The sequence below is a fragment of the Corapipo altera genome, unplaced genomic scaffold, assembly GCF_003945725.1.
Source record: "Corapipo altera isolate COAL_440 unplaced genomic scaffold, ASM394572v1 1, whole genome shotgun sequence".
NCBI lineage: Eukaryota > Metazoa > Chordata > Aves > Passeriformes > Pipridae > Corapipo > Corapipo altera.
This window is the reverse complement of record NW_020884873.1, coordinates 7,652,754-7,715,943: the sequence shown is the minus strand read 5'-3', so window position 1 is coordinate 7,715,943 and position 63,190 is coordinate 7,652,754. Positions and strand designations below refer to the sequence as shown.

Sequence of the window (63,190 nt, the reverse complement as noted above, 5' to 3'; positions counted from 1 at the left end):
CGGGCGGGCGAGCGGGCGGGCGGGCGAGCCCCCGCTGCCCGGGGCGGCGCGCTGGAGGCCGGGGCGGCGAGCGGGGCGGCCGGGAGCGCGCCTTCTCCCGGCGGCTCCCGGCGAGATGCTGCTGCTGGCGCCCGCCTCTTCCCGCGGTGCCGGCACCGCCGCCTCCCTTCCACACGGTCCCTCCCCTGCGCTCTTTAAGATGACAGCGTCCTCAGGTCTGGCATTCCCGCCGGGAAAGAAGAGGGGAAGCGGCGCTGAAGCGCGGCGGCACCGGCAGAGGCTCCAAGAGCGGTGGGTGCCGCGGGAGCGCGGCGCAGATCCCGCCGGGATGGCGGGGATGCGCCTGCGGGGCTGCTCCTGCCCGGTGCCCCCTCCCCGCCCCTCCGCGGTGTCAGCGCCTCTCGGATTTTCTCAGCGTGTTGCAGCCGTGGCCACAACATCAGCGGCGGTGCGGGTAGAAATAGAAAGGGAGATGCAGCCCAGCAAACTGCGGGAGCGGGAGGATGGCCTCAAGCATTCCCCTTTCTATTGCGGGAAACTGGGAAAGAAGAGCTACCTGCTCCTTTCCCTTTCCCCGGTGAATGAAGGCACATGAGAATGGTCAAGGGAACCTGGATGCAAAATAGCAGCGGGGTCGGGGCTTTGGGCTAAGGCCACTCTTCCATCACCATTAGCACCAGGTCTCTGTGCCACTGATGAGACAGCGGGACAAAACTGATTCAGCTCAGACGCGGTCACACCATTGTTTCTCTGTCAAATTAACCGGAGGACCTGATGCATAGATTATGTCAGTTTTATGCTGGCTTTTTGCTGGCTGCAGAAAGACAGATGCTACTTGTCCAGCATAAAATTAGAGTGGTGCAGACAGACAGTAACTGATCTCATACAAAGCCTGCCAGTAAAAAGTTAACACACCAGATTAGGGGCATTTTACATATTTGAACTGGAAGAGTGATTTCATCCAGGATCAATGTCATAACGTACCATGCCATAGCCGGGTTTTTTTGGGTTTTTTTTTGGTACTAGGATTTTTAAACTCAAATTTACTGTTTCTTCAAACTATGGCCTGCAAACCGACCTGAATTGATATTGATCAAGTTTTGCTCTAATCAGTAGCAGGACCTGTTTTTCACGTTTTACAGACTTTTTTTTTTTTTTAATATTAGTTCTTTAAAGGTTGGCATTTGAGTCAGAATTTCCAGGAAAGGAAGGTGGGTTTTTAACACAGAAGTTACATCTAGAAAATAGATATCACTGCCCAGCAATGCAGTGCTGTATTGGAAATCAAAGACATATATTCCCTTTCTTGCTGACCTGAAAATGCAGTTTTAAACAGGCCACATACCCTTTATACTGTAGCTTCCCCATGTCTAAGAAATAGGTAGAAATGTTTAGACTTCTCAGCACAGTTCTTTGAGATCTGCAAATGGAAGCACTAACACTAGTTATATAATATATTCATAGAGTATATAGCATATATCTATTTTATAAATATATGTGCATGCGTACATAACTAATACATTGTAATCCATCCTATATAAACACTTCTCATTGCCTAGAGAACATACATCGAAGGAGCAAGCAAAGTAATAAACATTCTGTCAATTTTTACCTTGAAAACAGCTTCCAAAAATGCACATTTTTAATAAATTCTACTGTAGAACCAAACCTGAATATTAATAGGAAAGAAATGTGAATATTAATAGGTAAGGAGAGTGAGTGGCTCTCATCGATGACTAAATGTCAAAACAAAGAGGAAAACACCACTATTCCAATTGTAATTCCCATCATACAGCTAACCTCAACATCCTTTTCCTAAAAGAGGATGAAAGATTCCACAACTCAGAAGGAAAAACCCCACCCAAAATCCAAAGCAGAAGCAAAATATTGTCTCAAGAGCTTTTGCAAATTCTGTTCTAGCTGTCTTCCTCAGCTTTGCACCTATGCCGCTGTACGAGCGAATGTTTTGTGAGCATTCTTTTAGGAATGGATCATAAAATAAAAAGCTTAAGACCAGTGTTAAAAATGAGTGGTTGGGTCAAGGACAGTGTGGAAGCTGGCTGAAGCAACTGGATGCCTATAGCTAATCAAACCTTGATGTAACTCCACTTAACATCATTTATTTGACAATCTCTCTCACAACCCAAGGGCAGCCTCACCACCTGTCTGAACATCTGCACCCCAGTGAGGAAACCTGGCAGCTTAAAATGTGTCAGATTTTCTGCAATACCTCAAAAGAAAGTTCAGAGTGAAGTCCAAGTATTGTGCACTGTGCAGCAAAGCACAGCAATTGAGAGGTCCTGAAGCTACTCTGCATTGAAAACATGCCCATGCCCATGAATAGCTACCATTAATACCTGTTTTTCCGCATCTTGCCTCCTAAATATAAACAATATCAAACCTGGTGATGTTCATCTTTGTTTTACAAGTCTGCTGTTTCAAATGTCTTCTTTTAAAAGTCCCCAGTTGTTGAGGGACTTCTGTTGTCAGTTATGAGTTTCTTTGCACTGACTAAACCTGGGCTGGTCAGCACAGACACAGATACATACATTCAGACACATATATTTCATTCAGTGAATCCCACCTTTTCACTTCTCTACCTTTTCTTAGGCCTTAAAACTAGCACCTACATTCTACTGTTGAGATCCTCCATCTGTATTTTTAATGGACTACTAAGGTCACTGATGGACCTGAAAAACATTCAAGCTCCTTTCGCCCGGTTTACCTCATTCCTGACTCTGTGGAGATGAGAACAGATGGACAGTTTTATAATATAAATAACATCTAAGCTACAGGAAAAGACATCATTAAAGAAGGAGGTGCTGCAGCATGACCCAAAGGTGGTCATTCTCTAGTGAGGATCTCATAACTGAAGCAGTGGGACCTCCTTTGGTGGAGAACTCTCACTTTCTGGAGTGCTTTCTATATTAAAGTATGGATTCAAGTGACTGTACAGTGGTGCCAGCAAAGTGCTGGTCTCAGTCACAGTTCTGGTACCTTTGGAATCCCACTTACCAGTGCAGATTGCCCTAAAATAATGAGAAATTTTAAATAATTTCACTATCCAGGTATGATCACCTCACACTGGTTTAAGTCTTGCTACCATGTTCTCACATTTTTTGCCTCCCCCAGCTCAAAAAGCTTGTCCTGGCCTCATTAAAGGTTTGTATATCACCCTGCATTATTATTTCTCCTTCGTTTTGCCCTGTGCACCCCTTTCACACGAATATTTCAAACCATTCCAAAGTAATTTAGTCTATGTGCCATTCCTCATATCTTCACAGAACAAGCTTCTTTCTGGTTGCATCCATTTCATGGGCAGAAATTGTCATTTGAATTCCTGGCATGTAATACCAGTGAACTCCTAAACTAAGGACTGTAGGTTCCAGTACCAAAAATGCTGTTCTTTACACATTTTACACATTTTTTCAAGACAATCAGATATTCAAGGATAGAGAAAATTATACAGTTCAAGTCTTGCTCAAGAGCATGTAGTATTTAAATTTTGGATCATTTAAGAAACATTTAATGACCTATATGAAATGAACTACTGGTTCTACACCTTAGTGGAAATGCAGCTATAAAAGCCACCCTGTACTGTATTGCAGGTGGCTGAATCCCTGCACCTACAGCATACACAGAAATCACTGTGAGTCCATTTGTATGGAGCATCTCAGAGGACCAGAGCCCATATCTAACTCCCTGCTAATTAGTGGTGTTGGGCAGGCTCACCAGAATGGTCAAAGGGGGAAAAAAAAAGGTATGAGGACCAATCTGTCATTGTTAATAAAAATGGGATTGATTTTCTGGAAGTGAAAAGAAGGGGAAAGCACTGAGGGAAGGCAGTGTGGTAACCATGCTGGGTCTGGTTTGGGAATAAACAAGTGGCTGTTATACTGCTACAGCTTCATCCTTCTTGAACACTGAATATAAGCACCACATTTGTAATGAATGACCAGCCTGGAGATAAAAGGGAGGCACTGGGAAGAAAATGAAATTTAAAAAAGATATTTCAAGGTCCTAGTGCAATAGAAATGGTAATAGGTTTTAAGAAAATTAGTTTAGAGAGAATGTTAAGAGAAACTAAACACGGGAGCTAATAAAAAATAATGCATATAATGAAAAGTAACGATGTTACGCTGATTAACACGAGTGTCAGTATTCAGAAGAAAGGCTTTCAAACAAATGTGAGTCCTCTGTGAGCTGCCTTTAAAGGATCTGCAAAGGTAAATAAATTCTTATTTTTTAAAGCCTATGATCAGGTAGACTTAAACGTGGTGTACAGAGTCCTGCATTTCCACCAGAATAATTTTCAGTTCCAAAAACCTGAAGGTTGAAAATCACTTATGTGAACATATGGAATCTGAAAGGAAGAATGGGATAAAATGGAACACTTCAACAAGGAAATCACAGATAAGGGCTGTACAGAAATGGTTGGCAGAATGTTTTGTGTGTAATGAGCAGGAGTTAGGGAACCAAAAATGAGTTTTACAAGAAAACTACAAAAAAAAAAAAGTATAAGGACATTTAGAAAATACAGTCAGCAATAACTAAGCAGCAAACTGATACTTGCAGTATATAAAAAAATACAGGCTATAATAAAGAATGTGAATTATTATTCTGTCAGCTTGCTTTTGGCAAGAGTTGCACAGGGGTCTTGGTTCAGCTCCACAGATCTAAGCTGACTCTCTTAATTGACAGCATTGCCCCCAGGCTCAAGACCCAGGACACAGCTCTTCCACTCCACACAGTGACTTACAGTACAAACAAAAAATTATTGAAAGAAGCACAGAAAGTATTATTATGCTTATTTAAACTGCCAGGCACTTTTCTGTGACACAAGGAAGACCTGTCCACTTAAAATACTTTTTCCAAACAACTTCTCAGCAATTGAGCCTAGATAAATCAGTCTCACAGTGAAAACTATTCCTTACAGGACAGATTTAAAACTGGGAGAGAAGGAAGAACACAGTTTATCTCAGATGTACAGCAGAAGCATCCATTTTCTGGAAAACTGCTACAACCCGGGCTCAGCCAAACTGCAAAATATCCAGATGTCTAGGGCAGCAAATTGTTACGAGAGATGAGGGCAAAATAACTATATCCTGAAACACCTTTTTACTTTTGCCAGGACCTCGGAAAGCCAGGCACCCACTGCTGCACCCACTGAGTGGCAGGTGGTGTGGAGAAAGAAGGCAGCTTGTGTTTGGGAGACTGGATCCTTTCAGCAGTCACAAGCTCAACTCCACTTCCCCACTCTGCGTTTCAGCACCATGACAGAGTCTCCACTGCTCTCTGGCTGTACTTTGCACCTTCCCTCTTCTTTGTATGGTGCAGCACCACCATCTTTGCCTGCCACTCACTCCTGAGAATTCCCAAGCCTCTCTGTCTCTGCATTAGAGACATGGAGGGCTAGAAACATCTTAGAAGGTCATTGAAGCTAATCTCACGCGTAGGTGGGATCAAATGCATCTAGACCATTCATAGTTAGGGTTATCTAATATATTTTTAAACCCCTCAGTGACAGATACACAACAATATACCTACAAAGCCTTTTCCAGTATTTCACCCTGATAACAAATGGAAGCTTTCCTAATGTATGATTTAAACTTTTTCACTACATATCAATTTGATCAATTCCTATCCTTTGGTAAAAACTGTGCCCTTTTCATCAGTTTCTTCGATATTTGAAGGCTGTTAAGTTTTCTCTTTTCTTCGCTGAGCAAATGTCCAACTTTTACTCAGACCCTTAAGTCTGTCCTTTTAAATCATCTTTTCTAATCCCATCCAGGGTTCTGAATGGCCTTCTCTGACCTATCGTATTTCTTGCTCTTCTAGGCTGACCATAGTCCTCCAAGTGAAGGCTTCCTTATTACTGAATAACTTGCATCAAACATCTCCCCTGTTGCCAGTATGCCATTCATAGTACCCCATTCCATGTTTTAAGAAATCACAACACATTGTTAATTAGTATGTAGTTTACAGTCTACCATAGCTTTGGGGTCTTTTTTTTTTCCCATGTTGCTTTTCCAGGCACTTACATCTTTGCATTTTTTTTCTGCTGAGGTTCATCTTGTTCATTTTGAATCCCTTATTCAGTATGTCAACATAATTTTGAATATCCTCCTTCCAAAGGCCCTCGATTGTTTCTTGTACAGAGGTATCAACAACTTCATACAAATGCATGATCAACTGGCCTTTGTCTAAAAACTTTTCATTCCAGAGAGCAGGATCAGATCAGGAAGTTTCTCTGCTGCACACAATTAAGCTTGCCACATTTAACTCCAATCCAAACCAAACCCTAAAAGCATGCTAATTTTTTACCATCACTACAGCTGAGGGAGTTTTAAGCAGAAACACTCCAAAACCTGTAAATACCTGGACTACTCCTCAGGATCTGCTTGCTGGCCACAGTCCCCAGTAATCCCTGATTTCTAGTGGCTACCTCTGTCCCACTGCAGTTTCTCACAGCCCGATCAGCCCCATCAAGCTGTCAGTAATGATCCCCTCAGACACCTGTAGAGATGACCAGGAAAGTTTGCTCTCTGCAACACCACCTGGTGCCTCCACAGAGCAGAGGGGTTTTGCTCCAGAGCAGTGTCCCAAGCATCCCACTGCTGCTTATCCCCCCAGCCAGCCACTGTCCTTAAAGCTGAAAGGGACAGGACAATGCCCTCTTTTCTTGGCAATTCTACCCCAGCACTTTTTAAATCCTTTTTTTTTTTTTCCTTTCACCAGACTCTCAAAAATCAATTGCTCAGTCATCTTTAGTGTGTTTCTGGGAAGTGAAATGAGGTTATACATTATTCCTCCAGTCTTCTTCTTCCTTTTATTATGTCAAGCCCCCGCCAACATCTTTGGAGCTAGTGGATGCGCAGAGCTGCTCAGTTCCCAAGCTTCCTCCTACCAGCACAGCATGGGCAAAAGTAGCTGGTAAAACCAGAATAATAGGTAGATCCCATTTTTGAAATGTGAGCTGACTATGAAATAAGAACCAGACTGCAGCTTATGGTCCCATTTTGACTGATTTTTCTTCTCAGAAGTGATTAGTGTGGGAGAGGAATGAATCTCTATTTAACAATGTTTCTTGTCTTGAAAAAGAAAGCCTAGAATCCACAGTGTGCCTATTAAATATAGCTTCAAAAAGCACTTATTTCTGCTAAAGTTAGCATTTGCCTTACATTCCTTATTGTGCATCAATGACTAAAAACATTTACAGACAGAGATAGCTGAGAGAGAAACTGAAATTTTTATGTGGAATCTAATTGTAATGATGTGTGGATTATATTAATAAAATTTTATTCAGATATTAAAAAAGGCATGTGATTTAGTGGTTTTTTCAATATTAGCCAATACTTCGGCACTCAGAAATAGGTTGGTTGTTGCCTTCTCTGAAATGCAGCTTCTAAACAGACATTGCAATGAATGCAAACACATAACACAAAGAAAATTACATTACATTTCTATTAAGTGAGTGTGGCATTTCGGAAAGGTGCCAAGTTTATGACACTATCCTTTAAACTTGTGTTTTATTAGTTTTTTTTATCAAAATACCTAATACAGAATGGGTGGTGTGTATTCAAAACACTAAAACAATGCGTTACAAAGAAGGCATCTGGATCAAAGCTACAATTATTTTCCTCAACTAGGAAAGGAGTCAAAGCACAATTAGGAGATTAAGATCTTGAACTGGAGGTTGACTTCAGTGGGAATTTTCCCACTCACTTTTGGTACATCTTGGCTGAAAATAGTGGTCTATCATAAAGCAGGGTGCTGCAAACCCCGCCACTTAAAAAACTCTCTAGAACTTTTTTCAATAATTGCTTCTTCTTATTATAATCACATTATTCAACGTAGAGACAAGGATTGGAACAGCTGAAACAAGTACTGCATAAACTTATTTAATGTGAATTCTGTGTTGTGAAATCTAACCCTTTAAAAAAGCTGAAACCCATAAAAATTCCTAGGGATATTTTCTTTGTAGTTTGTTTTGCTGTTATATTTTGGGCTATTTTCATTTGCCTTATGCTTTCTGAGCCAGGTCAAAAGTGGCTTATATTCTGGTTCCAGCTTTTCCTTACAATCAGGAGCTTTATTTTTAAAAAAGTCAAGAAACCCCCAGCAGATTATTTAATGAACTTTTGAGGTCCAGGAGAGATGGACTGTAACTAAACCTGCAAATTAGAAAAACACAATGAGCATAGAGTAGTTGCCAACCCTGACCTTACAGACCCAAAAGCATGACTGAATTCCCAGAGGTCTCCTGGAGGGAAACATGGTAAGGTTTTTGGGTGAAGCATTTTTCTTTCAAAAGTCTTGTCAATGAGGATAAGCAATCATGTTGTATTTTAACAATAGCTATCTGAATGTATCTAGCTGGGAAACAATAATACAGTGTAAGATTAGAGTAAACCAATCCTATAGTGCCAGAGCCTTTCCTGATACATAGAGATACATCCCCCTCCTGATACATGGAGGAGGATAAAGTTAATTGGGAGTTTCTGTAAGGTTGTCTTACTAGGCTTTTTTCATTCCTTCTCAGACAATTAGGAGTTTCTGAAAGCGCAGCAGATGGAGCTCAGCATGGGGAGTATGTGAAGTGGGGGTACAGCCACCTCTGGGTGCTGAATGTTACCATTGCTCACAGCAGTTCCTGGCATAACCAGAGGAAAAGGCAAGGGGATGCTGCTGTTTGCCTACCCTTGTTTGCTCAACTGGGCATCAAAGGATCAAGGGAGAATAGAAGAAACAGTCAAATTCTTGCCAGCATCGCACGAAATTGGGAAGAGAAATAACAGATGGTAGTTCCTTTGATGCAAGGAACCCATCTGCTACTGCTCCCCCCATGAGCTCCTGGAGATACTATGTAGAAAAGCTTCAGAAACAGTGTGAATGGCAAATGTGAATGTGGGTTGCCTGGGAGAAGATGGAAGAGAGAGTTTGTAGAAGGGGACACGACAAGAAGGGGAGCTGTACTTCTGCTCAGCTCTTGGTAAGTCCCAAAATAGGCTTGTAAAAAGCCGAAACAACTCAGCTATACAGAGCGACACGCAAAGTAACTGCTCCCTGATGTCCCCAACGAATACTTGTGAGTGATGATACATTGAAAAAACCTAGTTGCAAGCAAAGTCCACACAAAGAACATACTATACCTGTGGCACCAGACTGCACAGTCCTGCAGAACATCCCGCTTCTGCTGCTGACATCTCTCTGATCACACCTCTCATTCTTACCTGCTTTGATGAGCAAAGAGGTAATATATCTTGATATTATATAACACTGATGCCTGATGACTACCATTTATTATTCCTTTTAGAATTAATAAGTTCATGAATCTTTCTGTTTTTCAGGCTGTCTGAAAACTCAGGCAGCTGTTACTGTCACATTTATCTATAGGATATGAATGGAACAATGTCTGCAAAGACAGAGATATCAACTTATCTGAAAGAAAGATGGTACTCTGGAGCATTCAGTACAACCATGGGAAAATGAATGTGGGCACCTGATTGTCTTCCTGCTTCTGACTTCCAGCTGCTCTGATGTCAGCTGCAGATCACACAAAGCTGTTGTTGACAGGCAACTGAATAAATATGAAACACCCTTCAATAACAAAATTCACCACCATGGAGAAGAAAATACAAGTGCCCAGCTAAAAGGAGAAAACCAAATACTAACCCTTCTCTCCTCCTCACTTTTTTTTAAGAGTATTCCCTCTCCTTAATATTGTCAGAAAATGGCAGCTGCTACCTTTTAAGAGATATGGCAATTTACTGATAATGAATGCAGAGGGGAAGGTTGATTTGCAAACTTGTCACAGATTCTCTCTGCAAGGGATCTATCAGAGTAGAAACGTCTCTTGAAAACGAATTAGCAAGATGAGGGACTTGTTTTGACTATAGGAATGATCAGAGGAGTCAAGTCTCTTGGCCATTAGCTCTGTGGCCATTAGCTGGCATCTTTTGACTCCAATCCATGGAAAGCTGGAACAGACATACACACACACATATGCTTCAAGGTTATCCAAAGAAAAGGGCAAGCAGAATATCTTTTTATATTGTCTCTAAAACAAGTAGTTGAGATTTGGTGTCAAGTAAAATCAAAACAAGACCTAAACACCCTCAGACACACATTTATTTATACACTTGTTTATAAATAACATTACAGGATTATGATGACTTTGCCTTGATCAGGGGTCGAGCTAGTGAGCATAATGAGCTATGGTTGACAGGATAATACAAATGGCTAAGTGAGATGAGCCTTGGGATGGGCCATGGATCAACAAGCCTGGAGAACAGTTTCTGAAACTGCTGGGAAGGTGGTATTGTTGTAGACAGACTTGGCTGGTGGCCAAATCCATCTATCAGCCCCTGGGCACGAAAGAGTAATAGAGACTGGGGGGAGGCATTGCTCTGAATATGTCCAACATATCATGGAAGCAGATTGTTGAAGGTGGAATCATCACATGTTGACACTGAGCCGCTGCCCAGAGCCTGCCATGGGGACAGGTTGGGCAGAGTGAGTGTCACATTCCCCTGGGCTTGACTGCACCAACTCACTGTGCATGGTTAAGGTCTCAGTTAGTTCTGTGGGTGTGAGCACATACATGAGCAGCTTTTTCCTGTGCAGCCTGTCCCTTGCCAGGGGAACTAAGCAGGGGTTGTCAGGATCACGTGGTCTGGTGTTTCTCTTCTACCTGTGACAGATGGGAACTAGAAAAATAGGGAAATAGGAGAAAGAAGGATGGAATAATGACTCTGACAATATGACTATAAGACAATAATAAAATCAGAAAATGTATGGAAAGTGTGTGCAACTTCACTGACCAGCTGAAAAACGACTTGTTGGCAGATCAGAGACAGAACCAGGGGTGATAGGGATTTGTCCACGCAGTGCAACCCTCAGGGATGGCAGTCTGCCATCTGATCCTTGTCAGTAATGTCTGGGGATACGACCGGAGAGTGAAACGGGTCCTCCCTTCCTGGCCCTTCAAGAAACATGGCCAACGGTACATTGCTGCTCATGGGAAATAGATGTCAGGAAAGGAGTTGTTTGAGATGACAAGCCAGCTGCCTGCTCCAGCTCACGGCTCTACTGTGCTCCAGATTCTACTGTCTTGATAGAGAAGTCTGAACAAAAATATCAGGAGAAAACTTACTTGGATGACTAAGCACTTAAAAATGAAGTAAAAGACTTATTATAACCAGCCTGATAGATGAAACCACGTTGAAAAATGAGATTATATATGGGAAAGCTGTTGGCAGCCTAAGGGGAAAAGAAACCTCACTATTAAGCAAAGTTTCTTTTAAACTATTGCTATTAATCAGCTGTGATTGTAGTGATTGGATGCAATCAATGTAGGTAGAGGTTACATTAGCTGTTCTGAAGTTCCTGGTTTTCCTTTTAACCAGTACACTGCTTAAAGACAAAAGCAAAAAGTATTAAAGGTGACCAAAATTTCCTGGTGGATCACTTCCCTGACCCTGTTTGGTGCACAGCATCACAAACTGCCAGGCTGGCTCAGGATGCTGGGAGGATGGGGATGCTGGGATGCTGGTACTCTGGGATCAGGTACTGCCCGAGGCACAGCTCCCCAGACACCCTCCCACCTAAACTGACAGGCTGTCCCAATTTAGGATTAGTTTAAGCATGGCTAAACTGCTTCCTCTGACTGCAGTTAACCTATACACAACTAAATACTTAAATCTTTGGAGCGTGAGGTACTGACTGTCAGTGTGAATTTTTAAAAAGCCTTTTAGGATAAAGGTCTCTGCCATCTTTTGTTTCATCTTCTCCACATCACACAGATCTGATGTTTTCACTGGATGGCTCTGTATTAATGGTGTGTATTCCTCGAGTTAGGAATGAGATCTGAAATAAATCAGTACTTCTCTAGACAATACTTCATGCTGAAGGTTGCAGACCTGCCAACGTACATGAAAGATCACATTTACCTGTTTCACAGACCATGGGACACCTTGTTGTCTTTAACACTGACACAGCTCCACGCTGACCAAGGACAGCAGAACTGGGTAATGCCCAGGGTGAGCGTTTGGTTTTTCAAATGACAATGGTAGGTTTCTGTGGTAAATTACAGGTGTATTTCTACAGTTCTCACTGCATCACTTGCAGACATTCCTGAACAACAGGGAGCAGCGGGCAGGGACAGCTCATGCCTACTGCAAGCATAATTTCCCATAGGCATCGATGCTTTACATTTCTGCTCTCTGTTCTACCTCACAGGTTTACATGTCAATAGTTCCCAAGAAACTTCATTTGGTTCCCTGGGAGACAAAAAAATCTTCTTGTTTTGTCTTTGAGCAGCTTTGTTTGTTTTTTTTTTAATCCCCCTATGCAAGACTCTGTTCTGCATATTCCTCTTCTTTTTGTCCTCTCCCCTCCATTCCCCTTTATACTCCCTGCTTTCCTCAGGCTTCTCTTGCCACCCTACCACTGACATTACGTTTTGTCCAACAAAAGCTGCATTCCTTTAAATGATTTAGTTTCATATTTATACTCCATAAAAGACAAGAAACCTTTGTCCTGCAAAACCATTAATAAAGTAAAAATTCACAGCATTTCTATACATAAACTCTAATCTAAGCAATACTGTCATCGCTGCTGGGTTCAGCTGCTATGTACTGACAGGACACAGATAAAATATACATGTGATGTATCTCCCTCCTTAAAAACACATATAAAAGAGCTATATACCAATGAGACCAATTATTTTTCACTCAGTGTAATGAAATGTGCCAAAGCCAGCAAGGCTTCATTGTGAACGTATCGATCTCACGTCTAAGGCTGTTCTAGTTGCAGCATCAGAGGAGTTGTCAGATAGAGCTTTCATATGTCTCCCCCCACCCCCAGCATTATTCTGCCATTCCTTGCAGCTGTCTTTCTAGTCTATTCTTGAAAATTTTGCTCATGGAGACTCCATAGTCAGGGAACCTGCCTGTAGGTTCTGCCTTCAGTTTATAACTGAAGGAAACAGTTTGCCTGATAATTTGGAAGGCAAAGCAAGTTGAGAAAAAAAGAATTCTTGTTTTTATTATTGTCTCTTTTACTCTAGGCTGCTTAACAACTGGAAGCAACCACAAGGGAAAAACAAAAACCTTTTTCTGTGAGTTGTGGCATATAAACCGGTATCACTTTTGGGTTTGGAATTTTTTTTCCAGAAGGGCTAGTGCTTCAGAGATACAGAATTGAACTTGCTAGCCAGGAGCTACAGAAAGATCTGCCAGTACTGCACTGACAACAAAGCAGCAAGTGAAAAGCAGCACAGATTAATGCAAAGCAGTGCACATGGTGAAGAGTGACCTTAATTCTATGTTCCCGATACAAGTGCTCCTGTCAGCTTTTATCACCAAGTATTTTTCTACACCATTACATATAGTTCTTTGGAAGATGAAGCTTCATACTCCATGACCATCAGAAAGACCAGGAAGGGAATACAAACTATCATTTGGTACTCCGTAAAGCTGTGGTGTAGCCAGTCTTGTGTGAGGCTCTGGTCACTGCACAAATGAGATTCTACAAGTAGAAAGGATACAGATAAGGAGGGTCAGATTGGTCAGAAACAGGAAACAATTTCTGCTGTAGAAGAAAGTCAAAAGATTTGGTTTCCTCAGTTTGGAAAAGAGATTAACTGAGGACATGATAGAGGCCTAGAAAAACATAAATCATGTGGAGCAGGTGGCGAGGGAATGATTAGTCATTATTTTTCATGAGACAAGAACTACAGGGCAAGAAATGAAATCATCAGGCAGCAGGTCAAAGACAAATGAAAAAAAAAGCGCTTGCACATGTAGTGCCTAATTACATTGCAGGACATAACATCCTGTTTTGTTTGGATGCCCAAAGTATAATAAATTCTGAAAGCTACTAGATGGGTTCATAGAAGAAAGGTCTGTCAAGGACAGTTAGACAACATGATGTAGATACATTCTGCAGATGAGAAAGTTTCTAAACCAAAAATTGCTGGAAACTGGAGAAGCATCTTGGAAAAATTATGAGTCCAAGATTGCCCTAGGTTAATAGCTTTTTCTTTGCTGCTAGTGGCTATAGTAGAAAGAGAATATATAGGATGGGGTATATGGACCCTTGTTGTGATACAGTACAGTGGTTTATCTGTATTTCATCAGAACAACTATTTACAAATGCTATATAGTCAGAAATGGGAAATCATATTAGAGTAATTGATGCTGATTGTCTCCACGAGACCATCAAATATGTAAAAACAACACTACTTTTCCCTTATAGAAAATCTACATATCTTGAATCATAAAGAAAATTTAAAGTTGGAGGAATGGAAGTGTGATAACAATAGAAATTTGTACAAATGAGGGGGGAAAAAAGAAAAACACAATGAACTAGACCTCCTGTAAGGTTGAAATCTGCACTCCAGTGAAATCATAGGTTTTTCCATTGTTTGCAGCAAAACTAGGGTTGCATGTGGAGGATTAAACTTTGTGCACAGTCAATAGGGCAAAATGATAACAATCTCATATCTGTAACTTTTCTCCCTTACCAGGGGAAGGAGGAGAAATTAGATTTTTTTTTTTTCAAAAGCTGACTGAACTCAAAATTTGGTAGATAAATCATTTAAACTAAGGAAATGCACAGAAATTATAAGGTCAATAAAGACTGGAACACCCATGTACACCCAGTCATTTCCTTCACACTGTTTGTAAAGGTGATGCCAAGGAATTCAAGACAGACTTAAACCAAAGTAGTCCCTTATGCATCAGTATTTAATTTACCTTCCAAAGGTAAATTTACAATGGCAAAAATACATCAGGAATTCAATCAACAGGAGATCTGATTTCCATTATGATAAGGAATTATAATTACTAGGGCCACCTTGACAGATATGTACTGTAAGAAATTAGTATTACTAGAAGATAAATCTGTTTATTCAGCTAAAATAATGAACTGGTTTACCTCAGTGCCTCTATAAGAGATTTTGAGAAAACATTCTTCAAATAACACATGCCTAAGAAAGATAATATTAATCTCAATTCACAGGACAACTAGGATTAATTATTGCAATCTAAAAGCTACTTCAGATTATTCAAGTACATACTAGAGATTCTATACATCCCCACTGAGCCTTTTAACTTTAGAAAGTTATTCTTTAAAGACAGTGATGTCTTGATACAATGCAATGCCCAATTAATTTGTCCAGATACAATGAAAAGTTTTGCTTCCATTTAATTTCTGTATTTCTTTAAATTCTTTCAGAATCAAAAACTTAGGAGTAGGTGGTAGATATTTTATTTGGGTTTCTTTCAGCATACTTCAACTGAAATGTTTCAGCATATTTCCTTGGGGGGGGGGGTCATTTATACATTTTTTAGAAGGAATCCTTATAAAATCCATTTGCTTCTTTTCCTGGGATTTTCCTTCTCCCAAAGACTTGTATCCCTGGTGTCAGTGCCTGTGGAGAAGGGTGCATGTATACTTGAAAGATATGTTGGAAAAGGAAGAAGTTCTCCTCAAATAATTTTCTCCAGCTGTACTTTTCTATACTTCTGTGGTTTGCATTTTTATCAGACCTCATTCGTGTCAGAAAGGCAGCAGGAATAGTTTTTATTTTCCAACAGAAATTTCCATGTGGGTCAGCCTTTTTGATCTTAGAATATTCTGCAGTGCTGGAGAACAAACCCAGACAAATTATCATTAACACATGGAAGCTGGAGATAGACAAATGGAAGTTTTTGGCCCCATTTTCCCTCTTATTCAGCCCAAACTACTTTATTTTTAGATTACACTACTTTGTACCCCTTCCATAAATACTCCATCTTTTCACTTTGATTGCAAGTCCATAATTAATTTATATTAACACATTTAAATCCAGAACAGGCACTCATATAATGATTTGCAGATCTGAATAGTTCTTTGCCATCTCCTGTCTCTTTCTCCATCTATCATCTACTCCTATGGTTTCTTACCAGAATTAATAAACTTTAATTCAACTGTTAAAGCCCTGGATAAGCTTCATCTGCAAAAGCTACAATGCTGAGCCCAAACTTTAATTTTCCTGTATCTTGTGCAAATGGGGTTGGCTGTTGATCAGCACTGTGTCCTTCAAATCCAGGCCTCTCAGTTCCTATGCCAAATAAATGCTCTATAACAACAATTTGATGTTGTTCATTTACCCAACCTAGAAAGCAAGTACTGGCTCATTCATATCTTACCTGCAGCTTGTGCAAAGCCCAAGAGTACCCCAGGCTGTGTCTGGTTTTCTTGTTCATAGGTGATGTGACAGAGCAAGTTACTCACAGAGCCTTAAGAGGAACATCTAAAGACAAGCTTTACTCTAAAGACTGATCTAGAAATTATACAAAGTTAAGGCTTGATAACAGCAAGACCTGCAAGCAATTCCTTTTCGTAAGCTTTTTTCACGCCTCCAGTCCTCACCTGCCAGGCAGGCAGCTTCTGCTTTGTTCTACCCAGTTCCAGGCCAGATCTCCACCTTCTTACTCTGTCCAGAAATGGATCATCAAAGAATTCCTTTTTAAAAATTTCCTGCCTTCTGGTACCAGATGGCTTTCCTCGAGGACTTACATGCCTTGCCAGATAATGCAAGGCTTGTTACAAGCTCCTCAGACAGGAGCCAAAGTTATTCTGATTACTTTAACTAGGTCTTTGTTTATTTGCTCTTCAGAAAATATTAAAGCAACCCAAAGACCTAAGGTTCCAGTTAAAAGTAATTCATTACGACTCTTTTTGCTTTTGCTGCTGTACATTTTTCAACAAGCACCATCAAATTGACAATTAATGTATTTCTGATTATTTTTGGCCCATTAGAGCAGCATAGTTACTACCTGCTAGTTTCCAAATCCAGCTGCATCACTTTGTTGTACCAAGCTTACTTTGATTTTTCCAGTTCACATGAGGAAGTAGCTTTTGATAACTGGGTCAATAGGAGGACAAAGTTTAATTACGGTTCTGAGTAGTCTCTATTATGTATATGTTTCCTTCTTTCTGATGAAACTCAAATAAGATCAAAGACTACAGGTCATATTTTGTGCCATACAGACCCTGTTGTACTAAACAGTGGATCACAAGGTCTTTTGGGCATTGAACAGTTTGCTCATTTACCGATATAAAAACAACAGAATCAAAATTTTCCACTAAGAAAACTTTCTGTTTACAATTAGAATAAGTAAATATTATCCTCACTGAAACCAATGCAGAATATACTTCAGTTGAAGTAGAGTTCAAGATTCTTCCCAGTTACCCAGAATGTTTCACTCTGAAGCACTTCTCCAGTAAACTGCAACCACTGATTGCAGTGCTTTGTATGATACAAATTAGAGTGTCAATCTCAATTCTTTCTTAATGGCCTGGTTACCCTGACATAATTCAGTGCATTCTTTATTTAAACAACATGGATAGTTCATTGTGGGAGTCTCAGGACTTTCACAGTGCTATGGAAAATGTGCAGAAAATTCTGCATTTTAGCGAGCATCAGATTATTCAAAAGCAACATCCAAGATGCAATGCACAATACTGGAAATGTGACAATCACTCTAAAGCATTTTTAAATCAAGAACTATTTTTCAGATAATATTACTTGGTCCTGAACTTATATGATTATTATACAGTGCAGCAGCATTTATTTGTTATAGAACCAAGTTCTGTTGTCAGTCACAACAAAGTGGGGCTGCACTACCTTATCTAAAACCAGAATTTTGTCTGTGTTACTGTAGTTTCATAAGAAGTTAGAGCAATACGTGTTTCCCTTGCAGGAATGTCAGGCTGCTTTGTTTTGATGCAAATTTTTAGCGTTTCTAGAACAAAATCTTGAAGGGAAAACATTTCATATTTGCATTCTAATTTAGGTCAAAACTAATGCTGCATTATCAGGTTTTCTTGATCTCTTTTTCACCCAGCTCTAGAAATTACCTCAGAGTCTCAAAGCCTGACACATGAGTTGAATGAGGGGGTTGCCAATATCTCCACCTGCACATTCACCTCAGAGCTTCCACTGATGAGTAAAGTACTTTTCCTGAGATCCTTGGTAGCCACCAGTCTCCCCTGCACTAAAGCATTTTATGGAACTCCTCCTCTGTCTTATAATGCTGCTTTTCTTACTCAATTTGTGTCATTATTCTTTCTCTTGTGGCTTACAAATGAAGTAATTTTCATAAATAGCAATCTAGTGGTTTTTATTTCAGCACCAAGGGAGTTAAGTACACAGTTTTACTGAACAAATCTCAACATACTTTTAAAAGAAAAAAAAAATCAATAAAAAGTGACTAAAAATTGCATAAAGATCTGATGTAGATTTAATATGAATATTTTTTCTCCAAGAAAGAAGATGCAAAATGAGATATTTCTATAAAGATAGGAATTTTTTGGATACTTATTTAACTCTTTTTCCTGCTGGCAAATTAAACATTATTTTGGCAGCATTGTGAGGTCAAGTATTCACAAGTTTATACTGCACCAGAGTGCAGTAAGCCTTGGCTTTCCCTGCAAAGTGCAAGTACCCAAATTAAGCATGTGCACATTCAGGAAGTATTTACTGTGCTAATTCTTAATCCATAAGTACCAAGAAATTTTACAATGTGGCATTTTCTTTTGTTAAAGGGTCAGATTCTGTTCCTGCCTACAGACCACTGAGGTGCACGTGAAACCAAGCCTTGGCCCAGCTGAGCTGCTCTGACTGATGGGCTGAAAAATAAAAGCAGAAAAACTTGATTATCGAGGTGATGAGGTGATTGCCTGATCCAGGGGCAGGTGAGCTTTTACCCTTGACACTAGGAACAGGCTGCCCAATTAAGTGGTTGGGTCACCATCCCTGAAGGTATTTAAAGGATGTGCAGATATGGCACTGAGATGTGTCGACTTCACCATGGGCTTGGCAGTGCTGGGTTAATGGTTGGAGTTCATGATCTTAAAGGCCTTTTCCAACACAAATGATTCTACAGTTCTGTGACTGCAGATCTGCCATGTACAAACAACCCCCAGCCCCATGTCCAGCACAGTTTTAAATGTCCCCCTCCTGGCGTGCCTGGGTGTTTGCTTCAGCATGGTAAGACCAGGCTAGCTAAGGGAAGACCAATGTTTTTCCTTAAGTATCTATCATAACCTCATCCTCTCCAAAGATGTCTTTCATCATTTCAACTGAAATATCCTGTAAAATGTCTTTTTCAGTTCAGGAAGGGTACTGAGGTGCTGGAGCAGGTCCAGAGAAGAGCAACAAGGCTGGTGAAGGGACTTGAACACAAGTCCCATGAGGAGAGGCTGAGGGAGCTGGGGTTGTTTAGCCTGGAAAAGAGGAGGCTCAGGGGAGACCTCATCACTCTCTACAACTCCCTGAAAGGAGGCTGTAGCCAGGTGGGGGTTGGTCTCTTCTCCCAGGCAACCATCAGCAAGACAAGAGGGCATGATCTCAAGCTCTGCCAGGGGAGGTTTAGGTTAGATACTAGGAAGAAATTCTTTACAGGGAGGGTAATCAGGCATTGGAATGGGCTGCCCAGGGAAGTGGTGGATTCTCCGTCCCTGGAGGTTTTTAAGATGAGAGTGGATGTGGCACTCAGTGCCATAGTCTAGTAACCACGGCGGTAGTGGATCAAGGGTTGGACTTGATGATCTCAGAGGTCTTTTCCAACCCGGCTGATTCTATGATTTATGATTCTATGATAAGATGGGCATGGCGACTCACATGCCTTGTTCACAGCACTAGCAATGGCTTTCCTGGGGCCTGACACCTTCCCTGTACACTCTACTGAAAAAATGAATTTACAGTGTGGGCGTTTGCAGACATCTCACTTGAAAATTAGGAAGAGGGAGCCTGCCACGTGATGAACGTGTCAGAGAAGCTGGCACAGTCCCAGGCTGTTCACAGCCCCTTCCACTCCAGAGGATTGTTTTTGGCTTTGTCGAGCTGGCGTCAGAAGCTCCCCGCCCTTCTGGGTTTAAGGGTTGCAGAAGTAGACCCCAAACGTTTGACAATTTAAAAAAACAACAAGGTTACTTTGTTTTCCATGCCAATTTTTCATTGCCTCGGTTGCTCTGCTGGCAGGCAATTTCATGAAGATACGGTCTGATAAACTGACTTTGAACACTGAATCAATTGTGTGACTTAAAGTAAGAGCCCAAACTCAGCCAGCAAGTCATAAAGCAAAAAATTCATTAGAAAGGGAGCCGCAGTAAGCCACTCTAATAAAGGGCATCCTAATAGTTTTATGTTCAAAGCAGCTTTTAATGATAAATAATACTGTTTGAGAAGTAAAGAGACTGAAATAATTGTTTATGAAATTGCAATATATGGTTAATTTAGAAGAAAAGGAAGATTCACAGACATGATGACTTTAAATCCTTTTCCACAGAGCTGCCTGATCCAAAGGCCATGAAAGACTGGTGGTTATTAAATGAGATCACTCACAGTATTTCTTTTCCTCTTTCTAGCTACAGAAAGGGCAGTAAGGAAAATCAGACTGACAAATCATCCCCTAGATGGAAAGAAAAAGCAGAGCAAAAGAAAATCCATCTGTTCTCACTCATGGAATTTCATGTTATCCCATATAAGGACAAGCTTCTGCAGCACATGAATCAAAAATCCTAGCATTACACACTCACTGGCCCCTGAGTGTTATAAAATTGCCAGGACAATTGCCAAGTGCCAATTTCAAGGCATCTGTATGAGGCTAAGACAAAATTCAAGGTACTTTGGGATTCCAGTGCATGGTAAGCTGCACTACAATAAATGGCACAACAGATTAATATTTCATGTCTCTCAAACTGAGGCATTTTTGTAATAGGAGAGAGACAGAGCAGAAGGGAAGGGATGATCAGCTTAGCCTCACTGCCAGCAATCAGATGGTCTAGTGCCCTCTAACCAGACAGTTTGTGCCCCCCACAACACTCCTGACCCAGGGAGGCTTCCACAAGAAGACACCACTGTAACCTCTCAGGGCTGGACTGCAGGAGAGTGACTAAAAGCCATTAATGTTGCAAAAAAAGGAACAGAGAGCAACCCATAGAACTCGTATGAAATGTAGAAAACATTGGGGTGAAAATGTGTGCTGTCCCACAAAATGAAGGTTATTTGAGAGGACCAAGCAATAAAGATCACAGATAACACTTTAATGCAAGGCTAATAACAGCAAACAAGATTTGCACACCCATTAACTTATATCTTGCCTCAATAGTAACAGTACATTTTCAAAGCACAGTTGTCATAAAAGTTACACACGTACAGCACTTTATTTACATTAATCTAATATGCACTGATTTATATTAATACACAGTCTTTGCTTCAATTTTCTTTTTGTTGTAGTGTAAATCCCATTTGGGAATTAAATATTCAGTCATAAGTTTTAGTGGTCTACATCTACAGTGGTAATATCTGTACACTTGGTCACACCATATCCCAGGAGGAAAGAGGCTGTGTGGAGAAACCAGTGTTATGAAAGAGAAGCTGCTGTGATCTCCAGGTGTTCTTACCTTGTTTTGCCCATTATCTCATACAAAACTGGAAAAGCCACAGAAGTCAAAACTGTACCAAGCATCTTATCCTTGTGAGCTTGCTGTCTGCTAGTCTTTTCCTCACAGCTTCCCCTTGCACTATCAGTTGGTTGTCCCTGGGGGATAGATGGGCCAGGCACCACACAGCAGTGGGAAGAGCTCCTGGTGTGCAAAGCGAATCATAAACTCATTGGAAGGAACCTTTAAAGGCCATCTAGCCCAGCTCCTCTGCAAGGAGCAGGGACATCTTCAGCTCTATCAGGTGGCTCAGAGCCCCACCCAACTCAGCCTTGAATGTTTCCAGGGATGGGGCATCCACCACCTCTTTGGGCAACCTGTGCAAGTGTTTCACCACCCTCATCTTTTCCTCATCTAGTCTGAACCTACCCTCTACTAGTTTAAAACCATTACCCCTTGTCCCGTCACAGCAGGCTCTCCTAAACAGTCTGTCCCCCTCCATGACTGGTTGCAAGGCACAGCACAGAGGTCGTGGGTGTCCCTGCATCCTTCAGTTCACTTTCCACCATCGCTCCCCAAATTAATCCAAGACCCCACATCTCTAGGCTTGGGAAAAAACAGCCAGTGCCAGAGAAATGACAATCAGTTCTTTCATGCCAATGTTATCCTGTTGTTAGCACCCTCACACACATGAAGCACCTGGGTACAAGCAGAGGCACATCGCAAACTTTGGTTTTATAGCAGAGAGCAGTGAAAAAATGCCAACATGCCCATAAAGAACAGACAGATGTTGCTGTCGCACTGAATGCAGTCTCCACACTGTCATCTAGTGGATTTAGTGGTAATACCCACAGCTCAGCTAACACTACACTGTAATTTCACTCAACATACTGAAGCTAAATTTTTTTTTCCTGTGCAGTTTCTGCCTTTTCTCACCCAGTTCTCTTGGGATTGCTCCTTTCTGAATGCCCTTTTTAAATTAACTTTATTCTCTCAATTTTAAACCCCTTGTACAACCATTCTTTTTTTCTGGGTCACAGCAATTCCCAGGCAGGCTAGCTCCCCACTACTAGCCAGTGACTGCAGAATGTTTTTTTACTTCCTTGTAGGAGACTGAAACTTTTCCTTACATTAAGGTAGAAATAAGTTTCTTGTCTTAGCAAGAAACAGAATAAATCCCCTTAGAGATTTACTGTCAGTGACATAGGTGCCTCTTTGATAACCCTGCAGGCTTCAAAGACAGATCTACAGGCTGAACACACTGAGTGTCTGCATCCACACACTGTCTCTGCCTCTCCAAGCCCCAGCCCAACACTGTTTGCAGCCTCCTGCTCTGAGAAATTGCCCAATAAACTCATGTACTACAGAGGTAAGGAAATTATGACACACAATTGTGCCAGTTACAGTTGCCTAAACCTAACAAGCATGTAAATGTGATAAACTGAGCAGTTTGCAGGTATGATAAATATTAGTAAAGTGGAGTTATTAGCATAACAACCACCCTCACAGTTCAAGAGGGTCAGCAAGATGCAGCTGTTGCCCTCTAGGGTCCATGCTCATGAGGGGTGTCCAACCTCAAGTGTCAAGGTGATGTGGGGAAGATATTTGCCTTTGTAGCTGAGGATTTGCAGACAGTGGGATTTTCAATGCTGATCCTATTTTGCTGAACCTACTTCTTGGTATTTGATTTTCCCTTTTATCCTCTCAGCTTCAGTGACCTGTGACCTTCTGTACTTCCTCATTTATGCAGCCAGATTGCTCATTATTCCTGGGGAGTCAGCTCTGAATCTGTCCCAGAGGCAACCCATCACTCTATTTGCATCCCACAGCTGCCTTCCTGAGGAGTCAGCTCCTCAGGCTCACCCAGAGATCACTTCTCCCTCGCTCTGCAGCTGTTTTAAGCACTGGGATTTTGCAACATCAACCCTATGGTCTACCAGATGTTAAATCAGCAATTAGCTAAATATATTATTTCCACATCAGCAATTCTGTTACTGCTTTACAGTAACAGTTACTATTAAAGTAAATCTGAGATTTGGCCAGTCTCTCTCCTATCAGAAGAAATGCTAAATATGTTTGTGCTGGTTTGGCAATTTTATCACTGGCCCATCCCAGCTCAATGGTCCCTTTTGTAGCAGGGGTCTGTGACCCTTCACTGCCTCCAGCTTTTCTCTTACAAAAAGTCAGAGAGAAGGGAAAATTACTCACCAGAAGTAGTAAAAAAAGAATATGAGGCCACTGATGTGCAGCAGAAAGGGGAAATGCAACTTTAAACATTTAGTCCAGCAGTTTACAAACCACAACTCCAGAACAGGTTTTCTTCTCCGTATCTGTGCCTCTGCATTCACATCAGAGGCTCTATCAAAAACCTCGTGCATGAGTGCATTCTGAGGTTACTTCTAATAAAAACTTCCAGTTTAATAGTAATTTTTATAAGCCTCTCATTTTGGTTGCTGTGTCCTGCTGTGCTGTTTCCAACTGGTATGATTTGGTCTAAGTAGAAGTGTCACCGCTGTAAATTATCACTAATAAAAATCACAATAGTTGAGCTTTAAGTGTCTCTGCTGTAAAGTATTATGTTTCACAGGTGTCGCTTGCATCACAATAACAACAAAAACAAACAAACCAAAAAGGAAACCTCTCTATTTTAGGCATGCTAACGAAACTTAAATGCTTAGGAGATAGGAGAATGGAATCACTGAGAAAGATGAGAAGTGGTAAACACAGCCTTGAGAAGAAAGCAGGACCTGGTATTTCTTGTGGACTCTTTGCTTGCTGGAAAAATGGACAGTCAGCTGGAGGAATAGAAGCTGCCACCCACCCGCTCCCTTGGTAGAAGTTTCTCTATGGCTACACGACCAAGAAACCCTCTAGGGTGTGCAAGTCACAGTGTGAGAACTACAGTAGATGTTATAGGGGGCTTTCTGAGCTCTGCTTGTGGAATTACTTCAAAAACACTTAAAAATATACAATCACATGATCATATTCTGTGTCCATGCTTTTGTTGTTGTTTTCCTTTCGGGGAATAAACAGCCCTTTTGCTATACTTAAAAGTAGCATTACACATTGAATACTGGTGTCACAGCTTCAGGGCATCCTGGGAACTAAAGCACACCTAGGAGTGGAGGACTGTGTGGTAATGTAACATCCTGGCCATGGGCAAGTAGATTTTATGTTCTTCACCTCCTTGTGCACTGCTCTCACAGAGAATTTTGCTGCTCCCTCAAGGCATAGTAATTTTCCCCTTTAGATTTGTGGTGCACCACTGCCTGCTCATTCATCCCTCAGTGAGATTGGAGAGCAACTAGCAAAAAAAAAAGAAAGGGAAAACTTGGGTTGAGGTAAAGACAGTGAGATCACTCACCAGTTACTGTCATGGGCAGCGTCACAGGCAGAATGGGAGCTTCTGATGAAGTTTATTAGAGAAGCCTTCTTGCTGAGTCATGAGGTGCAGAGAGGACACCCTTGCTTTCTGAACTCCTTCTCAGAGAGCAGTCTGGGCATGGCTGGATCCAATCCTAGCCCCAGACTTTATCAATGATTTATGTCTAAAGGGCTATACAGGTGTAATTGAACATTTATACAACTTTGTCCCATAGGATTAAGGATGACAAGCCAAATATATTTATATAAGTTATTTAAATGTATTGTGATCTTTAGACTAAAATATCATAATCAGGATTATTTGCTACACAGCATAAGTACCCTGTCTCCAGGTCAGCTGTCAGCTCAGCAGCTTTAGATAAGTTATCAGTAGTATCACTTGTTGGGTTTTTTTCAGGCACTTTATCAGGTCTGCCACAGATTCACCTGTGCCAGTTTCTATCAGGAGACATTGTTCTTCCTCAGGATATTTAGGAGTCAGGCTGGTTTCAGCATTCTTAAATGCCAAAAGCAGCCCGACACCCCCTTCTCCATTCACCACTGATAGCTCTGCAAATAAGGGTAGTGTTGGAGTTGTTTTACCCCCATCCCAGGCAGAGCATCCTGCTACAGGCAGAACAGACTTGCCTCAGGGAATTCACCTCAATTAATTGCCAATAAATAAAAAACATTTGAGTAGTGGGTTGGATTTTTCTTTCAAAAAAAAAAAAAGAAATAAACATTTACACATCAGGAAAACACATTTTCTCCCCCATTCCAGGCCCAGATTCACTCCATCACACCAGGCACCTCTCCTTCCCCTCTTGCTACCACTGCAGGGTGCAAATACACTCAGCCTTTTCACTGAGGCAACAGGCAGTGTAGGGGTCAGCACACAGCAGTTTCTCTCTGTTGTACTTTCCTATGGTCCAGCGTAGCTCCTCCAAGGGCTGCAGTTTCTTTTGGGTGATGGGCTCATCCATGGGCCACGGTACCTCTGAGGAAGCATCTGCTCCAGTGTGACTTCTCCATGAGCAGCACTTTGGTAACATCTGCTCCACCATGGAGCACCTTCAACTTTGGTGTTCCCTGCGCTGTTTCACTCTTGTTTCCTCCTCCTCTTTGGTGTTTGCTATCCTTTACTTAAATATGTTTTCTCAGAGCACCACCAGTCTGAGTGGTGGGCTCAGCTGTGTCTTGCAGTGGATGCACTGTGGACCCAGCTGGAGGCACCTCCTGACCTCACACAGAGGCACCTCCTGCAGCCTCTCAATGCCAAAACTCTGCCACTGACACCCAATATAAAATTATATAGCTATTATGGGGCTGGGAGGGACCAAACAAAAAACAACCCACACGTGCATCTTTATTAATCAAATAAGAAACCACTAGCCTGTCATGAACTATGTTTTCGATTCCAGATTCCCTCCCAGGCTCTTGTCTCATTAAGACATTGCCTAGAGTCAGAACAAAAGGGACATCTCCTCCAACTAAACCAAGGAGACTCCCCCTAAACATACCTATTTGTTAATTTTGAGTTTATTCATCAGGCAGTTGACACCTAAGTCATTGCTGATCTTACAGAAGAGAAGTTTCAAGAAGTAAAATGGCACATTTTCAATCCACTTTGTGCTTCCTGCAAATTGTATCCACATCAGAATTAAATGTGAATGTGTACACCAACCAAGAGTGACAAAGCAAACAGAGCTACAAAAAGAGACTTCTGAAATCCCAGGAAGACCTCTGACCAGCCATATGCAGGAAACAGCACTTGCAGCTATAGCAACATGTCTAGTCCTCACTGACTATGCATTTGACCCTTCTCCTGTTCCCAGCATACAGACCAATGGAGTAAGCGAGGTTCTTGTCACAACATTGCAGAGCAACTCTGCAGTTTCTTATGTCCTTTGCCACAAAACGTCCCAGGAGTACAGAAAAGCTGAAAGCTGCTTGCACTAACCCAGCACAGAGTGCCTCCCTACCAGACAGCAGTGGGACTTCTCATCTTACTCCACTTTTTTTCCCTGAGAGCCTTTCTTTACACTGTGTATGGAAAACCTATCATCTCAGTGTTAAATGAATATGAGTCTAAAGCATTCTGGGACTAGGGTTCACAAATAGATGCGGTACAAATACCCTCAGGATGCAGTCATTACTAAGCATCTTTTATACTGCTCATTGTATCAGGATGCAGCTTTTTAAAATATGTCTGTGAGACACAGAAGTGACTTACCCAGAATATATATTGTTATGGCAGACTATAAAGATGTCTTTCAACATTAATACTACAAAATCAGCAAAGTTTACAAAGCCACTAAACCTTTAGAACTTACCTTATTTAGATACATAGTTGCCTCCAAATACTAAGCATGTCATAATTTTGTCCTTTATTTGATCTCTCTTTCCCATACTTTCTATAAAGAGTATCTTTTTGTCATAACATTTTAAAATTTAAGGTTTAGGGACTCATGCATGTTTAAGTCTTGTCTGCAGCTGCTTAAGGTCTTACCAGGGAGAAATTTGCTTTGGATGTACTTGTACATCAGAACAGGTTTCAGCCATAGTAAGTTGCATGAGCTGCAGAGCAGAAATGCTGAGGAGCAACATATGGTTTCCCTAAGAAAAGCTTTTCTTGTTCACTCTCCTGTCAAGATGCTCATTTATATTGTAGTTGCTGGAGATGCTCACATGTGAAATAGGCAGTCATATTTGCTCCTCTGCTTTGCAGGTCTGTCAAGCCAGCAGGTCCTTAATAAGAGGTTTCATGTTAACATGTGACAATTATGGAATGTATCCAGATCGCTTATTCAAGGGAGCAGATGGTCTCCAGGCATTGTTCCTTGCAGGTACTCCTTGTAGCCATAATGCTGCTTCTTGCAGCCCTAACACCTTCTCTACTACAGGTGATTTCTTTTGAGCAGCTGTCTGAATGGATAGTGGCCAATTCACGAGTCACAGCAATTTATCAAAGAGATTCCAATATTGGCAAAATCACTATGATAGTAATACACTGGAGACTGGAACTGCACAGAGCAGTTTAGAATAACAGCAACCTGCTGAATATGGTATTATTGAAACCATTGAACCCAAATTACGTTTAAAGGATATTTGTTACGGAGCTTGACAGATTCCAGCTACATAACAGCTCCTGACATATCTTGAGGATAAATGCCACTGAACTAATTATTCCATGTTGATAATGCTTGCATGTGCCCAAAGGACTTGCTGAATCTCAGAACTAAGTGCTCCAAAGCTCCCACTGCCATGGGCATGCTCCATGCATGCAAGGAGGAGGTGTTACAGTAATGAGCATAAAAGCTGGAAGCAGGGAACCATTTTCCCCTTGGAGTCTTAATACTGATGAACAGACAGCAAACAAAGTAAAAACAAAAAGCTGCCTGGCTTAAATGCAGACTGAGGTAGGCTTTGCATGGTTAAGCTGGTAGCACTGGAGCTAAGAGGTCAGGAAAAGACTGAGCTTTGCCAGGATGAAAACAGGCTGGAGGCTTGCACACAGTAAAAGACAAGTCAGAGACCAAGAAGATGAGAAAAAGATTTAAAAAGAGAAGGTGGTAGTTGCAACCTTGCAAATTAAACAAGAAGCCTCAGGAGGTGAAGAAGTGAGTTCATGAAAGCAAGGTCTAGGAAGGCAGAAAGAAAAGGACTGAGACAGGGAGAGGTAAGTGTAGCCACTACAGCCAAATTTAAAGGAAGACTTAGCTTAAAAGATCAGATATCTAAAAAAAAGGCTGAATTGTAAATAACAACCTAGGTCTGCCACCAAGAAAATCACTCTTGACTGGAAAGCAGAGCATACACCTTTCTAGCACTCATGTTAATGACTCACTAATTCATCGGTAGGAAAAAGGATTACTTCCAACACCTGGGAAGTAAAGTACTGTTGATATCAAATGTGGTGGTAACGTTTCCAAGCCCAGCAGCTTATAATACGTTTCCCTGCATGGTTGGTTTGGTTTTTCTTTCCTTGATGCCCTGCTCTATTCATGGTTTACAGATCACTGCATGACTGGACACAGCAGGTGTGATTTACAACAGACCATGACAATTATGTGAAGTAAATGGCACTGTTACACAGACTTCCACCCTACAGACCTTCTTGAACATCACATCACTAGATGTTGGGGCAGGGGTTCCTCATCAGGCTCTGGAGCAGATGAGTCATTTTTACACAGGCATTGCTGCCTCAAGCCAAAGACAGGCATCCCCTGGACAGGACATCCTTCAGGGCTGTGGCTTCATCAGACCATTAGAAACCAGCTCTTCTGAGTATCCCTAGTTTTACCTGTTGGAAGTGAGCAAGACGAAGCAAATGTTCTTGAGAGACACACTGTGTGCCTTTCCTCAACTCCCACACTAAGTTACTCTTGAGTTTCCTGAGGACCTGTATTTCTCCATGCAAACCTGCAAAAGTTCATTACATCCCATTCTCCAATAAATTAATGAAGATGGTAATGACAGCCCCAGTATCAATTGCTTAAGAATGCAGTAGTTGCTAGCTGGACTTTTTAACAGTGACCACAGACAGTATTGCTCCAAGCCCAGCTGGTAAGCTAATTTTCCACATACTGCATGGGTCACTTATCCAAACTCTCTCTCTTCAATTTGGCTACAAGAATACTATGAGAAATCATGTCAAAAGCCTTGTTAAACAACATTTTGTACAGTCCACTTGTCCACAGAATGTGTCATCTCATCATAAGGCCATCAGGTTGGGCAGGTATGATTTACCCTTTGTAAATCCAATTTGACCATTTCAATTTTTTCTTTACTGCACTTTGGTAGTCATGACTTCAAGGATTGTTCTCTAATCTTCCCAAAGAAAGAGGTCAGGCTGGCTGACCGGTCTCCTGTAGCAATGTGGATCATCTTCTTGTCTTTGAAAATGGATAGCAAATTACATATATGCTTTTTTCACACTTAGACAGAACCTTATCCCTGACTCTCTTGGGGGACAAAGACAAGGATGATAGAAGTGGTAGCTTTTCTACTGACACAGAAATTTTCCTAGAAAGAAATGTGAAGGAGAAGACAGACACTAACAGGAGAGGATGTTGCACACCACATCCTACAGTTCTGTATCTGCCAGGGCTCAGCAGGAACCAGCAGCTCCTAAAGGCAGGGCTCAGAAGCCAAGGGAGATACCACAACTAGCAAGGCAGGGTCCTCACCAGCAAGGCCCCAAACCTGGGCCCATGAGCAGGGGGTGTGAGTGGATGACATATAAGACCATTACGATCTATTAGTGCTCTCAGAGTCATGACAGGATCCATGGTTTGTACAAAGTAACCCCACCAGAGACGTTCATACTGCAAGTGTTTAAGTACAGGCAACAACCCAACAATGGGCACACATCCCATCTGTGATGGGCACCTTCAGTGCTAGGGAATGACCTCATGCTCACATCTGTCAGTTCAAGCAACACAGCCCTAGTTTCCACAGAGCATCTTGCCTATCCAAGGCCAAGGGCTTGCTCTAGTATCGTGGCTTCAGGCAGCGCTATAAGAAGCAGGAGAAATGGCAACTGATTAAGAGCATCTGGCAGTCTCCAGTGCCAGATGCATGCAGCAATCATGCAGTAAGCGTAGCACAGGCTACAGGCCAGATCTAAGTGCAAACTAAAGGCTTTCAAGACAGCTACTGAACTGTACAATAACCAACCAACATAAGAACCAAGCAGAAAGTACATGGCCACTCTATCCCAAAGATCCTAGCCATACCAAAACAGTAGGCACAAGTCACCATGTAAAACATTGTCGCAGAGCCAAGATTCACTCCTTGGTATATGAGAGGAAGAAGATGTAGCTGTATCCACTGGGACTCAGAACTGACATTCTCACTTACTGGATGCACAAGGTCAGAAGCAAACTTCTCCGAATATTTAGAATATAAACATCATGGGTCACTGGATTCAATAATTTCCTATTGAAAAGAATTCACCCAAGCATTTAAGTCAGCTTCATGTATCATTGTGCAAAACAAAACCCAGACTAAATTCTTGACAGGAACTGTGTGTTGTTTTTACTGGGTACACTTAAGGCTGCAATGAACCTTCCCCAGTGCAGGCAGTATAATACAGGTAACTAAACTCCCATGAAAATGCAAAATAAAATCTTCTCAGAGTTGCCAACATTATTACAAAATCCTTTAGAGGCAACAATTCCCACAGACTAATAGTTTGGCATCCAGCCAGAAAAACAAACAAACAAAAGTCTAAGTTACTAGGACAGCTGTGTCAGACGGAATTAAAATCTTCTCGAATAGTTTCCCAGTGTGAGAGAATAAACATACATTTGATGGAAGGTGAGGACTTCTGTCTTCCCAAAAAGCCTATTTTTAATTGAGCATACAGAGAGAGTAGGATATTGGGATATTATGCTCCACTGGATAATTAGAGATGCCTGCACACATACCTAGTCACCAATGGAGTAGTACTGAAGGCTTGCCAGCCAATTACCAGTTCCAAGTCAGAGCAGGAATGAAAAAAAACATGCTGAAGAAGACAGAACACATTTCTGATGCTTCCTTAACATGCTGTTAAGATTTCATTAGAAAAAGCTTGGTCTTAAGTCCAGTTCTCACTTGCAGCTACTTCCCTTGAACACGGAAGATCCAGCATTTATTTCAAACCTGCTTTTGATCTAAAGGACTATTTTCAATGCCTATTTAACTGCAATGAACACAGCTTGATACTTTTGAACTAAGAAAAAAAAGACCAGGCATAGTCCTCCAAAGTTTATTTCAAGTATAAAAGTCATTCAATGAAATATCTACAGGTTTTTCTTTGAGCATAAAGGTTTAACAAGATAGAATCAAGTACCAAATTTCTGAAAAAATATTATTTGATTCAAAATTTTGAATAATAATGAAAAGGCACTTAAACAAAAGATACCCAGGGACAAATATAACTCTTCTGTCACAGTGAATGTGAAATCAAACATTATCTAACACTTTATAATAAAAGAAATTAATTACAGTCTGTGTAAATTGAGCAACATGGTCCAGACAAGAGTGAATTCAAACTCCTTGCACTTCAACAATAGCACTTTTCTTTCAAGTGTAAAGAAAGCTAGAGAAAGAAAGAAAAACAAGAGAAGTCTTCAGTCAACTAACACTTTACAGCACTGTTTACAGCACTGAGTTAAAACTAAGAACTCAATTCAATTTGTACAAGTTCCACAAAAACAAATGTAACAAAACTGGGTAGCAGCATAGATACTTCATAAATACCCCTGATCTGTATGCTTGATTTGAGGGCTTTAAAGATCTATTCCCAGTTTAAAAAAAAAAAAAAGGGTTCTACAAAACCAAAAGCCTTTATAGAAGCAAAACAATCAGACTAGCGTAAGTGGAAAATAGAAGTGTAATGCTTGGAAACCCACTGCAATCCCTTTCCAGTAGAAATATTCTTCCACTGCCAGTAATGGAAAATACCACAAGTAAAGTTTTTGAGAATCAGAAATTTAAATGAGTTTGATCTTTTTTTTGGTCAAGATTCAAAAAACTCCCCTATCTTAAAAAAAAAAAATAATTCAGACATGCCTAAAGAAACAGTACATTTAACATCAGCATCTGCAGCACCAAAGCATATTTGTGCAATAAATACAAAAGAAGATGTCAATTATTCACAAATATGAGGAAAATAGGGAGGGAAATTCCCAACACCTACCAAAAAAACTGGTTTTTTACAATTATTCAGAAATATGAAGTAAACTGAAAAAAAGCATCTTAGCACTAGCATTTTTTTCTCAGTGATACTAAGACCTCTGATACAGGAGCGCTATCAAGGCTTTTGCATCTTTTTTTCCAGATACATTTTCCTGTAGGTCTGAAACATCTCTTTTGAGTCCTTGCTTGGAATGTGAAGAGTCTCTCCATCTCCATCTCCATCCAGGATCTGTATAGCTGTATCAAGTGGAATACTGTCCTCAGCTGCAAGACAGACAAGCAGGTTAAAGCAAGAGTCTGAGTGTCAAAGGACTCTACTCCTTCTGCATGGGGTACTTAGGGCCCTCCAGTGTCAAAAAGGATGCCACAAACTTCCTTCCTAGAGCAGCAGGCGCCTCAGATTTAAATCAATCTCCAATGCATCTTTAAGCACAAAATGGCCATTTGGGTGTCTTCGCAACCGAGATTTCTGAAGAATATTAAGAAAGCTGTGACGGGAAACGTGCATTTGTGAAACTAAGAGAAGAAGCAAGAGGAAGGGCTAAAAGGATGGCAGAGACCAACAGCCAAGGACACAGGCAACAGCATTAAAAGATGCAGATGTTGCAGAATATGTTGCTTGCATCAACACCACAACACAGATATGAGCATGCAAGTCCTCTGCTGACAAGTTAAGAAGCGGATGGCAACATGGCTACAGCATGCTGAATGCACCATTTTGTTTCCTTTCAGATGTGAGTAGAAAAACAAGACTATAGCTAGAAAGATACTCATAACAAAGAAGCAAAGACAGTTGGGAGCAACCTCACCCAAGAGGTCTGCAAACAAAGGATGGAACAAGCAAGATTCTGAGATGAAAGATGCCACTATTGTAACAGTTGACTCCTAAAGAGTATAAAAGAGTATAAAAGCCCATCCAAAAAGCAATTTGCCAATCAAATGAAACGAGGAAGGTGTAGTAGTGGCCCCACTTTTCCTTTATGTGTCATACAAGTAATCTTGACCAGACTACTGGGACACAGGTCCTGGAACTTGTGAGCACAGGTGTATGCGTGGACAGCAGCAACGTACTGTGAAAGCCACATTAAAAAAAAAAAAAATCACTTTCTGTTTTTAAAGGCTCACACTGGATTTTGCTACATAACTTCCTACATTTTAAAGTGTGAAAGAGCTAGCTTGGTCTTTACCTACAATTTAAAACTGTACTTGAATATTGTTACCAGTGCTACACTCTAGTCAACAGCACACAGGTATGCAGGAAAATTTCAACTATCTCCAACAGTATATTCGTACAGCAGTAAAAAGCTCCACAGACCTTTGAAACTCATATGTCTACTCTACAGTATCCATTTAATCAGCAGAACTAGTAAAGAATAAGTTGGAATCCTTTATTAGGGTTTGCTACTGTAAATGAACACTTAATACCAAGCAAAGACTATTTAGCTTATATTTCAAACTGGATACTCAGAAGTCATTTCACCTGTAGAGATCTCTTCCAGTTTCTTTTGCTTAAGTGGTTCACATTTTAACCAATCTTCTTTTTTACTCTTGACACCTAAAAAGAAAATTTGAAAAAAAAAATTGGGGCCTTCCTATATCACAAGTTTTGGTCGCTATTCAGCATCAAGTTTTAATACATATACTAGCACATGCAAAAGGAAATTCCCTTTGGGTGTGAAAATGACTGCAAGGGCAACTTAAGATTTGGTTTTATTTAAAGATCAGATATAGAATTTGACATAAATATGCTTCACAATGCACCATGTAAGATGCTGAAAGATTTGGGACAGGAAAGAAGAGGAGGGAAAAGGGCAGCTTAAAGCAAAGGTTATGGGGACTTTGTGCAGGATATGTCAGACCTAAGCTCTCTCTCTTCCTCAGTGGCATAAAAGATCCCTCCCTCCACTGTCTGCCCAGCCAGACTTCAGGTGAACACTGAATACAGATCAGATCACCTTTGGTAACTATGCCAAGAGAATCTACTTTCTACAAACAAGCCAAGCTGTCTTCTACATGTAGGCAGAAGACAAGAAAGCCTTCTCGCAAAACTACTCGAAACTGCCATGCTCCAAAGTACTCTAACTTCATTCTGTAAGACTCAGAGAAAATTGAAGGAAAAGTCTCATGTTCTTTTTCAGCTTAACACACAGCTACGGTCTGTCAGAGAACTAGCTATGATATCTCAGCCTTCAGCTTCTAGAGTCTCATGTTTCCACTGTCTGTAGTTTCAGACAACACGAACTGAAAAAGGAGTACATACTTCTTACTTACAAATTAGTAATCAAGATAGCGTCATACCTGCTACAACGACTTTATCTCTTTCCAGGGAACTCTTCACAGCTAAGCTTTCTTCACCAGTGGTTGGATTTCTGAACAGTATGTCTGGACACAGCTTAAATTCAAGTACTTCCTGCTTGCACGGTTTCTCAACTGTTGAGGCAGACGCATCTTTTTTCGAATCACTGGTTTGTGACACTTTGGTCTTTCGATGCCAGACGGGTCTGACAGGTGATGTCTCTAATTTTGTCAGGTATATGCGTTCCTGTGCCGTACGTTTAAACGCAACCCTGTTCAGGTAGTGTTTTTTTGGTTCCTTTTGAAGATGCAACTTCAGTCTGCTATTTCTTCTGTTTATGTATAGCAGGTTTTTATCAGGAAACATTTTCTCAGAGCACTTGTCTTTGTTTTGACCATCGAGACGTCTTTCTTTGTTAGAAAAGTAGTTTTTGGACATGGGAGAAGATAGAGCCCTTTTTCTCTGTAGTTTAAGCACAGAGTGATCTGCTAAGGAACTCTTTGGTTTCCAGACATTTTCTCCATTCAATCTTTTAGCTCTGTCAGAATTTATCATGCAATTATGTGCAACTTGCTTAAAATTCTTTGCTTCAGATTGTTTCAGTCTTTCATCTTCCACCTTTGCTTTCTTAAGTTCTCTCTTCCCCATCAGGTTTTCCTTCATCTTCCGTTTGTATGGCTGCTCCTGTGAAGGATGAACTTTCACAGATTTATGTGGAGAGTATTTTGTGGTTTTTGACTTAAAGTCTACAGCGCCAAAATTTGAGAACCTTACAGCATCCGCTCGGTAACTATTCAGCTTTTTATGTTTTATTTCTTCTGGTAGTTTGTCTTTCTCTTTGACATGAATTCGTACATCTTGCCCAAGCATCTCCTTTTCTTTACTACACTTCTGTCCTTCAGCTGAATTCTCTTCACAAGTTTTAATATTTTGCCTTTGATTGACTTCAGAGTGCTTAATTTCTACAGTTTCTGATTTCACAAATTTGTGAATGTGCTTTTTAGATTTCATAGCCAAAGCTGGTTTGGTTTTATCTCTTGAAAATAACTCAGTTTTGAAAACTCTCTCCTTCTTTCCAGATGACTTTGTCATGTTGTCTGCATGTGTGTGACCAGTGTTCTTCAGCAATTCTTCTGAAACTGTCTGATGTTCTTTTTTGTCAGAATGAAATTCTTTGCTTGGCAGTGGGGTTCCTTTGTCACTCTGCAGCTCTTCCTTCTGGCTGCTGCATTTATACTTATCAGCATCTTGGTCTTCAGAACAATTAAGTGGTCCAGTATTTTCCTGTTTTATTGTAGGCAGTATGTGTTCATTATTGATGTTCAGACTAGGTTTTTTGTTCATTGCAGAGGAGTATATGCAAATATCTTCTTTATTTTTGCTAATAATGGTTGGGATTTCTTCAGAAATTGTCTGGGTTCCCACTGCACAGTGTTTTTTTATTAGGGCATCAGATTTGCTGTTGTTTTCTTGTCTCTCTACAGAGTTACTATTTTCAGCTTTTGAAAGTTGATAATCATTTTTCTCTGAATCAGATGTTCCTGATTTACTGGGACAATGTGGCATTTTACATCCTACAGACACACAAGCCGTTAATGAACAATCTTCATTTTTTTCACTGGAGTTGGAATTTTCTTGTGGTTTTTTTTCCTTCTTACACAGACTCTGACTAGGCAGAACACTGCCTTCAGGGTTCCCCTCAGCTGAAGCCTTTTCTGACTGTTGACTCACTGCTCTCTTGTTGTCACTAGAGGGACACTGTTTGTGTTCAGGAAACAGTTCTTGAACCTGATCAGAGCTTAACACTGCAATTTTTATCTGATTTAGTGGGTCCTTCAAATTAGAATTCTTGTCACAAATTTTAATCTTTCTTTGAGGTTGATTCTCCATCCCTTCAGCCACAGAATGACTTTGTGCTGGTTCTTTTCTTAGCATAACAGCACTTTCAAGGCCATATGGAAACTCTTTCACTAGTTCAGCCAGCTGATTTTTTAGGTATTTACAAGGTTTTCCTCCAAACGAGTTTATTTCTTCCTCTGTGCTATTTTTAGTGGGTATGGAATTTTGTTTACTGTGGTCTCCTGGAACAGTGGATGCATTTGTTTCAGCAGTTATGCTGATAGAAGAACCTAGTGAATGTTGAGCTAACTTCTGGTTTATATTAGCAAGATTTTCTAAGCAATTTTCAGGATGCTTGAAAGATGCCTCAGATGACACGTTTTGTTCTGAGGTAGAAATTACCTTAAGAGGATTGCCACTGCTTTCTTTCTCTAAATGACTCATTGTGCTACCATGCAAAATCTTATCCGCTTTACTCATGCAGCTTGATGATTCTCCCAACATCTTTAGCAGCAAGCTCTCTTTCTGGGGAGTGTTATTGCTCAGCCCATTTTTATGCAAGTCTGGACGTTGTTCTTTTTCCCTTGCATCAGATCCTTTTCCTTCTGATGTATGTGTCTCATACGCTGACCTGAAGATGCCTGCTATTTGTGGATTATAAAATTTATCACCTTCTACAAGAGAACATACACTAGAAATATGAAACATCTGATCTTCCAACACAGCTGTGGATGTATCTCCTGTCTCTAACATAGTTTGCTTGTCTTTATGATCTCCTACACCTTCTTGGGAGATTTGACTAGAAAAATTCATGCCCGATTCAGGAAAAGAAATCTTGTTTTGTAATTCAAGTTGCAGATTTTCTCTGGTATCTTGTGCAGATTGACTAACCTTCCTTTGGTTTTCATTATATGAATCATTTCCATTCACACTGGTTTTTACTCTTCCGTTTTCATCACCTAATTTGATCTGTTGCAAATGTGAGTCCACTTGCTGTTCCAGAATACGATCATTGGGTGATGACCAAGCATTTTCTATTGCTCCTTTGTCAGTATTTGCCACATTTAAACCATTTTCCCCCGCTTCTTGCAAGCTACATGTGCTCTCCAAATCAATCACTGGATAGGTTTTATCTTCAGATGTTGGGATTTTGTCTGCTTGCTCACTCTGTGTTCTCTGTTCAGAAAGTACTAAAGGAGAGACAACTGCAACCTGAGGTTCAAAATTTTTTATCAAACTGGAATTCAGTGTATCAAGTTTTTGTCCTACAGAGGTAGTTGTTATAGGCAACACTGCTTCATCCATACTAACCAGAACATTATTTTGTTCTCTCTTTTTTGTGTTTTGGCTGGAGGGTAAAATCTGATTTGCTGTGGGGCTTTCACTTGACTGGTTTTTTTGCACTTTTACAGATTCTGATGAATGCTTCCGCCACAAGCTCAGACATGCAGTTAGCTCTTCCATAGTGTAAGTACAATTGATCTGTTTACAGGACGTATTTTCAGTAAAAGGCATTTTTTTCTGAGCTACCTCCTTCTGGAATTTAGCTTCACCAGATTTAGTAATTTCCGATACAGGAGAGTTTGTGTGAACCACAGATGCCTGCTCACCTTTCAATCTTTCTACGTTCCTGTCACTAGGGTCTCTTTGCAAGCTTCCACCTGAGACAGATGTATCTACCATTTGTTTGTCATTACACAGGAGATTAGTCAGTATTTTATCAGCAGTAGCACCAGCTGTCTTCTCTTTCAATGCATTTGTGCTACTTAATACAAACTGAAGAAACGATGAGTTCTCGGGGTTAATTTGCACACTCTTTGATGCAATTTTGACAGAGCTACCTGCTTGACTAAAACATGAAGTATTGTTCAAGGAAACCGCAGTTTCTTGAGATGAGGCCAAGGCATGAACATCCTGTTGTTCCATGGTGGGAGTGCTCTCAGGATTATTTAACTGAGCTGGGAGTTTGCTCTGAGAGGGAATAGGAGCTAAGCTTGATGGAAGGCTTCCCTGCACCACCTGCGGGTTACTTTGAGTCCCTTCTAATCTTCTGTTATCAGTATTGGCTAGATTTTTGTCCTTTCTTTCTTCATGTGAAATCTTAAGTGTTTGACTCTCTGTCATCATTGTTTGAGTTGAAGAAGGTGGTACATTTTGTTTGGGCACCCATGGAAGACAATTAGCAGGAGTACACTGATAACCGTAGGGAGGAGGGGGAGTGCTGCTGTCATGCTTTGAAGCTGCTAAAAATTTTCTTCTAAAAAGCCTTTCAAGCAGGGGCCAGTTTTTTTTAATACGGTACAGCCTCTCAGCGTCCCAAGCTGGTCTGTCCTTTACAATTTTTCTTTCATCTGCTGATGATGAATAAAGTTGAGAATTAACAGGTCCATTCATTAAACTACTGGTCTGGCTTTCTTGAACTGAAAAAGGATCACTAGGTGGCTTTGCAGAAAGAGCCTCTATTTCTTTCACAATATCAAACAGGTCTTCGGGAACGCCAGAGGACGGCACAGTCATTTCATTAAAAGAACCATTTGCTGTCACACTTCCATTTGAACTACAGAAACTCTTAACTGATTGACTGACTTCTCCACATTGCTGCTTCTGACAGTGTTGCTGAATGCTGTTAAAACCAGAAGAATTTTTTTGATCCAGTGGGCTCCTCTGTTGGCTAAGGGTGTATCCATTAGGTATATTTTGTACTTCCTGTGGTACACCTATTGAAGATTGTGCAGCAGCTCTTGAAACACAGTTGGCAGGCAACAAAGATGGTACAGAACATCCTCTAGGAGCTTGTGATTCCATCTGACTTGGCTGAAATTGTGGGAGCTGTACACTTGTTTCAGTGTTTTGATTCACTGAGTATGAACCTTTGCACTGAGTATTGGACTGAAATATATGGTTATGGACTTGTTGCCCGGATGTACCAAAAGACACAGAATTATTCTGTGAATGAGTGCTACTTTGATATAATGCTGCAAATCTCACAGAATTTTGCTGCAGTATTTGTGGCTGCGCAGTGTAAGTGTTTGTAGCAGCATACTGAGGTCCCTGATGTACACTCCTCATACTATTTCCAGCATTCATTTGAGAAGACAGGGGAGGTACATTTCTACAGGAATAACTGTAGGCATTAGAGACTGGCCAAGAAGTCTGAACCATCTCTGCCTGAGAAGGTGACTGCTGAATGGGAGGTTTCTGAGCTGGTACATACATCTGTGGATGTTGTTTAACTGAGAATTTTGACATAAAAAAATTGTTACCAGTCACAGATGCTCCTGGTAAGGTCTGATCAGAAGTTTTGAATCCTTCACCATTCACAAGAGGGAAGGTAACCTTGACAGTTGGCAGATACAAAAACTGGTTACTTTCAGCGTAAGTGCATGCATTTGTAGAGGAGCTGGCATTTGTCTGAGGAAAGGCATGTCCATCAGAAAGCAACTGAGTGTGATAAACTCCTTCCCTTTGAAGGTTCATATTTGCATTAGCATTCTGGACTGGTCCTCCATTCCAGTCCATCTTCTCTTGATTTCTTTTTCTTCAGGTAAACCCAAAATGCTAAAAAAAAAAAAAAAAGCTTAAAAATATTACAATCTTAATCTTTTGATCAAAACCTATTTCACTTACTAAGAAGTGATTCAGAATGCATTATGAACGGAACTGTTGAACTTAAATTGCTAGGAAGGAGAGCAACCCCACTGGCACATCCCATGGACATCAATGCTGTCAATGACCAAGTTGCATAAATTATTTCCCAGAACGCTGTTAAGGTACAAAAAGAGCAGCAACTAACTACCCTATTGACTGTCTAATGACTAACAAAATCCTCACATTATCCTGCTAATTCTATTATCATTCAACTTTTTAATTTAACAATAGATGGCTATATTTACCTTCTCATCCAAAAACAATGGAAAAAACTCCCAAGATATTTGTACAACAGGGCACAATGAGCAATGCTTAAGAGCTGAGCATGAGAAGCACCAGCAGAATAAAACACAGGCCAGAGTTTTCAGATGAGAAGACCTGATTTCAGTTATACCATCAAATACAACAAAAAAAAATTAAAAAATGAACTTGGGTTTAGTAAAAACCTCTCACAACAATGTGGCCCGCTAGTTTTATTTTCATTTTGAGGAATATAACTCTGCCTCTAGTGAGCTGTAAGGAAAGCTCTCATAATTCTAATGCTGTAGCATTAACTTACATAGCTGGGAGAAGGCATGAAGCACGGAGATGACATCATCACTTCTACTATTGCAGGAGGTGACAAAGTGAAGTACTGAGGCCTGAACAACAGGCCCTGAGCCAAAGTTGACCTCTAGAGGAACCTTCTAACTAACATTATACTTATCTATGTATCTACTCATTGGCTAAAACTACATATAATTGTTAGTGAAATACATACTATGATAAGACTACACCTGTGTATCTGCCCATTAACAAAATACATGTGCTTTTTAGTAAGATATATTAGTATCTGCTCATTACTAAATAATATTTGTATCTGTTCACTAATGAAATATGTAAAACTGTTAGCAAAATATGACATTTCTCTTTCCGTATTCAGAGACTGGTCAAGGCCATGGAAGTAGATGCCTGGCCTTGTTTAGCAGCAGATGGTCAAGGCTGACTCCCTTGGTTTTCCCCTTGAGCCCTGGGCCAGGCTTTGGGCGGAATCCAGGAGAAGAAGGAAAACAGATGTTTTTCCACACGAGTAGTTATGTAAGCTTGTTTTTTCAACAGTATAAAAGCTGGACCCTCTCACAGCGAAGATGGAGACCTCACCTACGAGTGGAGGCACTGCGTAGGATTTCCCAGTTACCGGGAATGGTTCTTCAATCCCTTGCTGTGACCGGGACTCCCCAGCTGATGTGCAGATCTGGACAGTGGTAACGTATTAGGGTAACTGGTGATGTATCCTTCCTAATCACTATAGGCACTCTTTGTAATAATGACTAGGTGCATTACTGGCCTTATCCTTTTGTAATTCTTTGCTGTTTCGCACTACAGTAAAATTATACACTTGTTCCTCAGAGTTGGTGTCTGTGCGTCTTGTGCTGACCCTCATTCTCGTTTGGCAAAACACAAAGTCATGTATCTCTATGTCTTCAAGTGTTATATTCCATAATGTACATGTATTACCAACAAGCCCAACTGGGTGAGCATGTTACTCTGTAAAGTTCTTAGAGACAATGGCTTCAAAGCCAAACTTTATTTCAGTCTTCAAAATGACAACCTACAAGCATGAATGCAGCCTGCATCTCAGCAAGTTCCCCTCAGTATAGTCAAATCCAACTAGGACATAATAAACACCTCACTTTGTGCAGGGTATTAGACAGTTTCTCAACAAAATGTTTCATGCCACTTCTCCCAGATCACCCAAGGCTCCTGACTTTCCTTCATGGCCTCTTTTAGATTTTAACACTCTTCTGATTTCAAGCTTGGGAATCAGAAGTTTCACTCATATCTAGCCTATAAAAAATAAGACTCAGTGTTACAATTTTCCAGGTGTTATTTTCAAGATTCAAAGATAGCTCTATCTTTCTTCAATCTACCTTTTACCTCCTCTGCTCTAATAGGACACCAATAACAAAAGAAAAGCAGAAAACAAGGTTGCATATGAAATCAGCAAAAAACAGCAACAGCAGTGTTAAGACAATACTTACAGTGATGCAAGAATCTTAGATGAGACAACAGGCTTCTGCATCCAACGTAAAGATTTCAGACTGTTACTGTTACACTGGGTATTTCCTGCAAAAATGATCAGAGAATAAAACAACTATGTCCTTGAATTAGATAACTGTTGAAGAAATTTGAGACACATTTTCATGACTAACAGAGGCAAACAAGACTAGGATGACAACCAGTAGTAAATGTAAAATCCTTGCTAGAGAAGGAACTTTGACTACATGCAACTTCTTCAAGAGTAAAATCCAATTATTGTCACTATCAAAACAATAAAAATGACTAACCCCTTTGTTTGTCAATCATCATTATTAGCTGGATTACAAAAATAAGGTTTGCAATTCTCATCACAACCTTAAAAATTCTTTAATTAAGCTTATAAAAGCTTTAATACAATGAAACACGCTACTTTAAAAAGTGATATTTGGCAGAGAGCGCTTGTCTTAGGAAGAACATTTGAGAAGTTCAGCATCAGCACAAGACTCGGAAAGATAACAAGAACACTACTGCTCAAACATGCCTGCTTCACTCTTTCAGCTGCTATCTTCTCACCTTAACCACAAGCCTCAGAAATCATCAGCCACGACTACACAATTAACTGTCGATTTTTGATGGACAGCACATAAAAAGGAATGAAGACATCCCCACTGAATGTAGAAGTAACACCACAGCTCTTTAACAAATCTACCTGACTAAAATGCTTACCCCCCTAGACTTCTCCATCAGATAGTTTTAGGCACGTCTCTGGCCTGTGTCTTATTTAATGTCCCTAAATCTCTCTGTGAAGACACCACTCAGAGATTTGAGGGGAATTCGGGTCACCTATATAAAGACCAGCAAGTCCAACATTTATGGCTGTTCACTCCAGGGAAGAAGGAATAATACACCTATTGAAATCTGCTTAGGTATGGAGAGGTGAAGTTTCCCTTGATCCTGTGGAAAGGGATTAAGTTTGAGCATACCTGAAAGCAAGATTAAGACACAAATGAGGCCAGATGTTGGATTCCAAAATAAGTCAACTTTATTTTCTAAAACAAAAGGAGAGGAGAGGAAGGAAAGAAGGAAAACATAAAAGTAGGAAAAGCCAAGAGAAATTACTAGAAGAACAGAAAAAGGGTTACCATCACCACGGGCTCAACACTGGCTTGTAGATTTAGTTCTCCATGGTGGTGAGATCTCCTTCTGGGGAGGGCAAGGAAGACAAACCCATTGACCTGTCCCTACCATTTTTGTGTTGAATTCTCATCTCCCAGTCAGGTACAAAATCAGGGTCCTTTTATACCTCATCAACCATTATTGTGCAAAGTGCTATCAGTGGGACTGTAGTTGAAACTTCTGTTCTTAGTGATCCTGTTGTATGGAATATTTCTTGGTAGGAGGTTTACGTGGTAGTAGTTATATAAAACACTTCCTGGTATCAAGCCAAAGAATGAGACCACACAGCTTGTACCCTATTTCACATCCGTCCTTGACTCCATGGCAACACAACCCGACCTCTATCTGGCTTCCATGATCATCATGGGCCCCATCACATATTGATCTTTGCATTTTCTTCACTGTTTTATGCTTCCAACACTTCTCACATACCCCTTTCTAGGACTGTGTATGGAGATTCCTCCCTTGGGGACACCTCCAAGGTTACTCCTCGAGGTTGAGCAAAAGAGTTATGCCCACAGGCATTGGTATGAGTGAGCAATATCAATCTCTGCTCAATCATTTTGCTAGCTTTATTATTGTTGCTTCAATATATAATGCACTGTAATTATAGTTACCTATCTAGACTGTGTAGTAACTAATTCTGAGTCAGTCCTTTAATCTAACCAGTATTATCATCAATATCATCAGTATTATCACCTGTTCAATCTGTTTAGATGTAAAGAGGCAAGGTTTGCCTTGGTCCATGAATGTGGAGAGGAATTAGGTTCTAAACATTCCCACAAATGAGATTAAGGTACAAACGAGGCCAAATATTGGATTCCAAAACAATAATTCAACCTAATTTTCTAACACAAAAAGAGCAGAGGAAAAGAAGGAAAATAGAAAAGTAGGAAAAAGCCAAGAGCAACTTCTAAAAGCACAGAAAAGGAGCTACCACCACCATGGGCTCTGTGCTGGCTTGCAGGGTCAGTCCTTGGTCTCCTCACAGTCATCTTCTCTGGTCTTCTTTTGTGATTTCTTGTCCTGTAGTCTTCGACAGCAAGCAAACCAGAAGGCAAAGTGGCAGCAGCTCCCGCAGCAGCAGCCCTCCATGTCACATTAGACACTGCTCAAGTGTTCTCATATCTTGTACGAGAAATTTAACAGAAACATGAGTAACACTATTTTAATTAAAGAGCAGGTAGCCTCTGAATGCCCATTGGTTGGTTCCCCAATAAATACCTCATTTGGGAGGATGAGTCCTTGCCATGTAGCATTTCTCTGACTGCATTGGACACTTTTTATTTAAGGCAACTTTTTTGTAACAATTTTTTATTAACGGAATGGATTGCTTGATAAAAATGCCTAATTTTTAGCTGTTTCAATTAAAACTACTTTTTGATTACAGCAACCTGCCTCCAGCAGGTTTTCAACTAAAGCAACTTGCCTCCTTTAGCTTGTTTCTTGCAGTCTTTAAATTAGCTCGCCTTTTTGCAATCTTTAATTAAGGCAGCTCAGCTTTTGCAGTTTTTCAGTAAAGGCTTTTTGGTTTCATGCCTGAGACAATGACAAAAAACTTTTTACCTTTTATCAGTTCTTTACATCACCATAAAAAAAAAAAAAAGAACAATTTTTCCATATTGGTTTGCCTTCCCTGAGCCTGTGGGATGAAGTTGTATAAAGTTACAATTACACTGTATAATTTTTTAGACATAAACCTTTGACTAAGTCTGGGGCTGGAACTAGATCCAGCCACACCCAGACTCCTCTCTGAGAAGGAATTTAGAAATGAAGGGGGCATTTTCTGCACCCTGTGACTCAATAGGAGGAGCAACATGATAAACCTTGTCAAAAGCTTCCACTCTGCTCATGACAGCTATCAAGGCATAAATTCTGCCTCCTCTCCACCTCATACTGCAGTCTCAAGAGCTGCCAAAGTAATCAATACCAATTACCTTTCCTCTTAACTATGCATAGATGGTTTGGACATTGAAGACATTCTTCCAGTGTCCCAGCAACTAGGACTACCAAGATCACTTTGATTGTACTTGGAATGGCATTCCTTATACCTCTACCCATTTACCTCAAGGCTGTGGCTACAGTCCTACCATTGATACTGTAATAAGTAAGCAATGGTAAAATTTACTCGTCAAAATATATATTGTATTTTCTATATATTACAGCTAATGCTTGGTTGGGACTAGGGAGTTGTAAGATGCGGAATAGTTAATTGCTGTGTTACTATTATAAGTTGACTGTCCTGCAACTGGCAGTTCCCTACCTAGTTGGCAAAGATAAAGTATCTTGTTTTACTGAGCACGTATACCATATCCTGCTTTTCTATAAATATTGTTTAAGTGTACTTACTAGAAAAGAAGAGGAGAACGAGGATCAGAGGGTCAAGGATGAAAATGATAAAGAAGAGCCAAGGAGAACATCTGGACACCATAATTCATACCCAACTCCAAGGACATTGAGTTAATTAAAGATACTGATGTAAAGTCCCTGGCAATCAAAATGGGCCTGCAACAGAACCAACCAGAACAAAGCCTGCAAACTCAAGCCCAATCAAAAGCTAACAAGTGACTATGGGAGGGGGTTGAAAAGAGTATAAAAGTAACTGTTTATTTGTATTGCGCTTGTGGGCCGGTGGAGAGCAGGGGTCTCTCCAGGCCACCCAGCGCGCTGATTTGCTTATCTGCACTTTATATAAATCTTACAATAAATTTTGCTGCTAAATTTTGATTTGGTTCATTTACCTATAACAATACTAAGATAACATGAGCAATATTAGCTGAAATTTCTCCCACTCCTGATGTCTCTCACCACAGTATATTGATGACTTTCCTAGCAGATACAGATGGGTATCTTGCACAAGATATGATCCCAAATTTCAGCCCCCAAAGAACATCAGGAACTTTATATTCTTCCTGGTGAATGCCAGGGTCCTGACCAGAAAGTAAGGCGTTTTGGTTATTTTTAAAGGAGTCTTCTTGCATGTCAGTACCAAAGGTATTTCTTAAAGTGTCTGGGAGTCTGTTTCCTTTACCCAACCTACTTCCTCCTCCAAATGCAAATATCAAGTCTCCTAGGCTCTTTAATTGTCATAAGTCCTGGGTTTTAGTCAGATGGCCACCCTCTCTATTCCTTGCTGTGCACACATTCCACCTGGAATTGGAATACGAGAACCAACACATCCAATCTTTCTCCTAAAAGTATTGAAATAGAACAAGGCCTGAAGAGTTAACTCTGAATGCATGCTCTGAGCGAAGAAACAAAGAACCAAGATTCAAGGACTAATGGAAGATAATATTTTACCAAAGAATGCAGACACAGTGACACGAGAAAACATAAAGTAAGAGCACAGGAAAACGAAGAGCACTAAAAATGCTAACATACATATAAAAGACATATGGAAGGAACACAGAGAGAGATAAGGGGAAAGAGAAGGACCAGGGTCCAGAAACTCCTGCCAAATATCAGAAATTCCTGCCAAATATCAGAAACTCCTGCCAAATACATGTTGGAGTCAGCAGAATTAAAGAAAGTTCAAAAGTTTACCTGAGGGACAGGAGCAAAATGACGACCCCTAAGGCTGAAGTAACAGGAAGTACCACCAAGATTCTCCCTAAAATGATGACCCCGCCCCTGACTCTGCCTGCTATGAATATTATAACTAGACGTTGCAATAATATGAATATGCATCTAAAGATGATGTAGTCTCTCTCAAAAAATTGTATAGATAGTCTGACTTTTCACTGATTGCTTTGGAACTCTTTGTCCAGCGAGAGCTGGGAGTTCCCCAACATTGCCTGTGTAATAGCCAAATAGACTCGAGAATTTTAATTTGAAAATATTAAAGAATTTATTAAAGGCAAATAAGCAAATCAGCGTGCTGGGCGACCGGGGAAGTCTCCTGGCTTCACCAGAGGTCTACAAAGAACAACAGCTAAAACTCCATCTTTTATACCCTTCGCAACCACCTCCCCCTCAGTCTCACGTCATCTTGTCATTGGTCCCCGTTTCGCGGGCTTTGTCCTGCTTGGTTTCTGCTTTGCGGGTTCTACCCACATTGGTTTCCATTTCGTGGGCCTTTTCAGCATTGGTTTCCATTTTGTGGGCTTTGTCCTGTTGCTGAGGGAGGATAACCACTGATTCCATTAGATTATAGTCTTTAAGGTCAGCCATGTTGGAATTTCCTTAACGGAGACAGTAGTCTCCTTTCACAGTTCTTGTGGTTGACCTTTTTATTACTTCTTTCCCTATAAGTATACTTAAAACAGACACTTTAAAAATAACGGGATAACTTATTCAACTTATCACTATAGTAACATAGCTTTTGTGGTTTGACATTACCTATAGCCAGTCTAGCAGAATATAAGTTTGCGGTTTGACATTTCTGCAGCCTACTACCTAGCAACTCTGGTAAAATGTCATCTTAAACTTTATTAGACAAAGCCTAATATGATTAGTAAGTCATTTACCCTCACCTTTGTTAGTTATTATAGCACTTATTACAAACTTTATTTAATAGTAAACTTAATTTGATAAGCAAATTTTTAATTCAGCTTTAATCAACCATTACACCTGAAATAAATACCTCACTGCTTAAAGACTAAAAATTGTCTCTGAGCAGTTCCATTGTGCCTTTTGGGGCACAAAATTGGCATCAACTCCTGGGCTGTTTTTGCAGGGTGTACCACTGGAAGCACAGTCCTTCACATCCTTACTGGGAAAATTTGCGGCTGAATTCTTTGTGAAGAAACACAGGCTATGCCCATTCATGTAGTTTGGCTGTCAGCCAGATTCATTCCTATTCTTCTTGTCCCATGGCCAAGGCCATACCGAACGCCAAAGTAGATGTCACTGCTGTGATCAGAGTGGTGGCAAACACTGACACCTATAAATTAAGTCAACTGCAGTCCAAGAGTCCCAGATGAAAGTATAGAAAACTTTAGCCCAAGCCTTTAATTTACAGTGACTACCCCACTGCAAAATCTTCACTTTCCCTTACAGGTATCATTACTTAAGTTGGGACTAGGACAGTGGTTGACCAAAACCACTATGCTTTTATGGCAATGTCCAAAACACAGTGATTGCACGTTATCTTTTGGGATAACGCAAGGGAACATTTCCTCAGCTCTGAGTTGCCTTCAAGCAGACAAGGGCATGAGCTGCAGTATCTGGAATCTTAAGAGAAGGTGACAGAGAATCCCACCTGCTAAAACTCTTAGAAGTTGCCCAGAATAATGCCACTGACGCCAAATGACACCTGCATGCCTGGCAGCTCTTGGTAAACTTTACATGTAATGCAAACACAAGCTTAGCTGTTGCTTATGTGTTGACCTAGATTGGAGATGCTACTACTAAACAAATCTCCTCTGTCTTATCTCTGGATTTACACCAAGACAGATCTGTGATCCATCCCACAGATTGAAAAAACGCCTGGCACCAAAATTAAGAAGATTAAGAAGATAATATTGAAGTTTGCATCCCTGATATCAAATGGGGTTCATGCATGAAGAGAATTCTCCTGGGAGAGTCTGACATTTCTCAGTACACTCTGACTAACAAGTTGTTCCTTACCTCTCTGGAACATGGACTTCAGCAAACAGAAGATTCCAAGAATTGAATAGACAATAATTCAGCAGCAGGCCAGCAAAACTTGGCTCACCCATTTCTGCTTTTGGACTTGTAGCAGCTAGTCTCATTTAACCTGAAGCATTTAAAATTAATTCAGTATGCTTGACTTATGGTGTCATAGAAAGATGGCCTGAATCAACTAAACATGCCTAAAGGAAAGAGTACGTACAGACCAAGAATTCTTGTTTTCCTTTGTTCATAAATGTATTTTAGATGTCACAGCAGCACCAGCACACAGGGGTTTCTTGCCACAAGAATTCTTAGCCATTAAGTAGGAGATAATTTGTTGCAAATTACCTAAATCTCAGATTTACAATCAATCACAGAATAGTTACATTACCCTTAAGCATATAAATAGTCACTTCTCTTTGCAGATTCCCATTCTACCATTTCCAACAGCCTATTTCCCACTTTGGCCTATTGACTTCTGATGAATCCTTATGGGATTCATCCCAGAATCCTCAAAGAGCAACCTGATGTCATTGCAAAGGCTCTCTCAATGATTTTTGAGCAGTCTGGGGTATCCAGAGAGGTCCCAGATGACTAGAAGCTGTTTTCATGGGCTTCCCTTATAGGACCCAGACTCCAACTTTCACGTTGACAAGACTGGGACCATCACCATCAAGAAGACCAAAACAAGAAAACCAGTGGGACGCCATCGGAATCCACGGAGTCATGATATTTTTCTACTCAATCTCTCTCTCTCACTCTCTTCGTCTCCACCTGTCTCTCTCTTTTCCCTATTTCTTCCTCTCTCTCTCCAGCTCACATTTACTGTCAAATAAAAATCTGTGCTATTGACTTCAGCATATGGTGTCGTTTGCACCTTAATTTGGGCAGAGACATCTCTCTAATGGTTTCAATAATTGGATCATAACACTCGTCAGATGGGATGAACACCCTTAGGCCTACGTGTGAATGTCCTATGAGCATGTGACTGTGAAATACCCTTGGGAGATGGGGGGAAGGAGAGTTTTACAACTGAGGCAGTTGTGTTAGGGAAGATACTGGCATGATAAAAACCATTAACCCACCTAGCAGGATCTGCTTCTTATCAGCCTCCTCCATTATTGGGCTCAAAACCTAAACAAAGGTTGGTTTGTCACGGTCATCCTCTGGTGATGGGTGCTCACCAGCTCTGCACCTAGGCTGTTCTTATGCAGATCACATTCAAAATCTCTCCTCCCCTTCAACTGGGGGGTGCAAACCTGGCCTCAGCAAAGCATCCTGCTGCTTTTGCAAATGGCCAATTGTCTGAGTCATTAACAATTAACATTTCAGACTCTCACAGTGACCAGTGACAGGACTCGGTAAGCAACAGCATGAGGCTGAGATTGGGGAAGTTTAGGTTGGATATCAGGAAAAGATTTTTCACTCAGAGAGTGGCTGAGCACTGCAACAGGTTTCCTGAGGAATTGGTCAAAGCACCAAGCCTTCTTGGAGTGTCCTGGTCATGGCTAAGAAGTGGACTCAATTATCCTGATAGGTCCCTTTCAACTCAGCATATTCTATGATTCCATGACTTTGCTGCCCTAATGCCATCTGCTGCTACAAATACGTTTATGGGAAGGGCCTGTTTTACTCCTATAACCTTTATGCTGTATCAGACTCTCCTTCACAGCCTTCCTTTCTGTTTTTAACATTGTCTCCTCCAAACACTAGGACTTTTAATGTGATTTTATTCAGTATATCCAACAGTATTTTTCAGTTAGTTAACAGGGTTTTTTGTTTGTTTGTTTTTAACTGAACACATTTCATCCTCAAAGTCCTCAAAGACCAAACCTAGCACAGCGAGAAGAGTAATCAGAACAAACAGGACCTTTTCCAAAAAGATGAAGAAACAGGACAGAGACTTTTCAGTTCAAGAAACAGCCCTTAAAACAAAACCCAACCAAATCTTCCTCATCAAATTTTCATTAGCATAGTTTCAGTGCTTGTTAAAGCGAACACCTCCAGCAGCTCTGTGACCCGGTGGTTCCTCCTGCCCAGCCTGGAGATCCACTGTCTTCATCGCAGACTCATGGACACAGCTGCTGCTGCTGCTTTCCTGTTTGAAGGCTCAGTAAGCAGCAAGGCTGAGCATGCAGCCCAGAGACACCCAAAAGACACTGACAGACAGCCACAAATAAGGTGCTGCCTTCAACAGCACTCACATACATGATTCACATAAAACAGAGATATAGACAGACAAATCCCTTTTCCTCCTCTTTGGCTGGTTAGGATTGAATGTCTCTCTAAAACCCACATATCCCCAGTCTCTAGAGTCACAAGCACACACATGCTGACCAATTACTCAAGTACCAGTACAGCCACTCTGCTCATCCAATACTCCTACACGGATCTGAGGTACTCTTATCCACTTTGAAGGATCTCCTGCTTGCTGGCTTGTCCAGCTTGATGCTCACTAGCAAATAGACCCACAACTCACACATATGCTTCATAAACACTCCATGCTCACAGATCTCCCTAAACACCAGTATGGAGCCTCTGCCCATCCAATAACCCTGCCTGGACCCAGAAAAAGCTGTGGGACCTGTGGAGATGCTCCCTAGAGCTACAGTCCTTCCAACTACTGACACAGACATCCTCTCATTCCAGTTGCTGGTACCACAAGATGCTCTAATAACAGGTATCCCTACACTCAACACACTCCCCAATTTTATGACTGGAAACAGTGTCCTGTTGGTGTTCCATCACTGCCAACACAGGTCATTGTTTTAACTCTTGGTCTGCTATTTTTTCTGCTGCTTCCTCACTGCCGCTGATAGAATTAAAGTTTTGGACAAAGTTTGTCACGTACACCATCCCAGTGAGTCACAAGGAGCAGAAAGGACGCCCTTGCTTTCTAGACTCCTCCTCAGAGAGCGATTCAAAGGAATCTGAACACCTTCTCAGAGAGTCATTCAAAGGAATCATCTACACAGTACACACTGTAGAGTAAAGCACACCTTTATTGCTCCAGGAGCACGTAGGGGTTCGCACCTCCATGTACATGTCCGGCGAGTGACAATTTTCATGGGGTTTTTACACCCTTGAACAAACAACTTAGTTTTATCTTAAAAAGTACATTCATACAGAGTCAGTGCAGAATACAGTTTGTCGTTTCCTTATCCAGCTACACATCTGGTTACCTATTCCTATACTTTCCATTATATACTTGATATAATCACACATATCTTTTAAGGTCAATACATGACCATTCTTCTATGATTACTGCTTGCTACATGCCAAGCTCTTCTCTCGAGCTCATATCTTACCCTGTCAATAGGGCAGGTCCCCATTGGCAAGATGTTACAAACTAAACCAGTGGTTACATTTTGCAGAGTCATACTTATGCCAAGTGTAGTTAAGTACTGTAGGCCCAAAGCCTCGAGTCCTTGTTTCAAGAGGAGTCTAGGTGCTGCTGGATCCAACTTTAGTCTCAGGTTTGGACAACAGTTAATGTCTAAAGGATTATACCAGGTGTAATTGATCTTTTATAGAACCTTGCCCCGTAGGATAAAGGATGGCAAACAAAATATATTTATAGTATTTATGTTTATTTAAACTTAAAATATTTATGTCAATTGATGATAGTGATTAGACCAAAGGACTTGAATGAGAATTATCTTAATTATCTACTGTACAACATAGAATCATAGAATAATTTAGGTTGGGAGAGACTTCTAAGATGGAGTTCATCCATTAACCCAGCACTGCCAAGTGCCATGTCCCTAAGCAACACATCTACACCTCTTTAAACACCTCCAGGGTTCATGACTCAACCCTTCCCTGGGCAGCCTGTTCCAGTGCTTGACAACACCTTTAGTGAAAAAAGTTTTCATGATATTCAATTTAACTAGCCATTTTCCCCTGTCCTATCACTTGTTACCTTGGGAAAAGAGACTGGACAACCCTGGCTGCATCTCTTTCAAGTAGTTGTAGAGAGTGATAAGGTCCCTCCTGAACTTCCTTTACTCCAAGCTGAACCCCAGCTCCGTCAATCACTCCTCATCAGATTTGTGCTCCAGACCCTTCACCAACTTTGTTGTGCTCTTCTCTGGAGTGGCTGCAGCACCTCATTGTCTTTTCTGTAGTGAGGGACCCAAACCAAAACAGAGTATTTGAAGCGTGGCCTCAGCAGTGCCGAATACAGGGAGATGATCACTGCCCTGGTCCTGCTGGCCACAATATTCCTGATACAGGCCAGGATGCCATTGGCCATCTTGGCCACCTGGGCACACTGCTGGCTCACGTACAGCTGGTTGTCAACCAGCACACCCAGGTCCTTTTCCACCAGGCAGCTTTCCAGTCACTCACTTCCAAGCCCACTACATTGCATGGGGTTGTTTTGACTGAAGGGCCACATCCAGCTCTTCACCTTGCTGCACTCATTGATCTAACCCATCCAGATCCCTCTATAGATCCCTTCTACCCTCAAGCGGACAAAAACTCTCACCCAGCTTGGTGTCACCTGCAAACTTACTGAAGATGCATTTGATTCCCTCATGCAAATTGTCAATAAAGATATTAAACAGGACTGGCCCCAACACAGAGCCCTGGAGAACACCAGGTGACCACCCACCAGCTGGGTGTAACTCCGTTCCCTCTCACTCTCTTGGCCCAGCCATCAGCCAGTTTTATACCCAGCAAAGACTGCACCTGAACAAGCCATGAGTAGCCAGTTTCTCTAGGAGATGCTGTGGGAAAAGGTGTCAGTGATTTTACTGAAGTCCAGGTAGACAACATCCACAGCCTCTCCCTTATCTGCTTAGTGAGTCACACTGTCATATTGATGGCAGAAAGGCACAAAAGGAGTTAACGATGGCCTAGTTGGTATTCTTTGCCCTGCTGAGCCAGGAGAGGGTAATTGCCTAATGTTTGTTCTGCCTTGCTAGAAGAACATTATAGGAGCACTGGTTAAGTTCTTGTTCTGCTCTGTTTACTGGACCAAAATCTTATCATAGAAAGAATGCTGAAGAGTGGACCACAAGGTAATAAATTAGGTGAACTAGACGTCTGAATTAGATATAGGAGGCCCGGAGCCAGGATTTTGCTAGTTTGAAGAATCTAGGTCACTTAACAAAGAAAGTTGAAAAGTTCAACCCTGAGGAAGATGATCATGATGACCACCAGGGGGATGAAGGCTCGCTGTTGATCACTGTAGCAAAAAACTGCGCATGCACCAAAGAAAATTCTGGAAAATCTCCGTCCAGAGACCAGCCTACTTATTAATATGTATCTTAGAAGGTGTAACTGTGTACCTAAAATGTATAAAATGGCTTGTTTTGTGCTCTTGGGTCCAGCGAGTTTGTGCAGGGCGACCTGCCTCTCTCCCGACATTGCAATAGACAAATATCTTGCTGCTTAAAGATGCAAAGTCTCTGAGCAGTTCTCTTATTCCGAGGTTTTTCAGCATCAATAGAAGGAGATCAAGTTGGTCAAGCAGGATCTGCCTTTCTGCTGGCTGGTCCTGATCCCCGAGTTGTCCTGTATGTGCCATGTGATGTCACTCAAGATGGTCTGCTCCATGACCTTCCTCAGTATAGAAAGCTATTACTGCTACTAAAGTGCACGATTTATTAAATCATTATTTTCAAAGCTAGCTTAATAATTATAAAAGAGAGACTGTGTTGCTCACCCATACTTATGACCGTGGGCAAATCTCTTTCAGTCAGCCCTAAGGATAACCTTAAGAAGCATCCCCACTTAAATAAAGAATCTCTACACACACACCTAGAAGGGGTGTGCTAGAAATCCTTGCCGTAAAAAAGAGGGCTTGGGCTTTTATAGGATAAAGTGATTGACCATCAGTATTATGTTGTTAGGTTGGCCATGCTAGCTCAGCAGAATAGTTAATTTAAAATAAGTTATTAGTACTGCCACTCAGTGGTTCCTCTATGAGGAAACACCTGTCAGGAAACTGGTTTCTTCACATCCTCATATTGTTTCATTTTGTGGTGATTCAGTCAGGCTGGTCTCGGCATTCTTCAACACCAAAAGCAGTATGACCTTCATCACTGGCAATTTTTGCAAGTAGGGTGTGATGTTCAAGCTGTTTCACCCCTACTTGAAATTATGTTTCAATAAAGATGTTTGAGGCAAGACTACTGCTACAGATTTCTACTTATCACACTTCACAGCAACAACAGTGAAGTGTAGAGAAATGAGGAAACGCTTCAGTCTCTGAATGTGCCTTAAAACTTGGAGGGAGCTTGGAAGTTCTGCAGTTGAGAAATTAAAATTATGTAATTCAATTTTAAAACTTATTCAGAGACGGCACAAAAATCAAAAAACAAAGAAAGGGCCCTTCATGGCATTTGGCAACTGATCCACAGTCTTACAGCTGTAGAATTGCAGCCAGCAACAATGCCACAAGTGTCACGGAAACTGCGGTCAACAGGGCAAGAGGAAAGAGGTCATTCTTCTCACCATGAATGACATAATCCAGATAAACACCACGCCACATACCAACAACCAGAACCACTAGATACAGAAAAATCTGAATTTGTCATAAACAGCATCTAAACTGATCTCAAAGAGATTATTCTGAAAGACAAAAGTGAATTTTCTGCAAGCACTATGGACTCCAGGCCATTTGGAAGAGCCATGCTTCAAAAGGAATTTTAAAATTCTAGTTCCCCATGATACCGAGCAACATACCAACACAAGCAAATGAGATGTCACTGCTCAAAACAAAATGAAATCTCCAAGATTGTATTTGAATGCTTGATGGTATCAACCAAGCATTTATTGCTTGCACTTCTCAGGGAAAAACTTCTGTTCACTTTTGACAAACAGCTGTAAGCTTGAGAAAGTAATTTTTAACAGAAAAGCAAAATATTTCCAGGGAAAAGGCATTAATAACAGAGACAGGATTCATCACACAAATTGACCAAATATTCTGTTCAGAAATCTACACATGAAAGTTCTTCTAATATTACCATCAGACTCCTTTATACAGGAGTATCCTTGCCTCTACAGTATAGCTCGTGTATGTAATTGAAATACATACCTGTATACATCTATAACTCGTGCTTTTCTAGTTTTGAGTACCATTATGATGGAAGAGGTCAGCTAACAATGAACCAGAGTCAAAAGTTGCTTCTTCTTGGATGGAATGACTCTTTTTTAGAAAATGCCTACACCCCTCTGCTACACCTGCAAATTTTTTACTTACCATCAACACTTCACAGAAACAACAGTGAAATTTGGAGAAACCATGAAACATGCTTCAACCTCTGAAGAATTTTCAAGTTCTAAGGCAAATTTAAAGACCTGTCTTACACCTCCAGTAGTTGTAGACATCCCCTTTTAAAAGTACTGCTCCCTTATTATTCAACACCAAATGACTTTAACTGGAGAAAGGTTTACAATCGACATACAGAATACTGGCTGAACTGCACTGAATTTCAGCCATGGAGATTTCTCACATACAAGAAGAGCTCTTTGGCATATTTGCATTTTATGGAGATCATTTATACCCAGGATGAAGGTATATTACTAGCTTCAAGATCACAGAAGTGTTTATAAGAAGTATAGCTTCTCTGGTGAGTGATGAAGTATCCTGTATATGTAAGTTACATTATCAATTCTTCCATTAAATGAGCTTCCTTGCAATTCCTTTAAGTATAAAATCCTACAGCTTTTTCGCTTTACATTTCCACTGCCCATTGCAGATGCAAAACTGTTGAGAATTAAAACAGAAACACAAATGATAGTCAGAAACACCCTAGTAACATCTAGCAATCAAACGTGTGAAAAAATAAAAATCCATTCCCTGTCAGCAAAGGGAAAGTAATAAAGTTCTGTGAAAAACTGTGGTTGTAACAGTTTTAAGTACAGCCTAGAAAGAGTTTCAGTAATAAAGACAGGTTGAGAAGCTTACATTTTCCCCAACCCTACATTCTTCCTCATTTCTACATCTTCAGTTGCACCAACCAATGCTACTGCTTGTGGTGCTTCAGATTAGACAATAAAACAATTTCACTTAAAAAAAAAAAAAAAAACTTACTTCAGCAATCTTGTTAGTGTGTTTCTTCAGACAGATGTGGAGCACTCACTCGAAGAACAGGAGGTCCTCACTGATCTTTTCTCCTAGAAGGGGCAATAATCAATAAGCTGCAAGTGCTACTTTTTCCAAAGGAGCAATGACCTGTACCAACAATACCATTGGAGAGTCTTCCATGTCCCTGATTACTATTAACACATCAGAAGATCTCCTGGCAGATTTTGAAGCCCAGTTTGCTGTGAAGCAACAGTTTCCTTTTATTAGTGCCCAGAATCAGTTCATGAAGGCAAATATTAGCAGTCACCTCATCCTAAAACCACAATAGGCATTTTCACCATTTTTCCTCGTCTTTTCTTCTTTCTCTCCTCTTCTTAAGAGTCACCAGCAGGCTCAGGTTTTTCACAAGCCCTCACAGTTAGCAAACCATGAGCTGCTCTAGGTATTAAGATAGTTGAATTGCACCTTCTTGGCCTCCTGCTCCCTCCTTTACTTTTTCTTTGCTGTCTTCAGTGACCCCTTTCAAATTAGGGGGAAGGGAGTATTGCTCTCTGATGATTATTGTCTTCAACAAAGAGGAGAGGCTCAGCATCAAACTAATAGGTTAATTATTGCGTCGATTAGGACCAAGAAAGACCACAAACTCTCTGAGGAACTCTCACATCTCCCAACCCACTGCTCATGGCTGCAGAAAATGAAACTGAGCAAGCTCAGCACACGCAGAATTTAAGAAAACACTTGAAAACACTTCCCCTGCTTGCCAGAAGCCAATAGAGCCAGTTGGTGGCTCAAAAGGTAATAGTAAGCAGCTCAAGTGGTCCATTATGGGCAAAGGAACTGCCTGAGGAGCACACCACTCTCACCTGGCCACATGCATGTTGCACCTCTACTCTATCAAAAGGGACTAAGCCAAAACAAAAGGCCCCTTTTGATTGTTTTTTGCCAAACACGCACAGGAAAAAAAAAAAAAAGAAAAAAAAGGCAAACAAATTAGCTGGGAAACACCGTTTAGTGTAATTTTTAGAAACATATAAAAATATAAAATATAAAAATACTGTACTACCAACTACTACCGTTGCCTGCAGAAAACATCTAAGTTGATAATTTGTTGGCTTTTAAAAAGTGTTTGAAAGGCAGCCTCCTGCAAATCAGAGTATTTCACTGATTTACAACTATTTTTCTTGAAGGTCATGGGGGAGGAGCAAAAAAGCATCTGTGCTGTAAGTAGAGAACAGAACTGAAATGACAAAATAAAAGTGCTTCTAAAAAGCTGGCAGACCAGTGAACTGGAGAAACAATTTTAGCTTCTGTTTAGAAGGAAACTGAAACACCCCATAACAGACTTGGTATGAATCATGCTGTAATGTTTTCTTCTGCCAAATATCAGACAATACACTACTTCCTGAAAAAAAAAAATACTGTTTAAGGTTGAACTACAAGGAGGGCTTGATTCTTTTAACACTGAAGTGCCTCCCAACTCACTGCAGTGAGATGACAGTGAACTAATGGTCCCAGGTAAACATCTTCAGAACTAGCTCAGTGAGTTTGCCAAGACTGTGCCTTGAGACTTTTAAACTGACACAACCATCGAGAGAGTACAGGACACTATTATAAAAGTGATCGCTAACCCGAGTCTGTTTTCTCTGTCAGGAATGTCTGTCTAAATGTTTTGGGAAGCTGGCTAGTTAGTTCATGGGAATTGGGTGATAAGAGCACAGCCAGGAGTTCTGATGTTAGTAGCAAGTTACTCCCATCATTCTCAGATGCCAGAGGAAGAAAATATTTACCAGGACTCACATGAGCTGGGTTTGTTTTCTAATATTTTTAAGTCTTCCCAGGAGGCTAGTTAGGAGTGGGGAAATGGCCAACGTTACCACAGAGCTCCTAGAAAGAGTTGAGTCAACCTCCTAACAACTTCTAGGAAAACAACCACCAGCATTCCTATGGGCTTCTGAAACACATCCAGTGCTCCAGGGGAAAACCTACTCACGTTCTACCTGATGCCTCTGTTTTTCATTGATGCCAAGAGCATATGAAGCATATCTCCTGAAGCACATAAAGAAAGTTGCTAAGCGTTGAGGGGGTAGTTGCATTTTTTTCTCACATTTCTACCTGCCTCGGCAGACGGAATAAGCAAGACAATTCTTTCAACTACAGTACTCAGACAGCCCAGAAGGCAGAAACACCAAACCTATACCTCTTTAAAACCATTTTTTTTTTTTTGCATTTAACATTTCATTTTACCCTTTCAACCACAATACAGGACTGCAGGTGTCCCTCTTACACAAGGCGGAGCACCAGCTCCTTACCGCACACCTTGTGATGCCTACTGGAAAGGCTGAAGCAAAAAAATCAGTGACATCGGACTTGCATCGCAGAGCTTAAACACAAGGGACTTGTCTTCCCCACACTGCGAGTCCACAATCCTGAAAGCTATCTCTTTTTTTTTTGTCGGTTTGGGGTTTTTTTCCATTTTTTTTTTTTTTTAATATTACTTCTCAATAATATCTCCCTGGACTGCCATACCCTATGCAGAGATACAGTAAATAAACTTCTGCGTCCTTAAGGCGATCGGCGATGGGGGATGTTTCTGGAGCCCGCGGATCGCATTGTCCTTGCTCAGGCACCCGCAGGACGCCTATTATATTGAGGTTAATCGGTTCTGCGATACCAGCGGGTCCCGCTACGAGACAAGCAGCAAGCTGCCAGCCGGACCCCGCCGGCCGCCGCTCCCCCCGGACCCCCCCGACCCCTGCGCCCGCCCCCGCCGGGGCCGGGGGCGGCTCCGCGCGGCCTCCCCCGCTCCCCAGGGCTCCTCCCCGGCCCGGCCGCGGCACCGGCCCCCGTGGCCGCCCCGAGCCCTCCGCAGGGCCGGCAGCTCCCGGGCAGCGGCTCCTCGCAGCCGCCGCATCCCCGGCCCCGCGGGCGGAGCGGAGCGGGGCGCGGCACGGCCCTCGCTGCCCCTCTCCGCGCTCCTTTCCCCGTCCCCCTTCCCCTCCCTACACGCCGCCGCGCACGTCCTCACCGAGCCCGCAGCCGGCGAGTCGCCCGCAGCCAGCGGCCGTCGGCCCCGGTGCAGGCGGAAGGAGACCCCGGCGCCGGGGTCGGGCGGAGGGGCGGGAGCTCCGGGGCGGAGGGGCGGGAGCTCCGGGGCGGGGCGGGCAGAGGCGGGGCCGGCGCTTCCCACCGCCTCCCCGGCCCTGCTGAGGGAGCGGCACAAAGGCAGCGGGCCAGAGCCGGGCTGCGCACGTCCTGTGCTTGTCTTGTGCCCGCGGGTAGAGCGCTGACAGCGCCGTCAGACCGCGCTTTCGTTTTCTCAGAGCCCTCCAGACCGAGCTCCTCCTCCCTGCCTCTTTCCCTGCCTCCCTTCCTGCCTTCTCAGGTCTCCAGTGGGATCTCCCAGCTCCCTGCTGCAGGCACGTCACGTTTTTTTAAGAAAAATACCGTGATTCTTTCACATCCTCCCACGAGTTGAGGCACCAGCTGAGGCTTCAGTTAGAAGAACTGGGGGCTGAACAAGGCCCTGTAGTAAAAGCTAGGTAGATGGAAAAAATATTAAAAAACATATTCAAGCAGTACAGTACTTAAAGATTATTTCACAAAACTGCTGGAAGGCTATTGTAATGAGTGAGTAATGATGAAAAAAACAATTTGCTCATCAAATTATATCTTAAATTGATATACTTTATACCAATATAATTAAAGCTTCGCTGAGGCTTAAAAATCATAAGTTGCAGAATAGTTAACCATAAGGCTGACATGACAAGTTGTTATGATTTGCTAAATGGGTATACTATATCCTGTTATTCTAAAAGTGTATTGTCCAAGTGTATGTATAAGGCAAGGAGGAGACGGATAAGGAGCAGAGGGTCAAGCACAAGGATACCAGACCTCAAGGACAGCGGACTAATCAAACTATTGGTGGGAAGTCCCTAGCAACTAGACTGAGCCCGCGAAGGAAGGACCAAACAGAATGGAGCCCGCGAACCTAAGTCAAATGAAGAGATGACAAGTGACTGTGGGAGGGGAAATTAATAAGGGTATAAATGTTGCTATTTGCTTGTTGCACTTGCGAACCGTGAGCGGAGCGAAGGTCTCCCCAACCGCCCAGAGTGCTGTTTTACTTATTTGCACTTTCAATAAATCTTATAATAAATTTTTACTACTTTTCAAATTTAAATATTTTGGTTTGATTTCACTATAACAGCTATTATCTGCTTAAAATATCTAAGTTAAAGTTTTGAACAGGTGACAACACTATACTGAATAGATCTTACCTAAAGGTCGTATCCTGAGTAGCAGTCAGGGGCACAAAGCTCATTATATAGCTGTATAGTAAGGGAAGGTAATTTTTATTAAGCTTCATAGCTAAGCTGCGTACTTACACAAGCATCAGGAAGCATGTCTCCAAGCCCGCTGGCGTGACTTGTAGGATACAGCACTGGCATGTGATGGAGGGCATGGCAGCTGCTGAACCCTCTCTGTCTTACAAGTTTCTCTTCATTGCTGACAACAAACTGCCCTTAGATAGGCCTTATGTATATAACCTCCTGGAGGCAAACAGTTGCTCTTTTGCTACCTCCATGTGAGTCTTAGGAAAGGGTTCTGAGTCATGTTCAGCTTTTGTTTTTGCTTTCTAGTTACCTTTTGGCTCCAAGCCAGTTGTCACCCAACCCTGAGGTGACAGGCACGTTCTTTCCAGGATCCTTGGTAGAGTGAGAACTGGCCACGAGTCTGTAGTTATAATTAGAGCTTTATTATTATTAGCAATCAGTGTAGCTTATCATTACACAGGTTTTCTAGCAACTGGCATGGCTTTCCTATTACATAACATTTCTGTTAACTAGATTGGGTCAAAATTTTAATAATCAGTCCAATCAGCATAATTTAGACTCTAACTTTTAAATGTACATGAACCACTCACTCAACCCTTGGAGAAAGAACAATGGAGGCCGATACTCTATCTGACCTGGTTGTCACCAAACGGGACAAAAGAAACTTACCCAACACCAATTTGATGTGAATAAGCAGACATTTCTTTATTCAGCTCATTGAGAACACGGGGGATTGCTCCTCCAAACATGTTCTCTTTAGCAACAAAATCCATTCATTTTTATACTTTTTTTTTTTTACATAAGCCCTTACTTAAATTTAACCTTTACAGGGATTGGTTCCATTAGTTATATATCTTTATTCTAAAACAATCATTGGTCAATTCTACTTAGCTCTACTGATTGGAATCCTTGATACTCAAATCAAGATGGAAAGGGTAAGGGAGTTTCCAAGCAGCATAAATGATCCGGTAACTTCTTTGTGAGGTTTCTATGGATGTATACTCCAAACACAACACTCCTAACAATCCCATACATTATGCCTTACAATTTCCTATATTTAAATCACAACTACTTCTTCTATATGATCAAATCTCGATTATTTTATCAGACTATTTGCAACATGGTGAAACAGGATGCTCTGCCTAAGTGAGGGTGAAGCAACTCAGACTTTACCCTATTTGCAAAAGGTGATGGATGAAGAAGGGGAATCATACTGGCTTTGGTGTTGAATGCCAAGCCAGCCTGACTCAACAATCCCAAAGTTAAACATGCTGAGGATGTGAAGAACAGTGATTCTTGGCAGAAACTGGTACAGGTAAGGAAGTGGCATACAAATTTCCTGATAAAGGAACCAACAAGTGAAAGTACAGATAACCTATCTAAAGCTGCTGAGCTGACACAGCTGGCCAGGAAACATATGAATGACAGTCAATCACTTTATATTATAAAAGCCCAGTCCCACTGGGTTTTTTTGTTTGGGGTTTATGTGTTTGGGTTTTTGGTTTTTTGTGTTTGTTTTTTTTTTTTTCCCCAGGTAGAAAACAACCACAGCCTTTCCCTCATCCACTAAGTCAGTCACCTTGTCATAGAATGAGACCAGGACCTGTCTTTTATAAACTCATGCTGGCTAGGCCTGTGCAGAAGTTGGAAAAGGATGTGGCTGGAGAGGGGGCCTGTATGGAGGCAAAGCAGCACCTTTCTGGGGCCCACTTCCCTGTTCTGGTCCGTGGAGACTGAACAACACAAACCACAGCACAAACACAAACACAAAACACAACT

At 41.3% G+C, this 63,190-nt stretch overlaps 1 protein-coding gene across 1 annotated transcript; it reads right to left on the bottom strand.

Annotated features, from left to right (window-relative positions):
• Positions 1 to 32,486: 32,486 nt before the first annotated feature.
• RESF1 (retroelement silencing factor 1) lies at positions 32,487 to 60,202 on the bottom strand. Its single transcript, XM_027659278.1, has 6 exons — positions 60,103 to 60,202; positions 57,084 to 57,166; positions 42,292 to 42,376; positions 34,786 to 40,180; positions 33,968 to 34,042; positions 32,487 to 32,751 (listed from the first exon to the last, which is right to left on the bottom strand). The coding sequence occupies exons 4-6, from the start codon at positions 40,139 to 40,141 to the stop codon at positions 32,603 to 32,605; spliced, it is 5,580 nt and encodes a 1,859-aa protein (XP_027515079.1). The 5' UTR covers positions 40,142 to 40,180; positions 42,292 to 42,376; positions 57,084 to 57,166; positions 60,103 to 60,202; the 3' UTR covers positions 32,487 to 32,602.
• Positions 60,203 to 63,190: the final 2,988 nt, after the last annotated feature.

Excerpts from the sequence above, each read along its gene's own strand:
- RESF1 (XM_027659278.1), bottom strand. The coding sequence starts at position 40,141 with ATGGACTGGAATGGAGGACCAGTCCAGAATGCTAATGCAAATATGAAC. Across the intron at positions 34,043-34,785 it reads AGATAAAGTCGTTGTAGCAG|GTGTCAAGAGTAAAAAAGAA; the intron begins GTATGACGCTAT and ends TTTTCTTTTTAG. Across the intron at positions 32,752-33,967 it reads ACTGGAAGAGATCTCTACAG|CTGAGGACAGTATTCCACTT; the intron begins GTGAAATGACTT and ends TCTGTCTTGCAG.